We start from the raw sequence: 71,941 nt of genomic DNA, 5'->3' as shown, positions 1-71,941 counted from the left end.
CTCATACCTCCCTTCCCTCCTCCCCTCCCCCCTTCCACCCTCCCTCACCCTTCCCTTCCCTCCTTCCCTCCACCCTTCCACCCTCCCTCACCCCTCCCTTCCCGCCTTTTCTCCACCCTTCCACCCTCCCTCACCCATCACTTCGCTCCTCCCCTCCACCCTTCCACCCTCCCTCACCCTTCCCTTCCCTCCTCCCCTCCACAAATCCACCCTCCCAAACCCCTCCCTTCTCTCTTCCCCTCCACCCTTCCACCCTCCCTCACCCTTCCCTTCCCTCCTCCACTCCACCCTTCCACCCTCCCTACCCCTCCCTTCCCTCTCCTCCCCTCCACCCTTCCACCCTCCCTCACCCCTCCCTTCCCTCCTCGCCTCCACCCTACTCTCTTGCCTCACCCTTCCCATCCCTGGTCTTCTCCACCCTTCCACCCTCCCTCACCCTTCCTTCCCTCCTCCCCTCCACCCTTCCACACTCCCTCACCCTTCCCTTCCCTCCTCCCCTCCACCCATCTACCCTCCCTCACCCTTCCCTTCCCTCCTCCCCTGCACCATTCCACCCTCCCTATCCATCCCTTCCTTCCTCCCCTCCAAACTTTCACCCTCCCTAACCCCTCCCTTCCCTCCTTTCCTCCATCCTTCTACCCTCCCTCACTTCTGCCTTCCCTCCTCCCCTCCACCCTTCCACCTCCCTCACCCCTCCCTTCCCTACTCCCCTCCACCCTTCCACCCTCCTTCACCCCTCCCTTCCCTCCTCCCCTACACCCTTCCAGCCTCCCTCACCCCTCCCTTCCCTATTCCCCTACACCCTTCCACCTTCCCGCACCCTTTCCTTCCCTCTTTCCCTCCACCCTTCCACCCTCCCTCACCCTTCCCTTCCCTCCTTCCCTCCACCCTTCCATCCTCCCTCACCCTTTCCTTCCCTCCTCCCCTCCACCCTTCCACCATCCCCTCAACTTCCCTTCCCTCCTTCCCTCCACCCTTCCATCCTCCCTCATCCTTCCCTTCCCTCCTTCCCACCACCCTTCCACCCTCCCTGACCCTTCTCTTCCCTCCTCCCCTCCACCCTTCCACCCTCCCTCACCCTTCACTTCCCTCCTCCCCTCCAACCTTCCACCCTCCCTCACCCTTCCTTCCCTCCTCCCCTCCACGCTTCCACCCTCCCTCACCCTTCCCTTCCCTCCTCCCCTCCACCCTTCCACCCTACCTATCCTTCCCTTCCCTTCCTCCCCTTCACCCATTCACCCTCCCTCACCCCCTCCCTTACCTCCTTCCCTCCACCCTTCTACCCTCCCTCACCCATCCCTTACCTCCTCACCTCCACCCTTCCACCCTCACTCACCCTTCCCTTCACTCCTCCCCTCCACCCATCCACCCCTCCCTCACCCCACCCTTCCCTCCTCCCCTCCACCCTTCCACCCTCCCTAACCCCTCCCTTCCCTCCTCCCCTCCACCCTTCCACCCTCCCTCACCCTTCCCTTCCCTCCATCCCTCCACCCTTCCACCTCCCTCAAGCTTCCCTTCCCTCCTTCCCTCCACCCTTCCATCATTCCTCACCCTTTCCTTCCCTTCTCCCCCTCCACCCTTCCACCCTCCCCTCATCTTCCCTTCCCACCTTTCCTCCACTCTTCCATCCTCCCTCATCCTTCCCATCCCTCCTTCCCTCCACCCTCCCTCACCCCTCCCTTCCCTCCTCCCCTCCACCCTTCCACCCTCCCTCACCCCTCCCTTCCCTCCTCCCTCCACCCTTCCACCCTCCATCACCCTTCCATTCCCTCCTCCCCTCCACCCTACCACCCTCCCTCACCCTTCCTTCCCTCCTCCCCTCCACCCTTCTACCCTCCCTCACCCTTCACTTCCCTGCTCCCCTCCACACTTCCACCCTCCCTCACCCTTCCCTTCCCTCCTTCCCTCCACCCTTCTACCCTCCCTCATACCTCCCTTCCCTCCTCCCCTCCACCCTTCCACCCTCCCTCACCCTTCCCTTCCCTCCTTCCCTCCACCCTTCCACCCTCCCTCACCCCTCCCTTCCCTCCTTTTCTCCACCCTTCTACCCTCCCTCATCCCTCCCTTCCCTCCTCCCCTCCACCCATCCACCCTCCCTCACCATTCCCTTCCCTCCTCCCCTCCACACTTCCACCCTCCCAAACCCCTCCCTTCTCTCTTCCCCTCCACCCTTCCACCCTCCCTCACCCTTCCCTTCCCTCCTCCACTCCACCCTTCCACCCTCCCTACCCTTCCCTTCCCTCCTCCCCTCCACCCTTCCACCCTCCCTCACCCCTCCCTTCCCTCCTCGCCTCCACCCTACACTCTTGCCTCACCCTTCCCATCCCTGGTCCCCTCCACCCTTCCACCCTCCCTCACCCTTCCTTCCCTCCTCCCCTCCACCCTTCCACACTCCCTCACCCTTCCCTTCCCTCCCTCCCCTCCACCCATCTACCCTCCCTCACCCTTCCCTTCCCTCCTCCCCTGCACCCTTCCACCCTCCCTATCCATCCCTTCCTTCCTCCCCTCCAACCTTTCACCCTCCCTAACCCCTCCCTTCCCTCATTTCCTCCATCCTTCTACCCTCCCTCACTTCTGCCTTCCCTCCTCCCCTCCACCCTTCCACCCTCCCTCACCCCTCCCTTCCTTACTCCCCTCCACCCTTCCAACCTCCTTCACCCCTCCCTTCCCTCCTCCCCTACACCCTTCCACCCTCCCTCACCCCTCCCTTCCCTACTCCCCTACACCCTTCTACCCTCCCGCACCCTTCCCTTCCCTCTTTCCCTCCACCCTTCCACCCTCCCTCACCCTTCCCTTCCCTCCTTCCCTCCACCCTTCCATCCTCCCTCACCCTTTCCTTCCCTCCTCCCCTCCACCCTTCCACCATCCCCTCAACTTCCCTTCCCTCCTTCCCTCCACCCTTCCATCCTCCCTCATCCTTCCCTTCCCTCCTTCCCACCACCCTTCCACCCTCCCTCACCCTTCTCTTCCCTCCTCCCCTCCACCCTTCCACCCTCCCTCACCCTTCCCTTCCCTCCTCCCCTCCACTTTTCCACCCACCCTCACCCCTCCCTTCCCTCCTCCCCTCCACCTTTCCACCCTCCCTCACCCTTCCCTTCCCTCCTCCCCTCCACCCTTCCACCCTCCCAAACCCCTCCCTTCTCTCCTCCCCTCCACCCTTCCACCCTGTCTCACCCCTCCCTTCTCTCCTCCCCTCCACTCTTCCACCCTCCCTCACCCCTCCCTTCCCTCCTCCCATCCACCCTTCTCTCTTCCCTCACACTTCCCATCCCTCATCCCCTCCACCCTTCCACCCTCCCTCACCCTTCCCTTCCCTCCTTCCCTCCACCCTTCCACCCTCCCTCACCCTTCCCTTTCCTCTTCCCCTCCACCCTTCCACCCTCCCCTCAACCCTCCCTTCCCTCCTCCCCTCCACCCTTCCACCCTCCCTCACCCCTCCCTTCCCTCCTCCCCTCCACCCTTCCACAGTCCCTCACGTTCCCTTCCCTCCTCCCCTCCACCCTTCCAACCTCCCTACCCTTCCCTTTCCTCCTCCCCTGCACCCTTCCACCCTCCCTCACCCTTCCCTTCCCTCCTTCCTTCCACCCTTCCACCCTCCCAAACACCTCCCTTCTCTCCTCCCCTCCACACTTCCACCATCCCTCACCCCTCCCTTCCCTCCTCCCCTCCACTCTTCCACCCACCCTCACCCTTCCCTTCCCTCCTCCCCTCCACCCTTCCACCCTCCCTCACCCCTCCCTTCCCTCCTCCCCTCCACCCTTCTCTCGTCCCTCAACCTTCCCATCCCTGGTCCCCTCCACCATTCCACCCTCCCTCACCCTTCCTTTCTCTCCTCCCCTCCACCCTTACACCCTCCCTCATATTTACCTTCCCTCCTCCCCTCCACCCTTCCACCCTCCCTCACACTTCCTTCCCTCCTCCCCTCCACCCTTCCACCCTCCCTCACCCTTCCTTCCCTCCTCCCCTCCACCCTTCTACCTCCCTCACCCTTCCCTTCCCTCCTCCCCTCCACCCTTCCACCCTCCCTATCCTTCCCTTCCTTCCTCCCCTCCACCCTTTCACCCTCCCTCACCCCTCCCTTCCCTCCTTCCCTCCACCCTTCAACCCTCCCTCACCCCTCCCTTCCCTCCTCCCCTCCACACTTCCACCCTCCCTCACCCTTCCCTTCCCTCTTCCCCTCCACCCTTCCACCCCTCCCTCACCCCTCCCTTCCCTCCTCCCCCTCCACCCTTCTCTCTTCCCTCACCCTTCCCATCCCTGGTCCCTTCCACCATTCCACCCTCCCTCACCCTTCCTTTCTCTCCTCCCCTCCACCCTTACACCCTCCCTCACCCTTCCCTTCCCTCCTCGCCTCCACCCTTCACCCTCCCTCACCCTTCCCTTCCCTCCTCCCCTCCACCCTTCTACCCTCCCTCACCATTCCCTTCCCTCCTCCCCTCCAGCCTTCCACCCTCCCTATTCTTCCCTTCCTTCCTCCCCTCCACCCTTCTACCCTCCATCATCCCTCCATTCCCTCCTCCCCTCCACCCTTCTACCCTCCCTCACCCCACCCTTCCCTCCTCCCCTCCACACTTCCACCCTCCCTCACCCTTCCCTTCCCTCCTCCCCTCCACTCTTCCACCCTCCCTCACTCCTCCATTCCCTCCTCCCCTCCACCCTTCCACCCTCCCTCACCCTTCCCTTCCCTCCTCCCCTCCACCCTTCCACCCTCCCAAACACCTCCCTTCTCTCCTCCCCTCCACCCTTCCACCCTCTCTCACCCCCTCCCTTCCCTCCTCCCCTCCACCCTTCCCACCTCCCTCACCCTTCCCTTCCCTCCTCCCCTTCACCCTTCCACCCTCCCTCACCCCTCCCTTCCCTCCTCCCCTCCACCCTTCCACCCTCCCTCACGCCTCCCTTCCCTCCTCCCCTCCACCCTTCTACCCTCCCTCACCCTTCCCTTCCCTCCTCCCCTCCACCCCCCACCCTCCCTACCCTTCCATTTCCTCCTCCCCTCCACCCTTCCACCCTCCCTCACCCTTCCCTTCCCTCCTCACCTCCACCCTTCCACCCTCCCAAACCCCTCTTTCTCTCCTCCCATTCACCCTTACACCCTCCCACACACCTCCCTTCCCTCCTCCCCTCCACCCTTCCACCCTCCCTCATCCTTCCTTTCTCTCTTCCCCTCCACCTTTCTACCCTCCCTCACCCTTCCCTTCCCTCCTCCCCTCCACCCTTCCACCCTCCCTACCCTTCCCACCCTCCTCCCCTCCACCCTTCCACCCTCCCTCACCCTTCCCTTCCCTTCTTCCTTCCACCCTTCCACCCTCCCAAACTCCTCCCTTCTCTCCTCCCCTCCACCCTTCCACCCTTCCTCACCCCTCCATTCCCTCCTCCCCTCCACCCTTCCACTCTCCCTCACCCCTCCCTTCCCTCCTCCACTCCACCCTTCTCTCTTCCCTCACCCTTCCCATCCCTGGTCCCTTCCACCCTTCCATCCTCCCTCACCCTTCCCTTCTCTCCTCCCCTCCACCCTTCTACCCTCCCTCATCCTTCCCTTCCCTCCTCCCCTTCACCCTTCCACCCTCCCTATCCTTCCCTTCCTTCCTCCCCTCCACCCTTCCACCCTCCCTCACCCCTCCCATCCCTCTTTCCCTCCACCCTTCTACCCTCCCTCACCCCTCCCTTCCCTCCTCCCCTCCACCCGTCTCTCTTCCCTCACCCTTCCCATCCCTAGTCCCTTCCACTCTTCCACCCTCCCTCACCCTTCCTTTCTCTCCTCCCCTACACCCTTACACCCTCCCTCACCCTTCCCTTCCCTCCTCCCCTCCACCCTTCCACCCTCCCTCACCCCTCCCCTTCCCTCCCTCACCCCTCACTTCCCTCCTCCCCTCCACCCTTCTACCCTCCCAAACACCTCACTTCCCTCCTCCCCTCCACCCTTCCACCCTTGCTCAACCCTCCCTTCCCGCCTCCACTCCAACTTTCCACCCTCCCTCACCCTTCCCTTCCCTCCTGCCCTCCACCCTTCCACAATCCGTACCCTTCCCTTTCCTCCTCCCCTCCACCTTTCCACCCTCCCTCACCCTTCCCTTCCCTCCTCCCCTCCACCCTTCCACTGTCCCAAACCCCTCCATTCCCTCGTCCCCTCCACCCATCCACCCTCCCTCACCCCTCCCTTCCCTCCTCCCCTCCACCCTTCCAGCCTCCCTACCCTTCCCTTTCCTCCTCCCCTCCACCCCTTCCACCCTCCCTCACCCCTCCCTTCCCTCCTCCCCTCCACCCTTCCACTCTACCTCACCCTTCCCTTCCCTCCTCCGCTCCACCCTTTCACCATCCCTCAACCCTCCCTTCCCTCCTCCCCTCCACCCTTCTCTCTTCCCTCAACCTTCCCATCCCTGGTCTCCTCCACCCTTCCACCCTCAATCACCCTTCCTTTCCCTCCTTTCCTCCACACTTCCACCCTCTGTCACCCTTCCTTCCCTCCTCCCGTCCACCCTTCCACCCTCCCTCACCCTTCCTTCCCTCCTCCCCTCCACGCTTCTACCCTCCCTCACCCTTCCCTTCCCTCCTCCCCTCCACCCTTCCACCCTTCCTCTCCTTCCCTTCCTTCCTCCCCTCCACCCTTTAACCCTCCCTCACCCCTCCCTTCCCTCCTTCCCTCCAACCTTCTACCCTCCCTCACCCCTCCCTTCCCTCCTCCCCTCCACCCTTCCACCCTCCCTCACCCTTCCCTTCCCTCCTCCCCTCCACCCTTCCACCCTCTCTCACCCTTCCTTTCTGTCCTCCCCTCCACCCTTACACCCTCCCTCACCCTTCCCTTCCATCCTCCCATCCACCCTCCATCCTCCCTCACCCTTCCTTCCCTCCTCCCCTCCACCCTTCCACCCTCCCAAACCCCTCCCTTCTCTCCTCCCCTCCACCATTCCACCGTCCGTCACCCCTCCCTTCCCCTCCCTCCCCTCCACCCTTCCACCCTCCCTCACCCTTCTCTTCCCTCCTCCCCTCCACCCTTCCACCCTTTCTCACACCTCCTTTCCCTCCTCCCCTCCACCCTTCTCTCTTTCCTCACCCTTCCCATCCCTGTCCCCTCCACCCTTCCACCCTCCTTCACCCTTCCTTTCTCTCCTCCCCTCCACCCTTACACCCTCCCTCACCCTTACCTTCCCTCCTCCCCTCCACCCTTCCACCCACCCTCACCCTTCCTTTCCTCCTCCCCTCCACCCTTACACCCTCCCTCACCCTTACCTTCCCTCCTCCCCTCCACCCTTACACCCTCCCTCACCCTTCCCTTCCCTCCTCCTCTCCACCCTTCCACCCTCCCTCACCCTTCCTTTCCTCCTCCCCTCCACCCTTCCACCCTCCCTCACCCTTCCCTCCCCTCCTCCCCTCCACCCTTCTACCCTCCCTCACCCTTCCCTTCCCTCCTCCCCTCCACCCTTCCACCCTCCATATCCTTCCCTTCCTTCCTCCCCTCCACCCTTTCACCCTCCCTCACCCCTTCCTTCCCTCCTTCCCTCCACCCTTCTACCCTCCCTCACCCCTCCCTTCCATCCTCCCCTCCACCCTTCCACGCTCCCTCACCCTTGCTTTCCCTCCTCCCCTCCACCCTTCCACGCTCCCTCACCCCTCCCTTCCCTCCTCCCTCCACCCTTCTCTCTTCCCTCACCCTTCCCATCCCTGGCCCCTTCCACCCTTCCACCCTCCCTCACGCTTCCTTTCTCTCCTCCCTCCACCCTTACACCCTCCCTCACCCTTCCCTTCCCTCCTCCCCTCCTCCCTTCCACCCTCCCTCACCCTTCCCTTCCCTCCTCCCCTCCACCCTTCTACCCTCCCTCACCCTTCCCTTCCCTCCTCCCCTCCAGCCTTCCACCCTCCCTATCCTTCCCTTCCTTCCTCCCCTCCACCTTCCACCCTCCCTCACCCCTCCCTTCCCTCCTCCCCTCCACCCTTCCACTTTCCCTCACCCCTCCCTTCCCTCCTCCTCTCCACCCTTCTACCCTCCCTCACTGCTCCCTTCCCTCCTCCCCTTTACTCTTCCACCCTCCCTCACCCTTCCCTTCCCTCCTCCCCTCCACCCTTCCACCCTCCCTCCCCCCTCCCTTCCCTCCTCCCCTCCACCTTTCCACCCTCGCTCACCCTTCCCTTCCCTCCTCCCCTCCACCCTTCCGCCCTCCCAAACCCCTCCCTTCTCTCCTCCCCTCCACCCTTCCACCCTCTCTCACCCCTCCCTTCTCTCCTCCCCTCCACTCTTCCACCCTCCCTCACCCCTCCCTTCCCTCCTCCCCTCCACCCTTCTCTCTTCCCTCACCCTTCCCATCCCTCATCCCCTCCACCCTTCCACCCTCCCTCATCCTTCCTTTCTCTCTTCCCCTCCACCCTTCTACCCTCCCTCACCCTTCCCTTCCCTCCTCCCCTCCACCCTTCCTCCCTCCCTACCCTTCCCACCCTCCTCCCCTCCACCCTTCCACCCTCCCTCACCGTTCCCTTCCCTCCTTCCCTCCACCCTTCCACCCTCCCAAACCCCTCCCTTCTCTCCTCCCCTCCACCCTTCCAGCCTCCCTCACTTCTGCCTTCCGTTCTTCCCTCCACCCTTCCACCCTCCCTCACCCCTCCCTTCCCTCCTCCCCTCCACCCTTCTCTCTTCCCTCACCCTTCCCATCCCTGGTCCCTTCCACCCTTCCACCCTCTCTCACCCTTCCTTTCTCTCCTCCCCTCCACCCTTACACCCTCTCTCACCCTTCCCTTCCTTCCTCCCCTCCACCCTTCCACCCTCCCTCACCCTTCCCTTCCCTCCTCACCTCCACCCTTCTACCCTCCCTCACCCTTCCCTTCCCTCCTCCCCTCCACCCTTCCACCCTCCCTATCCTTCCCTTCCTTCCTCCCCTCCACCCTTCCACCCTCCCTCACCCCTCCCTTCCCTCCTTCCCTCCACCCTTCTACCCTCCCTCACCCCTCCCTTCCCTCCTCCCCTCCACCCTTCCACCCTCCCTCACCCTTTCCTTCCCTCCTCCCCTCCACCCTTCCACCCTCCCTCACCCCTCCTTTCCCTCCTCCCCTCCACCCTTCTCTCTTCCCTCACCCTTCCCATCCCTGGTCCCTTCCACCCTTCCACCCTCCTTCACCCTTCCTTTCTCTCCTCCCCTCCACCCTTACACCCTCCCTCACACTTCCCTTCCCTCCTCCCCTCCACCCTTCCACCCTCCCTCACCCTTCCCTTCCCTCCTCCCCTCCACCCTTCTACCCTCCGTCACCTCCCCTTCCCTCCTCCCCTCCAGCCTTCCACCCTCCCTATCATTCCCTTCCTTCCTCCCCTCCAGCCTTCCACCCTCCCTCACCCCTCCTTTCCCTCCTTCCCTCCACCCTTCTACCCTCCCTCACCCCTCTCTTCCCTCCTCCCCTCCACCCTTCCACCCTCCCTCACCCTTCCCTTTCCTCCTCCCCTCCACCCTTCCACCCTCCCTCACCCCTCCCTTCCCTCCTTCCTTCCACCCTTCTACCCTCCCTCACCCCTCTCTTCCCTCCTCCCCTCCACCCTTCCACCCTCCCTCACCCTTCCCTTCCCTCCTCCCCTCCAGCCTTCCACCCTCCCTCACCCCTCCTTTCCCTCCTTCCCTCCACCCTTCTACCCTCCCTCACCCCTCTCTTCCTTCCTCCCCTCCACCCTTCCACCCTCCCTCAACCTTCCCTTCCCTCCTCCCCTCCACTTTTCCACCCTCCCTCTCCCCTCCCTTCCCTCCTCCCCTGCACCCTTCCACCCTCCCTCACCCCTCCCTTCCCTCCTCCCCTCCACCCTTCCACCCTCCCTCACCCTTCCCTTCCCTCCTCCTCTTTACCCTTCTACCCTCCCTCACCCTTTTCTTCCCTCCTCCCCTCCACCCTTCCACCCTCCCTATCCTTCCCTTCCCTCCTCCCCTCCACCCTTCCACCCTCCCTCACCCTTCCCTTCCCTCCTTCCCTCCACCCTTCCACCCTCCCTCACCCTTCCCTTCCCTTTTCCCTCCACCCTTCCATCCTCCCTCATCCTTCCCTTCCCTCCTTCCCTCCACCCTTACTCCCTCCCTCACCCTTTCCTTCCCTCCTCCCCTCCACCCTTCCACCCTCCCCTCATCTTCCCTTCCCTCCTTCCCTTCACCCTTCCACTCTCCCCTCACCCTTCCCATTGGGCATCCCCTCCATCCTTCTACCCGCTCTTCCTCCTTCTTTTTATACCTCCCTCCATTCTTCCTCTTTTCTCTTTCTTATTCTGTCCTCTGTTCCTTTTTCTATTTCTTTCCGTGTTCTCTTCATGTCTCTTCCTTTTCTCTCTGTCTCCCTTTCTCCTGTTTTTTTCCTTCCTCTCTGGTCCTTCCTCCTATCTCTCTACTTTCCTTTATCCTCCATTCTTTCCTTTCTTCCCTCTACCTATTCCTCCTGTCTTCTTCTTCCCTGTCTCCTTCTTTTTTCCCTTTCCTTCTGTATTCCCTTCCCATTTCCCTTGTTTTCAGTTCTTCTGTACTTCCTTCTTTCTATCCTACCTTCCTTTCTCCTGTTTCCTTTCTTTCACTCCCCTTCTTTTTTTCCATTTTCTCTCTTTTGTCTCTCCCTTTTTATTTTCTCTCCTCTCCTCCCCTTACCTGAATCACATATGCTCATTACTTGGTACTTCCTCTTGTGTCCTTCAACTTTCCCTCATATGTGTCTCCCAGTACTCTCTTTGTAGTTCATTTATGCTCTCTTTGGAATCTGGCTCATGTTAGCTCTGTAGTATTGAACTGCCACTGTGGACTGTGCTTTTATCCTCATTTCATGATCCACGCAGGATCATGGAAGTATTCCACTCAAAGTAGACGATATCATTATTGCTAACAAGTCTTGAATTAGAGGAGGTGGATTGGATGCATAGACTGCGCTAAAGGTGGGGAAAGGAGAAGACATTGATGCAGTGACAGACTGGTCAGTCAATGTGAGATTAGACAAAGGTGTTCTTTTTCTCTTTGTTTCAGCACTCCTTAAAAGGAGTGTGAGGTGGGTGAAAGATGGATTCCAGGTTCAAATGTAAATTACTTCAAGTCCAAGCTTTGTGAGTTTGGTCACAGAAAGTGACGTTTATTGTACTCCGTTTTTACTTCTTGAAGATGAAACAATCTTGTGGCACCTACTCCAGAGTTCAGATCAATTTAGAAATATATGTAGAACACTAGTGTTTTTCACATAATATGCAGCAAATTATTATATTTTCAGTAAAATACGAAGGTCATCAGCTGAGACTAGGAAGAGTGAAAGTGATATGAAGGTCATCTTGAAGACATGGAAGCCATCTGCTTATTGGTCATAAGATTCACATGAAAGACTCAAGATGATCAAATGGTTTTCTTGTGCCACATTTAATCACTTCAGTGCAGACATGGATTAGACCAGGGAGTCTCCACTCTGGCTGTACATTGGAATCTCAGTCTCAGTGCCCCCCACACCCCAATTCTGATTGCAGTCATCTGGGAAGAGGGTCCAGGAGACTTTAGAAGATACCCAGTTGTGTTAGTCATGTTCCTGTCACTGTAACCAATACCTGGGAAGACCCATGTATAATTACAGTTTCAGAGGTCTCAGTCCATGATGGAGTGGCCCCATTGTCTTTGGACCTGTCCTGAGGATGCATATCATGGCCAGCTGAGCATGCTCGAGAGTAGCTGCTCCCGTCAGGGCTGCGAGTCAGTGAGAGAGAAGAGGAAGGGGCTGGGCTCCCACTCTCCCCTTCAAGGGCACACCCCAGTGAGCAGAAGACCTCCTAGCAGACCTGCCTCTTTTCACTGCCTCCCAATTGTGCCAAGCTGGGGATCCAGCCTGTAACCATGGGCCTCTGGGGGACAGTTAAACTCAAACTAGAGCATGGGAAGAGCTGGGTTTAAGTTAGGATTGGGGTCTTCCCAGGGAAATTCAGAAGAGTATTCAGGCATGAATGGAAGGGCTAATTATGGAGAGTAGAATCTAAGATAAGGAAAAACTTGAGGTCTTTTGTGATAGAGAATGAAAAAGTGGTAAGTCAAGGGCCAGAAGCTTCCAGAACAGAAGTGGGAGGCCTCTGTGAGAGCCCACTTCCACTGAACAAATAGCAACACAAACAATTAAGTCAGTTAGCGCCACAGGGGAATTATCTTTGCTCCAAGGACTCTTTTTTTTCCATGTCCAGGTAGAGGTTAGTATCTGAATCCTATTGACTTAAAGTGGTTTTGTTCTAAAAGGATCACAGTGCTGACAGTTCAGATAAAGAGAACAGGATCTACTTGAACCAATTTACGTAGGAAAGCAAGCATTATGGAGTTTTAAGTGGGTTGCAGAATTGATGAGAGGGCAGAAGTGAGACTGGATTTCCAGGAATGGATACTTGCTGGGGCTCCACTATAGAACTAGGCTTAGCAATTTTCATACCCACCCTTGTCCTTGCCCTGTCCTGTGTCCAGTTGGCATTCAAAGAGCAAAGAGAACCATGAAATAAGAGAAGGCCACATAGATATTCAGCAGTGCCACCTGAAGTCACCACTCACGGTGCTGCTTAGGTGAGGTAGAAAAGTGCTAAACCCGGTGGAAAAGTGTTTTACCGTACAAGATGTCCACAAAGTCCTTGAAGGTGGGATAAACACATTGTTCAAGAGTTGTTGCCTGCTTTGTAAAATAACACACCCAATATGTTATTCTTTATCATTCTGATACCTTTTGGGATGGAGTATTCTAAATTTAATGGTTTAATTGTTAATCTTAAAAAATATACAGTCATACTTTTTCCCTGTTTTTATGATTTTTTTCCAGGTTGCCAATTAGACTCATTAATTTAAAAGTATCTTGCTGAACCCTTGTGGGACACATTATTTGCAATTATAAATAATATGCTATTTAGACATAAGTTGATTCTGTATTTCTCAACGTTGTAACCATTTTGTAGTCAAAACAGGTATGCCAACTTTCCTTTTCTTATAAAGTTATTTTTAAGAGAAAGAGAAAGAATGAGTTTAAGAACAGACCTAGAGGAAATGTGAAGAACAGATGATTCATGGTAAAGCATTATTCTAACCAGATAGGAAAAAAGCAGGGTTTCAAAGAGCCACCTGTTAAGTTAAGTGGAATCGCCTGTTTAGGTTTTAAATTTCACTATCCTTATTTTCTTTGTAATTGTTTTCTTTTTGTGTGTGCGCCTCTTTTATATTTTCTTTACTGCCTTTTCTTTGTTCTCTTTTTTCTTTGTATCCCTCAAGGCTCACAGGAAGTATCAACATTACTAAAAGCAACAGTCCATGTGGGGCCAGAGAGTCTAGATTTCAGCCTAGGCTCTCAAGTAAACTGACTGGGCCTTACATTTGCCTTTGTAACACCCATATAACTGTGTTAAGTGGAGAGAGGATCAAGGGTCTTCTCCATGCACTACCCAAATTTCCCCAGCACAATTTTTCAAAAAGACTATCATTTCCCTCTGGCCCTATGTGGTCTGTTGTTATAAAATAGGAGAGCATGTGCATGCTTGACTCTGTTTACAAGTTCTCTATTCTTTCTTTGGTTTATTTCTCTGTATGCATAAATAGATATGTATGTATGTGTGTGTATATATATATATATATATATATATATATATATATATATATATACTGGGCATATATATTATTATGTATATATTATGTATATGTGTATATATACACACATATATAATTTGTTCTTTTTAGATATAAATGACAGTAGAGTGTATTTTGGCATATTATACATACACGGAGTAAAACTTATTCTAATTAGGATTCTTGTGGTTGTACATGATATGGAGTTGCACTGATCATGCATTCATACACAAACATAGGAAACTTCTGTCTGATTCATTCTACTATCTTTCTATTCCCACCACCTTCCTTTCCCTTTGTCTAATCCAATGAACTTCTATTCTTCCCTCCCCCTTCCTTATTATGTGTTACCATCCACATATCAGAGAGAACATCTGGCCTTTGGGTTTTGGGGATTGGATTATTGCACTTAGCATGACAGTCTCCAGTTTCATCCTTTTACGGGCAAATAATGCCATAATTACATTCTTCTTTATGACTGAGTCTCTATTTGTTCTTAAACCATGCTGAATCAATTACTATTTACACTAAGGTTCTTTTTGTTATTGTTCTAATGTTATACATGACAGTAAAATGCATTTTGACACATTATACATAAATGGAGTACAACTTCTCATTCTTCCGGTTGTACACAGCGTAGAATCTCACTGGTCACGTAATCATATATGGAAATAGGATAATAATGTCCAATTCATTCTACTGTCCTTCCTATTCCCATATTTCCTTCTTTCCCATCATTCCCCTCTCTATAACCCTAAGTACCTCTACTCATCCCTAGCCCCTACCCGCTTACTGTGAATTAGCACCCACATATCAGAGAAAACATTTGGCCTTTGGTTTTCTGGGATTGGCTTATTTCACTTAGCATGATATTCTCCAGCTCCATCCATTTACCGCAAATGTCATAATTTCATTCTTCTTTAAGACTTAGTAATATTCCATTAGTGTGTGTATACCATATTTTCTTTACCCATTCATCTGTTGAAGGGCATCTAGGTTGGTTCCATAGTTTGGCAATTTTTAATTGAGCTGCTATACACATTGATAGGGCTGCATCTCTGTAGTATGCTGATTTTAAGTCCTTTGGGTATAAACCAAAGAGTGGGATAGCTGGGTCAAAGTTGGTTCCATTCTAAATTATCTGAGGAATCTCCAAACTGCTTTCCATAGTGGTTGTACCGATTTGCAGTCCCACCAGCAATGTAATAGTGTGCCTTTTCCCCTACATCCTTGCCAACATTTATTTCTTGCTTGTATCTTTGATAATCACTATTCTGACTAAAGTGAGATGAAATCTTAGGATACTTCTGATTTGTATTTCTCTAATTGCTAGAGATGTTCAACATTTTTTCATGTATTTGTTGATCAATTGTATTTCTTCTATGAATTATCTTTTCAGTTGCTTAACCCATATATTAATTGGGTTGGTTTTTTTTCAGTGTTAAGTTTTTGAGTTCTTCATATATCCTGGAGATTGATGCTCTATCTGAGCTGCATGTGGTAAAGATTTTCTCCCAATCTGTAGGCTTTCTCTCCACATTATTTATTGTTTCCTTTGCTGAGAAGCTTTTTAGTTTGGATCCATCCCATTTATTGATTCTTGATTTTACTTCTTGCACTTTAGGAGTCTTATTAAGGAAGTCAGTTCCTAAGCCAAAATGGTGAGGGCCTCCTTTTCCTTCTTTTAGACACAGGGTCTCTGTTCTAATGCTTAAATCTTTGATCCACTTTGAGTTTCGTGCAGGGTGAGAGATAAGGATTTAATTTCACTTTGCTACATATGGATTTCCAGTTTTTCCAGCACTATTTGGTGAAGAGGCTGTCTTTTCTCCAATGAATGTTTTGGTGCCTTTGTCTAATATGAGATAACTGTTTTTATGTGGGATTTTTTCTATGCCTTCTGTACCATTGGTTTACATGTCTGTTTTGGTGTCAATACCATGCTGTTTTTGTTACTATGGCTCTGTAGTACACTTCAAGTTCTGATGTTGTGATATCTCCTGCTTTACTTGCTAAGAATTGCTTTGGCTATTCTGGGTCTCATTTCTCCAAATGAATTTTATGATTGCTTTTTCTAGAATGTCATTGGGATTTTAACAGGAATTGCATTAAATCTGTATGATAATTTTGGTAGTATGGCCATTTTGACAATATTAATGCTGCCTATCTAAGACCATGGGAGATCTTTCCATCTTCCAAGGTATTCTTCAGTTTCTTTCTTTATACACTAATGTTCTTTGTCTGTTTGTATAAGCATCCCCCCACCCTTTATTCTTCAAGATTTTCTTGCCTATTCTTGGCTTGTTGAATTTCCATATAAATTTTAGAATCAACTTGTTATGTTCCAGCGTGAGGGGGGATTTTCTGGGAATTTATTGGAATTGTGTTGAATCTTTAGAACAATTTGGAGAGAAGTGATATTTTTAATTTAATATAAACCACCAAGTAGATCTTCTTTATCTCTGGGATGTTTGAAGTTCTTAACAGAGAAGTCTTATACTTTTTTCTGTTGGCTTTATCTCTAGGCATATGGTATATTTACAATTATATAATCAAACATTTTTCTTCTTGGTTATTTGCAGCAAACCCAAGGCCAACATCATACTGAACACAGAAAAACTGAAAGCATTTCCTCTAAAATGAGGAACCAGTCAAGAATGCCCACTCTCATCACCCTATTCAACATAGTCCTTGAAACACAGAACAATTAGGCAAGAGAAGGAAAATGAAGGGATACATATAGTAAAAGAAGAGGCCAAATTATCAGTCTGCTGATAACATGATCTTATATTTAGAAGACCTCAAAAAACTCCATCAGAAGACTTCTAGAGTTAAAAAAACAGATATAGTAAAGTAGCAGAATACAAGATTAACATACATAAGTCAATCACTTTCCTATATACTTCATTAGTGATAATGAATCTGCTGAAAAAGAAATTGGGGAAATTATCCCATTCACAATAAGCTCAAAAAATACAATAAATTTCTTGTGAATTAATCTAATGAAGGAAATGAAGGACCTCTACAATGAAAACTATAGAATACTGAAGGCACTGAAGAAGACCATAGAAGATGGAAAGACCACTCGTATTATTGGATAAGCAGAATTAATATTGTCAAAATTGCTACACTACCAAAAGTGCTATACAGATTCAATGCAATTTCTGTTAAAATCCCAATGACTTTCTTCATGGAAATAGAAAAAAAAAACAGTCCTAAAATTCATTTGGAAAAATAAGAGACCTAGAATAACCAAAGCAATCCTGAAAAAAGAAGAGCAATGCTGGAGGCATCTTAATAGCAGATCTCAAATTATATTACAGAGTTACAGAAAAAAACAGCATGGCATTGACACTAAAATAGACCCAAAGACCAATGGACTAGAAGACACAGACACAAACCCACATATAAATGGTCATTTTTTATTTTTCATTTTTGTATCAGGGATTGAACCCAAGGGTCTTTAACTACTAAGCAAATTCCCAGCCTTTTTATTTTTTTATTTTGAGACAGTGTCTTGCTAGGTTGTTTACAGCTTCACTAAATTGCTGAGACTGGCTTTGAACTTGTGATCCTCCTGCCTCAACCTCCCAAGACGCTGGGATTATAGGCATGCACCACCATGCCTGGTTATACAGTTATCTCATACTACATAAAGGTGCCAAAAACGTGTTGGTTAAAAGGTAGCCTTTTTAAACCAATGGTGCTGGTATAACTGGATATTCCATGTGCAGAAAAATGAAAATTGACCCCTATTTCTCACACCACACAAAAGACAAATCAAGCTGATCACAGACTTAGGAATTAGACCAGAATATGTGCAATTGCTAGAAAAAATGTAGGCCCAACACTCCAACATACTGGCACAGGCATTGATTTCCTTAACAAGACTCCTAAAGTGTAATAAATAAAATCACAAATTAAAAAGTGGGATGGCATCAAATTAAAAAAACTTCTCCACAGCAAAGGAAACAATGAAGAATGTGAAGAGAGAGTCTACAAAATAAGAGAAGATCTTGCCAGCTATTCCCTGGATAGAGGATTAATATCCAGTAAGAAAAAAGAAATTTAAAATCTCAATACACACACACACACGCCCACGAAAAAAATAGCCCAATCAATAAATTGGCAAAAGAACTAAACAGACACTTCTCAAAAGAAGAAATATAAAAAATACAAATGGCCCACAAATATATGAAAAATGTTTAACATCTCTATCAATCAGAGAAATGCAAATTAAAACTACATTGAAATTTCATCTCACTCCAGTCAGAATTGCAATTATAAAAAATACAAATAAGAACTGTTGGTGAGGATATAGGAGAAAAGGTATACTCCAATGTTGTTGGTGAGACTGCAAATTAGTACAACCACTCTGGAAAGCAGTATGGAGATTCCTCAAAATACTAGGAATGGAACCAATATATAACCCAGCTATCTCACTCCTCAGTATATCCAAAATCTCTAAAATCTGTGTGCTATAGAGATGCAGCCACATCTGTGTTTATAGCAGCACAATTCACAGTAGCCAAGCTATGGAACCAAACTAGATGCCCATCAACAGATGAATGGATAAAGAAAATGTGGTTTATTTACATATGAGAGTATTACTCAGCCATAAAGAAGAATGGAATTGTGGCCTTTGCCAATAAATAGATGGAACTTGAGACTAATGTACTAAGTGAAATAAGCCAGACCCAGAAAGTCAAAGGCTGAATATTTTCTCTGATATGCAAAAGCTAGTCAAAAATAAGGGAAAAAATAGAAAAGAAAAGGGGAAGGATTTCATCAAAATAGGAGAAAGATCAGGAAGGGGATTGAGGAAGAAGCAGGAGGGATGGGATAAGTGAAGAACAGTGGAATGAACAACTTTCCTAGGTACATATATGAATATACCTAAGTGACTCTCACCATTACATATATTCATAAGGCACTAATTGAAAAGAAAAAATACAAGTAAATAGCAGAAAGATCAGTAGAGAAGAGGGAAGGGAATGGGAGAAGGGAGGATGGAAGGGAAAAGGGGAAATACTAGGGACTGACTTCAAGAAAATTATATTTCAGACTTTTATAGTTACATCAAAACGGATCCTAATGTAATGCATAACTAAAAAGAATTAATAAAACTGAATAAAAATTTCTCCATGTGTTTATAGCTGCTATAGCTGATTTTTAAAAATTCAACCTGCATTTGATAGGCAACTTTAATAAATTCCATCATTAATTTTAATAGGTTATCTACAAAGTATTTTAGACTTTCTACAAAGCATATGCAAATAGTAACACTGAAAAGCTTCTAATTTTAACATAGTTTCAGACTTACAGGAAAGTTACAAAAACAATGGAGCCTGTAGATTCTTTATGTACCTTTCCCAAATGTTAACATTTCAATATAGTTGCTTTTATGTCCCTTTCAATATATAAAACTACTTTCTTTTTCCTGGACCACTTGTGAATAAAGGGCAGACATGAGAATAAGTAATATTCACTCCTAAATATTTCATTGTACATTTCTTAAAAACAAGGCAGTACAAGAATCAAAATCAGGAAATGAACATTCCCACAATACTATCAGCTAATCAAAGTACAAATTTGCCAGTTGTTCCACTATTCCTATCACAAATTGCATTCATCAGATATATGTCTCTAATCAGAATCAGGTTTCCCACATTTACTTATCACTCATGCTCTGCATTTTGAAGTATACAAGCCAGGAAAGATGCTACTCAGTAAATATTCTGAGGCTAAGTAAATATCCTATAACTTATTATACTTTTATCCCACTAATTATAGCATTTATTGGTGATTCTTGTCTAAATGACCTAGTATATGTACTAGAGATTTTTGAAATTTATTATCTCTTCTGAGCTCTTGCAATGCAATTCTACTGTGAGAAAAATATTTTCTTTATTTATTCATTAGTATTTTAATTTTTTTATAATTGTATGGGCTTGTGGTTTCTTATTTTACTCAATGTTATGACCCATTACTATTGTCAACTTACATGCTCAAAATGTCCTCAGATTTGGCAAATGGGAGCCACTTCAAGGTGATAAGTTCATTTCGATGTGCCCCACCATTCTCTGAGCACTTTCTTACTTTTTGGCATAAGATGCTCAAGGCTCATCTCATTCATTCCCAGCCATACTCCTGGAGTCCACTAATTTTCAAAAAATTCTGGTTCCTTTTTGGTGGAGAATGGTATTAAGAAATCAAGATCTGGGTGCCAAGGGTACTCACCAGTACTCAGGTGATACTGCTGCCAGGACCTCTCAGTAGACATATCCAGGAGTTCATAAAACTCAATTCCAATTCAACACCACAGAGTTTGTTTTAGCCTTCCTCCTTTGCACATTCTGACTTCCGTTATCCATAACTTGTGTAGTTATTTTTCAATTTTTCAATCCTATTGCAAAAGTTATTCCAGGCACCTTCTGTCGGGATGATTACATTCTAGGAAATCCCTCAAGGAGGGTTTATGGCTACAAAATTCCCTGAGTTGTAACATATATAAAATGATTTTCTTATAGCCTTTATAACTAAAGGATAACCATTTTTATTTTTTACAGTGCTGGAGATCAAACCCAGGGCCTTTCACATGCTGGGTGAGTGTTCTATCACTTTTCTTTTCCTTTCAATTTTTTTTAAAAATATATTTTTTAGATGTTGATGGACCTTTATTTTATTCATTTATTTACATGTAGTACTGAGAATTAAATCTAGTGCCTCACACATGCTAGCCAAGTGCTCTACCACTGAGCCACAACCCCAGCCCCTTTTCCTTTTAAAGTAAGAAAATACCAAGGCTTTATATTTAAAGCCTTGGAAAATATATATATATATATATATATATATATATATATATATATATATATATATATATATATAAAGATTATATTATATATATATAATATATAATCTTATTTTATTCTCTTTTATTGCTGAGTAATATTCTATTGTGCATATATGCCACATCATCTAGGTTGGTTCCACAGTTTAAGCATGTGTGTGTGTGTGTGTGTGTGTGTGTGTGTGTGTGTATGTGTGTGTGTATCAGCAATAAAATAGAATAAGAAGATAGTACTAAGTGAAGTTAGCCAATCCCAAAAAAACAAATGCTGAATGTTTTTTTCTGATATAAGGAGGCTGATTCATTGTGGGGTGGGTTGGGGAAACAAGGGAGGAATAGATGAACTATAGATAGGGCAGATGGGTGGGAGGGGAAAGGAGGGGGCATGGGGTTAGAAATGATGGTGGACTGTGATGATCATTATTAACCAAAGTACATGTATGAAGACACAAATTGGTGTGAATCTACTTTGTATACAGCTGGATATATGAAAGATTGTGCTCTATATGTGGTAGTAAGAATTGTAATGCATTCGCTGTCATATATAAATTAAAAAATGATTTAAAAAATAGCTCTACTTGTTGGGTAAGTGGAAACATTGTACACAGTTCTCATGAGTAAATAAGATTTATCTGCTTTTGAGGGGTATTTCTAATCTAAAAGAAAGCCCCTCTTGTTTTATTTGGTGGAAACTGTTTCTTTTTTTTTTAATTACTTTTTTTGTAGTGGTTTTGAATTTATAGAAAATTGAGCCAAAAATAGAGTTCCCCTGTACATGTTCTTGCCCACAAGCAGTTTTCCCTATAAAATGGTGCCCTCCACCAACTTCATTGATATATCTAATTAATTAATGATTGTTTACAGTATTCTCTTATGATCTTTATATGTCTATAAAATGGTTAGTATTATTATTTTTGTATTGTCTCTCTGATTTTTTCTTTCCTCCTTCTAGCTTTGAGTTCAATCTTCTTTTTTATAATTCCTTAAAGTTGAGTTATTGGCCTGAGATCCTTTTTAATTTATAGTCATAAATTTCCTGCTGAGTCCTTCTGACTTTGATACACCTCCTCCTAAGTTCTATTACATTTTCACTTTCATTCATCGTAAGTATTTAACATTCATCTTTAAAAGCATTTTCTTCATAATTCGCGTGTGCTGTGTAATTGCTACATGGAGCATGTTAGAACATGTTAGAATTTTTTTTTATTTTATTTTTTTTTTTTACTGTTTGCAAACTTTAAATCCTTTTAATAAATTTCACTGCTAGGAATTACATGGATATAAGGACATTTTAAAAATAAAAGTTACAGTTTTGATTATCTAAATGGAATATGTTCTTGTGCATGTGCATAGATACATTTCTTTGTGAAGGTATTGATGTCAGGGACGCTTTTGGTATTTTTTTTTTATTGGTTGTTCAAAACATTACAAAGCTCTTGACATAGCATATTTCTTACATAAGCTTTGAGTGAGTTATGAGCTCCCATTTTTACCCCCAACGCAGATTTCAAACTCATATCAGTTACATATCCCCATTTTTACAAAATGCCATATTAGTAACTGTTGTATTCTGCTACCTTTCCTATCCTATACTATCCCCCCTCCCCTCCCCTCCCCTCCCATCCTCTCTATCTACCCCATCCACTGTAATTTATTTCTCTTCTTATTTATTTTCCCATTCCCCTCACAGCCTCTTATATGTATTTTTGTATAACAATGCGGCTCTCCCTCCATTTCCATGTAATTCCCATTTTCTTTCCCTTTCCCTCCCCCTTCATGACTCTGTTTATTGCTAGTCTTTTCTTCCTGCTCTTCCTCCCTTCTCTAATCTTAATTGCTCTCATTATATCAAAGAAGTCATTTTGTATTTGTTTTTTAGGGATTGGCTAGCTTCACTAAGCATAATCTGCTCTAGTGCCATCCATTTCCCTGCGAATTCCATGATTTTGTTGGGACTTACTTAAACTAAAAAGTTTTTTCTCAGCAAGAGAAACAATAAGAGAGGTAAATAGGGAGCCTACATCCTGGGAACAAATTTTTACTCCTCACACTTCAGATAGAGCCCTAATATCCAGAATATACAAAGAACTCAAAAAATTAGACAACAAGATAACAAATAACCCAATCAACAAATGGGCCAAGGACCTGAACAGACACTTCTCAGAGGAGGACATACAATCAATCAATAAGTACATGAAAAAATGCTCACCATCGCTAGCAGTCAGAGAAATGCAAATCAAAACCACCCTAAGATACCATCTCACTCCAGTAAGATTGGCAGCCATTATGAAGTCAAACAACAACAAATGCTGGAGAGGATGTGGGGAAAAGGGTACTCTTGTACATTGCTGGTGGGACTGCAAATTGGTTCGGCCACTTTGGAAAGCAGTATGGAGATTCCTGGGAAAGCTGGGAATGGAACCACCATTTGACCCTGCTATTGCCCTTCTCGGACTATTCCCTGAAGACCTAAAAGGAGCGTACTACAGGGATACTGCCACATCAATGTTCATAGCAGCACAATTCACAATAGCTAGACTGTGGAAACAACCCAGATGCCCTTCAATGGATGAATGGATTAAAAAAATGTGGCATCTATACACCATGGAGTATTATGCAACATGTTAGAATTAATGAATCCATACTGATACATTATCATGGAGTCCACAGTTGACCTTAGGGACTCAGCTTCATGTTGTGTTGTGCAGTTCCATGAGTTTTAACAAATGACAGACATGAGTCCACCCACACAGTATCATACAGAGTAGTCCCACTGCCCTAAAAACTCCCTGTGCTCCACCTCACCATCCCACTTCCTACCCTCTCCCCTGGCAACCCCTGATTTCTGTCTTTGTAGTTTTGCCTTCTCCACAATGTCTTGCATTTGGAATCACAGTCTGTAGCAGTTTCAGACTGGCTTCCTTCCCTTAGGAAACCTTAGGTCAAAGGTTCCTCCATGTCTTTTTGTAGCTTGATAACATTTCTTTTTACCACTGAATAAGACTAGATGGTATGGGCATATCCATTTGTTTATCCATTCACCTTCTGAAGGACATCTTTGTTGCTTCCAAGTTTGGACGATTATAAATTTACTGTGAACACTTCTGAGTAGATGCACTGAATGTAGGTGTATGTGTACTATAAACATTTTTGTGAACATTTGTTGTTGTTGTTGTTGTTTTTAATTCAGTTGGGTAAATGCCAAGAAAGGAGAGCAATTGCTGGATTGTGTAGTAATGCTGTATTTACCTTTGTAAGAAAACTGCCTTTCAACGTAGCTTGTCACTGTGTACTTCTGTCAGCAATGGATAAGAGTTCCTGTTGTTCCCAATTGTCACCAGCATTTGCTGTTTTCAGTGTACTGGGTTTTAACCATTCTAATAGAAATTTAATGGGATCTCATTGTTGTTTTAATTTGCAATTCTCTAATGATACAAATGTTGAGCATCTTCTCATATGTTTATTTATTATTTATCATCTGTAGTTTTGTGTCTATTTAGATCTTTTACCCATTTTTAATTAAAATTTTTGTTTCTTTCATGGCTTGTGCCTTTGGTGTTGTATCTAAAGGGCCATTACAAAACCCAAAGTATCCTATAAACTTGGTATAATTGCTTATTAGATTCAGCAGATTTTGTTTGGGGGTACTGGGAGTTGAACCCATCGGCATTCTACCACTGAACTATATCCTCAGCCTTTTAATTATTTATTTATTTATTTTATACTTTGAGACAGGTTCTCAATAAATTGGTAAGGATGGGCTTGAACCTCCTGCCTCAGCCTCCTGGTTCACTGGGATTACAGGTGTGTCCCATGGTGCCTTGTCAGCATGTATTTTTCTGTTGATTATTTGTGATTTTCTACCCAATGATGTCACCTATAAAACGTTTTACTTCTTCCTTTCAAAGCTGTATATTTTAATTTTCTTTTTCTTTGCCTTTTTGCTTTATATATAAAGCAAAAACTTTTTTTTTTTGCTTTATATATAAAGCAAAAACTATTCTAAGCCAGGTATGGTGGTGCACACTTGTAATCCCAGTGATTTAGTAGTCTGAAACTAGAGGATTGCAAACTCAAGGCTAGCTTTAGCAACTTAGTGAGACCCTGTCTCAAAATAAAAAATAAAAAAGGCCGTAGTTCAGTGGTTCAGCACCCCTCATAACTACCAATAACAAACATATAAAAAAATAATAATAATTTTAAGGTTGGTGTTGTTTTTAAAATGATTAGAAGAATGCATTCAAGTTTTGGGCCTAGAGTTTTCTTTATGGAAAAGCATTTAGTTAAAATGTCAATTTAATATCAGGTAATTCAAATTTTATTTCTTATGTTTTTTTTTTAAAATAGTGTTTTTCAAGAAATTTAATCAGTTTATCCTGATTGTCAGATTTGTTGGTGTAACCTGATCATCCACCTGTTATCTTTTAAAAATCAGTAAATTCTGTAATGTATTTTCATTATTCCTGATATTATTAACTTGTATTTTCTTTTTGACTTCATAAATCTGGTTTGGAGTTTATCAGTTTTATAATCTTTTTAGATAATCAATTTTTGGCTTTGTGGATTCTCTATACATACTTATACACTATTTCATTTATTTCTTCTTATTAATGTACTTTCTTTATCAAAAAAAAATTTAAAGGTTTAATTGCTAGATTTTCTTTTACTTTCCTCAAAGTTTAAACTGTTAATTTGAGGCTTTTCTTTTTGCATACTACACATTCTGAAAGCTGCTTTCTACAAGATTTTAGGAATTTTTCTGTGACACAGCATAAAAGTCATCATTTTAACTGTTTTAAGGTGTCCAGTTCAGCGGAATTAAGTACATTCAACATTGTGAAACCATCACCACCATCTAGTTAAAACATTTTCTTCATTTCAAATTGAAATTGTGTCCATCAAGCAGTTTTTCCCTTTTCCCTTCTCCTCTCTGTCTCTGCCAACCAGGAAGCTGTTCTCTCTATGGATGAGCCTATCTAGATATGTCACACAAATGGAATTATAAAGCAAATGTCTTCTGTGCCAGTTCTCAAGGTTCATCCACATTGCAGCATGTATCTGTCTTGTTTCCTGCAATTCTACAGTGAGTTTTGAAATGGAAATTAGTGAAAGACCTCCAACTTTCTTCTTTTTAAAGTTGAATTTAGCTATTGGGATGCCTTTCAATTCCACTTAAATTTTAGAATTAGCTTTTCTGCAAAAAAAAAAAAAAAATGGCCATTGGGATTTTGATAGGAATTGCATTGATTCTGCAGATCACTTGGGTCATCTTATGGACCGAATGTGCCCTCTCCCCAGTCCTATGTTGAAATGCTAACCCCTACTGCCATGGTACGGGGGAGGGGGTGCTTCAAGAGGTAATCAGGTCATGAGGGTACAGTCCTCATGAATGGGACTAGTGACCTTATAAGGAGACATGCACTTACTTTCTCTGTTCTTCACCATATGAGAATGTACAATGATTGATCTGCACACCAGAAAGTGGGCCCTCATGACACTGCATCTATTAGCACCTTTGTCTTGAACTTCCAAGCATTCAGAAGTGTGAAAAATGTTGCTTGAACCACCTAGGATTCAGTAGCCCAAACTGACTAAGACAGTGAGTACTGCCATCTTCACAATATTGAGCTTTTCAATTCCTGAACATGGGGTAGCTTTCTATTTATATTACATTGATTTTCACTCTAATCCAATCTGAATTCCTGGAACAAATCCTACTTGGTCATTGTGTTAGTCAGATTTTCATTGCTCTGACAAAATAGAACTTGGGGGAAGAGAGTCACTTTGGCTCAGTTTCAGAGGTTTTAGTCCATGGTCAGCTTGCTACATTGTTCTGGGCCTGTGGTGAGGTAGGGTATCATGGCAGAAAGGTATGATACAGCAAAGCTGCTCACCTCATGGCAGCTGGGAAACACAGAGGGAAGAAGAGGCCCTTGACAAGATACAGCCCTCAAGGGCACACTGCCAAGGACCCACTTCCTCCAACTAGGTCCCACCACTGTCCAATAACCCATTCAGCTATGGATTTATGGATTAACCCATATAGAAGGTCAGAATTCTCCCGATCCAATTACTTCCCCAAAGACCCACATCTGCACTGGGGACAGTCTTCAACCCATGAGCCTTTGGGGGACAATTCAGATGCAAGCCCAGACAGCCATGGTATCTATTCCTTTACCTTACAGAGTTCTGCAGCCATAGTCATCATTGATATTGGTCTATAGTTTTCTTCTAAAGTTTTTGTTTGGTTTTGGTATAAGGCTAATACTCTCCTAAAAGAATGAGTTAGGAAATGATCTTCTACTTTTTTGGCAAGGTTTGGAAAACATTTGATAGAGTTTGCTGGTGAAGTCAGTAGGTCCCAGAATCTTATTCTGAAAGTTTTTAAAAAAAATATTATCTATTTTTAAAATTATTATTTAAACTATTGACTGTTACAATCTCTTTTTTGTTATGTCATATTATAATTTTGCTTCTCCTTAGATTTTGGTATTTTTTTTTTCTAGGAATTTGACAACTTCATTGGTATATCTAATTAATAACTGTTTATAGTATTCTTTTATGATTTTTATGTCTATAAAATGGTTAGTATTGCCTCAATTTCATTTCTAATTTCATCAATTAGAAACTTTTCTTCTTTTCCTTTGTTTGTCTAATTGAGTCTGCCAATTTTATTGATTTTTTTTTTCAAAGAATGAACGTTTTGTTTCCATACATCTTATTATTTTTGTATTGTCTCTCTGATTTTTTCTTTCCTCCTAGCTTTGGATTCAATCTTCTCTTTTCTACTTCCTTAAAGTTGAGTTATTGGCCTGAGATCCTTTTTAAACACAGGAATTTACAGCCATAAATTTCCTGCTGAGTTCTTCTGACTTTGCTACATCTCCTTCTAAGTTCTATTACATTTTCACTTTCATTCATCTTAAGTATTTAAAATTCGTCTTTAAAAGTATTTTCTCTGTGATTCTTTGACCCCACTGGTGGTTTAAGCGTGTGCTGTGTAATTGCTACTTATAATATTTGGTAGTGATCATCAGAGATCTCCTTCAATGCCGACACTCAGGCTGATTTTTTCCTTGACTGTTCCCTCACTGCTATACACTCTTGATCAATCTCCAGAGTTCCTACAGTCACATTATGCTTTCTACAATTCCTTAGTTAATTGGCTAATTTTGTAGAGGAACAGGTGGTCCATTGAAGCTCCCTATACACCATTTTTCTCTGACATCTCTCAGTATTCTATTTTTAATCTAAGAAAGGAGGTGAAAAGTCTATCTACCTATATTGTCTACATAAAAGTTAGGGGAGAAAAAGTCATACACAAGGATAAAAGCAACCTTTTTTATAAATATATTTTATTTTGTAGATTGTGGATCTACATATTATAAATAATTATAAAAAAATAAAATATTAAATAAGCAATACACAGGAGCTGTGGTTATAGTTCAGTGGTAGAATGCTTGCCTAGCACGTGAGGTGGTGCTGGGTTTGATCCTCAGCACCACATAAACAAATAAAATAAATGTAATGCGTCTACTTACAACTATTAAAAAAAAAAAAGCAATACCCAAAGCAACTATTCCCAGAGACAAAGTTGCCCAAGTCTAACTTTATGCTGAGAAGTTGAGATTTGGGTTCAGATATCCTAGAATGCTACAATCTTATTATTATGCTAAGAGAAGCAGAACATAAAATATCTAGCAAATCAAACATTAGCTCCCTCCTACTAACACCTTTCTCAAGGAGGCAAAATAGTTTTGCCATCTGTACTCCAGGTTCTGTCTAATAGTGAATAAACCAAGGCTACTTTTTGGAGTAATGATGAGGGAGAAATGTGCCTGTCAGAACAAGGCTATATGTTAGTTCACATTTTCCTTTCAAAATTAAGTTTCAATAAAAAAAACTTACTTTTGCAAACCATACACACTATGGGTGCTCTACCACTGAGGTACATCCCAAGCTCCTTTAATTTTTGAGACGGTGTTTTATAATCCTGCTGCCTTAGCTTCCTGAGCAGCTGGGATTATAGGTGTGCGCCATTTTGCCCAGCTCCCTGCATGTACTTGAGTAAAAGTGTCCACCAGAACTGAATCCCTCAACTCCTACATTCTATTACCACCATCATTTATCCACTAATACATGAGTGCCACATCTTATTTTCAACACTTACTGACCATTCTGCTCCTTTTAAACTGTATCCTGAATCCAACTCTCATTTTATATTACTGACCTACCGCCTCAGTCTGATTGTGTATTTAACTGTACTATCCAGTGACAAACCTTGCCATTTCTGGCCTCCATTCTTAGCTTTTTCTAAATCCATTTTCCATTATGACTTCGCAAAGCTTTTAACTAAAATAAATTGAGTGAGGACGCTATTTTTGCTTATATCCATTATTTGTTTCCCATCATCTACAGCAGTGATTTTTCAATATATTCCTAGAAGACTCAAGATCAACAGAATTGCCTCAGTTGCTAGGGATTAAGGCAGAGCCTCAATGTATGAGATTACCTTGTTGGCCCAGTTCTTCAACCTTCAATTGGCTGCTTAATTTCTTTAAATATTTGTGCAAGTCTCTTTGTAAAAAACATTTCCCAAACTCTTTGTGGTGTTGCTCCTAGATTTCTATTCAGACTTAATTTACTAAATAAAACATTTCTAATTCAGCACACTGGATTCAGAAATGCTTGTGAATATGAATGAATGTGAAAATATGTAGGTATATGTACATGGAAGAACCCTAATTCACCCACCTATAGAAAATATACATGAAATTGCTATGAACCAATCTATATTCATTTAGAAAGTTTAGCATTAAATCTTTTTTAATATATAGGTATATATTCACAAAATATAAAGTTATATGTAAGATCATAGGTATCAAGGAATTGAGAATCCCTGAAGTTTCTTTTTTTGACCACACCTTTATTCTTTTTTGATAATATCCTGTTATCCACACAGAATAAGAAAACACAAAGAGGAGAAATTGTTGCAATTTTATTTTATATTTAAAAATTATTTGTCTCATATGCTTCAGTCATAAAGTGAATATAAATAAAGATACATATAGGTGCTTTAAACACTGACAAAATCTATAACAATATATATTTTCAAATCAAATTTCCTATTTTTACAATACAATGAAAAACTAAGTTTATAAAAAGATTATATACAAAAATATAATAGTATATTAGTTCATTCTCTGAATATATGGCTCTGAAGGTAGGTTAAAATATTCACTTCACTTGAAAAAAATCCAGACACTACACTGCATGTAGATTTAAATTAAGTATAGTCTTCCTTCCGTTAACAGTTTATTCAGTGTGAATTACAGAAGATCCATAAGGGTCATCACTTAAGAAACTCTCCTTAGAATCATAATCAAAATTGAAAGCCTGGTTGAGAAGCATGGAAATGCCAGCTCTTGATACAATGAGGAGACTCGAACTCTGGCACCACTCTGGCTCTTAACTAAACTCCTCAGTAACCTCAGGGCAAGCAGTACCTCCCTCTGATCAGAGAGAAGTCCTTACTGCTGAGGACACTGGGTCTCCGGAGTGGATTTGGAGGACACGTATACAATAGGGTGTGATTTCTTACAAGGTTCTTTTTCCAATTTGCTTGCAGGTTCTTTCCCTTCATTAACGTCTGTTTGAAGCATTGACTCAGCGGCTAACCTACAGGCATTAAAGCATCCACTCTGAATTCAAATGTAGTTAAGGAAAAAAATAGAGAAAAACAAACCCGTAATATATTGAGCCTCTAAGGAGGAATGGTGCTATTTTTTTTTTAATAAGAAAAAAAAATTAGTTGACTCCAGTACCATTAAAATACTAAATGACTCTTGAAAGGAATTATTCTTATCAATACTTAATTTTTAAATGTCTAGTAAATATGTTAAGGTTGATAAAAAAGGCCTGTTAAGGCCTAGATTAAAGAATTAAATCTGATGAGATATCTATCATGATAAGTACACATAACACAAAAATTGAAATGCTGGAGCAGTATTTTAAAGATAACATGACACACAAAGGCCCATGCACAAGATGAAAACACCATGGGATCCTGGCTGCACAGATGTCTGTCTCAGACAATGAAAACACACTCAAACTGAGTTTCAACTAGGAGAATAGTTAAAGAAAAATATAAACAGTGGGGAGATAATAAAATAGGCCTGCGAACACTTTAAAGAACAGCATCAATTAAATTTATAAAGCATGCAACAGTGAAGTTTCCAATAAAAGCCACTTTTGTTATAAAATCATCTTTAGATTGTGTATCTAAGTTAAGCATGCAAGACACAAGGTTGGAAATGTCTGCAGTGAGCAGATGGACTCACACACATGCAAAAAAAAAATCAAGTGTTTTGTGGTATTTTATTTGTTTTTGTTTAACTAGCAAGGCAAATAGTTTCCAATATGCAATTTGAGTCAAACAATTTAATTAAATACATTGAAGCAATATTTTTTTCAAGCACAAAAGGGCAGAAGAAGAAATGAAGGCAACATAGCCGGCAAGATATGCACTGATCGGTTCTGGAAATCCACCTCTGGAAGACCATACAGGCCACACCCACACCCACACCGTGAGCCACGCAAACCCGCACTGGCCATATGCACACTCCCACAGTGAGCAACACACACACATGCACGGCCTGCGGAACTCGCCTCAGAACAGTTAGCGCTATGGGTACTGTCAGGTAGCATCCAATTGTCATTTCCTCAAGAATATCAAGCTCTTATTTTATGTGACTTACAATGTTGTAAGTCACATAAAATAAGAGCTTGATATTAACTCAAGGAAGGAAATAATTAATTAGTCTTCCTTACAATAACAACAGCAGCTAGAGTTTTATCATTGTTGAGTACATTTAGTAGCACTGAAAATTTAAAGAAAAATCAGATAAAACAGACAAGTAAGTTCTTTTACATATGATGGACTGTTTTACTTTTTCGATCAAATGCACACAGAAAATGCCTGACTCTGTTCCCTTCTTTCTAAGAACACAGTAGCCCTAGTAGCACCTTAAAAACCTCACTTCATTGGAGACAACCCAAGCTGGCTACTTTCACAGAAACAATTTTGAATTTTACATGTCTAAAAGTATTTATTTTTAATATACCTGCCATTGCATTACACAACCTTCATCTTGATTTCCCCTCCATTTCCCTCACTCACTTCTGTTTATCCTACCTAGATCCTGCTGTGCATGCCCAGAACTCCAGCTGCAGCCAGTTACATCCTCTTCCCTCTGTTCACTTGCTCTTACCTTCTCACTTCTATTCCTTTTAAAGGACAAGGCCCTTCAGCTGGTCCTTCAGATACACATATCTGACACTTTCTCTTTTAAGTCACAAATTCAATTATGCAGAAATTGGAGGCTTTGATGTTTTAGAAAAAATAGAAACAAATTACCTTGGATATTTAAAAATGTCAAAATAATTAAAAGTAATGTCTGAAGGACTGGTATAAACATCATCAAAAGCCATAGAAAACTTCACCTACATTTTCTTAACTAAACTGTCTTCAGACTACTGGAAAACCTTTGAGAAGGTAAGTTGATTGTTCCTTCATGGCTACTCCTTTACCAGGAGAAAAGTAATAGCACATTTATTCAAACCAACAAGAGATGTGTGGCTTTCTAATGACTCCCTTCTTCAGGAGTCCTTTCCCCTTGCAATCATTTTTGTCTTTCTCAAAGTTTTAGAGAAGTTGAAGGCGGGCAGATGAAACTGGGGGATTAGACTGCATGCAATATTGAGAAGACAGATAAAGAGACAAAGAGCATAGCTCATGCATCGAGAAGGGAGAGAAAGGGAGGGCTGCTGGCTGCCTTGAAAAGAGGACACTGACCTGAGAGAGCCGGGCGTGTTCTCACTTCTTTCACTTAAGGCTTGAGCAAGCTTCACACATTTCTTCTCCTTCTTTGGCTGCACATCCACGGGCAGATTTTTGTGAGGAGAAAGAGGGGCAGTGGGAGTGTTTGCAGACACTGACTTTTCTAACTGCAAGTCACCTTCTGAAGGATTAGGACAGGACTGTGTCTCCTTGTGAGGTGGGAATCTAGAAGTTCCTTCCCCAGCAGCACCGCTGGCACATTCGTTTTCAGCAGGGGTCACATCCAGAGGTAGCACCTCCCACCTCTTTTTGAGTATAGGAACTTCTATTTTCTCTGAGAATGAAAACCATTAGAAAAATCCAGTCAATGAACAAAAGACAGACCAAGGGAGAGCAGTTATACATAAAGTCTTTTCCTTTTTTCTATTCTTTCAAAATCCACTCATCACCTCACTGAAATCTATTTCTTTTTCTTTCTTTTTCATAGACTGCATTAATTAAAGCATTTATAGGTTATTTTGACCATAAATTTTTCCTTGGGAACTCAATACAGGAATTCTAGGAATGAATAAAATGTTCTCTTGTGGTATTTTGATAAAAAATTCTAAGGGGAGACGGTTCCTAAGGGAGACCTTGGTGCCATGGAGATAAAGATGCAGTGGCAAACAGGGAGTTTAGGATCAAGTCTGGCACTTAGCAGCTGGATGACCTTAGGAAAGTATTTAATCATCCTACATTTTAAGGTTTCTAAATCTGCAAAATGTGGATTAAAAATACTTACTTTGCTTTGTCTGTTACAAGGATTAAATGAAAAGAACAGGTCAAACTCTAAATATTGGATATCCCTTGCTGCTCCTTTGAAACCCAGATCATCTGGATTTACTAACCATCCTCCTGTCCCTTTGCTGTCTTCAGTTCAGCACACTACCCCTGAAATTCCTAATGGGTAATTTTTACTCACAGGAGCTTACTAGGATCAGGGAAGAGAAAAAGGACAAAAGAAAGAAAAGTCTTTTAATCGGCTATTTTTTCTCAGTGATGTGACTTGCTCTAATAACAGTCCAAACATTTTTCCTTAAAGGCTAGAACTGTAAGAGAAGAGGTCAGGTAGAAATCTCCAGTGATAAATCCCCTACAGAACGACCAAGCTAAATAACTATATGCCACAAAAATACATTCACAAGAACTCAGAAAACCAGAACAGGTAAGTTAGACTGTGAAGCCCACAAGGGGAAAGGTTCCCTGTTACTGCAACCCCTTTTTCTCAAGTTTTCATGGTACCACCTGCAGAAAGCCCCCAGAACTCAGTGTGTACACTGAAAAAAGTAAGCAAGAAATAGATATTTGACTTCCTCACCATCAGAGTCCCTCTGTGGGAGTCTCACTGCATGGGCTCACAGCAAGCACTGAGAATACTCCGTGGGATGCTCCTGAGACCAGCTAGAAGGAAGGAGAAGTAGGGCTCGAACTAGCACACAGAACTTGGCACTGGCCCTCCATCCCTGCCAGAGGAGACATGCTAGCAGACAGAATGTTTAGAAATGTTTACTGCTGGAGGCGGGGTTCATAGATCCTCTGGACTCAAGAGCCTGACTGGCTCTCCCACATGCCTTGAGTGTACTCCATGAATCTCCCATGGGTCCATCCAGGTTGGAAACTGCACCAGCAGCAGAGTTGTCAAAAAACCTACATCTAACCTGAGCTCGGGGTGCCCTCTAATGCTGAAATGGAATACCATAGGCAGTCTGCTAAAAATGTCTAAACAAGCCTACTGGAGTAGAATAGTCACAAACAAGTCCAGACCGGGAAAAAAAAAAAAAAAAAAGGAAGAGATACCTAATTCATCAATGCAGAGACAAAGATATATGTTACAAGTACTAAGAAGAGCCAAGGAAAGATGTCCTTATCAAATGGACAAAACATATTGCCAAAGATAAACCCAAAAGACATTCATATGCATGATTTGGCAGACAAAGAATTTAAAATATCTGGTTTAAAAAAAAACCTCAAGAAACTTCAAGAAAACAGAGGACTAATTAAGAAAATTTTATAAGGAGACATTTAACAGATTGAAATAATTTTTAAAAATCAAATTCTGGAGCTGATAAATAAATGAAATAAAAAAGCCACTGGTGGGCATTAATAGCAGAACTGATCAAGAAGAGGAAAGAATTGGTGAGCTTGATAACAGGCTATTTGAAAACAGAGGAGAAAAAAGAATGAGAAGGAATGAAGAAAATTCATGAGATCTCTGGGACACCATTAAAACAGCAAATCTATGTCATTGGTGTCCAAGAGGATCTAGAGAATGACAAAAGGTTAGAATTAAGTTTATTCAAAAATAGAAAAGTTTCCAAATCTAAGATACAAACACCCAATTACAGGATAATCAAAGGTTGCCAATCAGATTCAACCCAAATAACTCTCGAAGGTCAAAGACAAAGAGGACTATGAAAGCAGCAAGAGGAAAGAAAGAAGCAAGTGACACAGAAGGGAATTCCAATATGACTGGTGGACTTCTCAGCAAAAACCCAAAGGACATAAGGGAATAAGATGATATCCAAACTGCTGAAGGAAAAACATCTGCCAACCAAGAATAATGTACCCACCAAAGCTTCTTCAGAAGTAAAGGGAAGACAGACCTTCCCAGACAAAACCTGAATGCACTCATGGCAACAGACCTATCTTACAAGAAAGGCTGAAGGGAGTTCTTCAAATGCAAAAGAGAAAAAAAAAAGATGAGAATGTCTAATATGAAAACATCTGAAGGTATAAAAACCCACAGGTAAAAGTGAGCATTCCGATAAATCCAAAATAACACGGGAACTAGGGGATGTAAACCATTTATATCCTTAGTAAGAAGCCTAAAGGACAAAACTAATACAAATACAGTAATCTGCTAAGGGATATGTAATATAAAAAGATGTAAATTTTAACATCAAAAACTCAAAATATGGGAGAGAAATGGAGTTGAAGAGTAGAAGGCTTTTTTCTTTTTTGCTTTTGAAATTAAGTTGTTGCAGCTCAAAATAACCTGTTGTAATTATAAGATGTTCTGTGAAAGCCTCATGGTAATCACAGAGCAAAAACCTTAAATAGATACACTGAAAATAAAAACCAGGGGATCAAAACATGCTGATAGGAAAAAAAAAATCACTTAACAAAGGAAGACAGGAAGATAAGAACAAAGATGTACAAAACAACCAGAAAACAAGTAATTACATGACAGTACCCAAATCTGACTCTGCTGCCTACAAGACACTCACTTGTAAGGAATATAGACAGAGAGTGAACAAATGGAAAAAGATATTCCATTCAAATGGAAACCAAAAGAGAGTAGAAGTGGTTATACTTAAATAAAATATGCTTCAAGTCAAAAACTGAGGAGACAAGGCCATTACAAAACAACAACATAAAAAGAGTATACAACAATTGTAAATATATGTCTAAATACATAAAGCAAGCATTATTAAATGTAGATCGATAGGCAGCAATTTTTTTTGCAGTGATAAGGTACTTTAACAGCCCACTTCTAGCAATGGAAGAGCATCTAGCCAGAAACCCAGCAGAGAAACATCAGATTTAAACTGTACTCTAGACCAAATGGAGCTAACAGAAGTTACAGACATTTCCATGCACCAGATGCAGCACATTCCTCTCAACTGCACATGAAATGTTCTCAAGGGTATCATGTCAGGCCACAAAAGAGAATATCAGAAACTCTACAAAGATGTAAAAATTAAACATACTTAGAAGCAACCAATAAGTCAATGAGGAAATTTAAAAGATAAATTTAAATATTTCTTTTCACAAGTAAAAATGAAAATATACCAAAACTTTATGCTTTCAGCAAAAGCAGTTCTAAGAAGGAAGTTTATAGCAATAAACTCCTACTTCAAAAAAAGAAGGAAGAGAACAGCTTAGTGGTGGAGTGCTTGCCTAGCACGTGAGATGCACTGGGTTCAATCCTCAGCCCTGCATATAAACAAAATAAAGGTTCAAAAACAATTTAAATTTTTTTTAAAAGAAGGAAGATCTCAATGTCTCATCTCAATAAACTAGAAAAAAATAAGAAAAAAAAATAAGACCAAAATTAGTAGAAGGAAGAAATGGTAAGGATCAGAGCACAAATAACCAAAATAGAGGAAAAAAAGAAAATAAAAGATAAATGAAGAATTGGTTTTTGAAAAGATAAACAAAATGAATAAATCTTTAGCCAGACAAAAAACAACAACAACAACAACAAAACTCAAATAAATTTTAAAAAATCAGAGGTGAAAAAGGAAACATAAACTGACCCCACAGAAACAAAGAATTTTAAGAACTAGTAAATACAAACAAATTGGAAAACCTGAAAAAAAAATTTCTGGAGAGCAGAAGGCAACAGCATATCAAAATAATTAAATACCACGATCAGATGGAATTCACCCTAGGATCTAAGAATGGCTTAAAACACAAATCAACAAGCTGATATATCACATTTCAGACAAAAGGGCAAACACCATACGATCATTTCAATAGAAAAAAAAATTGACAAAACTTAACATCCTTTTTTGATAAAAACTCTGAATAAATTAGGCATAGAAGGAACACATCTCAGTATATTAAAGGCCATAGATGATAAACCCACAGACATCATACTCAACAGGGTCAAAATCAAAGTGTTTCCTTTAGGATCTGGAACAAGACAAGAATGCCACCAGCATTCACTGTTATGACTCAACACAGAACTTGAAGTCCTAGCCAGAGAAATTAGATAAAAGGAAGAAATAATAGGCAGCCGAATTGCAAAGGAAACCGTCCCTGTTTTCAGATAATACAATCTTTTACAGAAAATTCTGAATACTCTACTTAAAAACTATTAGAACTAATAAATACAGTAGGGATATAAGATACTAAAGCCAATATATAAAAGTCAGTAGTGTTTCCATTCAACAATAGCAAATTATCTGAAAAAGAAATAAGGAAAGTAATCCCATTTATAAAAGCTATGGTTTTTAAAAAAAAGTGAAATAAAATACCTAGGAAAAAATTTAATCAAGAAGATTAATGAGCTCTACAGTGAAAACCATAAAACACTGGTGAAAACTGAAAAGATAGAAAAACATGGCAAGATATCTCATATTCATGAACTAGAAGAATTAATATTGTTAAAATATTCTGCTGAGGGCCATTGCCAAGTAGGAATGACGCATCAAAATTTCCTTGCTAGCGTACCCCATGTTAAATGGATTTCGCTGTTGACATTGCATGTAAGGTGACCTTGCTCAAGGACCAAGGCGGATCTGGGTTTAGAGCTGATCTGGTTTGAGGAAGTATCCTGGTCCTTGGGTTTAGGGCATTCCCGGTTTAAGACAATAGGGGTTTTAGGGAAGTTGGAGGTTGAAGATTATTGCTGTCAGGATTAGGGTGTTCCTGCTGCTTGTTCCCATTGAGTTCTCGTGAGATTCAAATGGGATATTGGAAAAAAGCCTCTTGGAGTAGGTGAATTGGGCGGAGGAGAACTGGGATTGCCCCAGAACGTGTGTAGAGGCCGGTGTGAGTTCGGGAATAAAGAATTGCTGTTTGAATTGACAAAGCTGTGAGTGGCTTGTGATCTTGTGCCCAGCCAAGACTGCGGCAATATTCATTCTACCCAAAGCAATCTACAAATTTAATGCAATCCTCATCAAAATTCCATAATTTTCTTTACAGAAAAAGAAAAAAATAATCCTAACCTGTCTTAAACAATAAAATTTCAAATAGTCAAAGAGCAGAAAGAACAAAACTAGAACAATCCTAGTACCTGACTTCAAAATATACTACAGTGCTAAACTGACCAAAATAGCATGGTACGGGCACAAAAACAGTGAAGAGAGCAATGGAGCTCAGAACACATACTGGGGAAAGGACAGTCCTTTAATAAATGGAGCTGAGAAAACTGGATCTCCACATGTAGAACCATGAATATTCATTGTTTCTTCATTGAGAACATTCTCAACTTCTACAAAATCAACCTTTTTAAAATTTCACAGATGAATAGGATCGTGTAGTGTTTGTCTTTTTGTGCCAGACTTCTCTCTTATCATATACAAAAATCAACTAAAAACTATAAAATTACTTGAAGAAAACATAGGGAAATGCTACATGACCTCTGTCTGGGCAAAGGTTTTTTAGACAATCCCTCAAAAGCAGGAGAAACAAAAGCAAAAATAAGCAAACCGGATGATATCAAACTAAAAAATTTCTATAGCAAAGAAAACAATCAACAAAGTGAAGAAAAACTACAGAATAGAAGAAATTGCTTGCAAATTATACAGCTGACAAAGCATTACTATGTAGTATCTATAAGGAACTAAAAGAACTCAATAGCAAAAACCCTTCATATAATCTGATTTTAAAAATGGGCAAAAGACCTGAACAGACATTTTTCTAAAGAATACAGAGGTTTACGAAAAAATTCTCAACACCACTAAATCACTAAACATCAGGAAAAATGCAAATTAAACCACAATGAGAAACTATTTCACCCAAGTTAGAATAACTATTATCCAAAAGAAAAAAAAGAAATTCTGGTGAGGATATGGAGAAAGGAGAACTCTCATATACTGTGAGTGGGTCTATGAATTAGTAGTCATTATGGAAAATAGTATGGAAGTTTCTCAAAAATTAAAAATAGAATTAACATGTGACCCAGCAATCCCAATACTAGGTAGGTGTGTGTGTGTGTGTGTGTGTGTGTGTGTGTGTGTGTGTGTTTCCAGATATCTGAACTCCCATAAATGGAGAAAGAAAATGTGATATGTATAAGGAATGGAATACTATGCATTCATAAAAAAGGTATGAAATCCTGTCATTTGTGACAACTTGAATGAACTAAGGATCTTGTGTTAAATGAAATAAGTCAGGCACAAAAAGGCAAACACTACACGTTCCTATTCATCTGTGGAATCCAAACCAGGTTGATTTTGTAGAAGTTGAGTGTTCTCAATGAAGAATGAATATTTAAGGTGATCACATGCTAATTACCTTCATTTAATCATTACACAATGTATATATAAATAGAAACATAATAAATGTCCAATTATTATGTGTCAATAAAAAATATAGAATTCCCAATATTTAGTTGGAACATGGTCCCTGAGAATCAAGATTGAATTTTCTCAATCTTGCCTTGCTGTGACAGCAAGGCCACATAAATCAACTCTGCTCAATGGGATGGTGGCAGACAAACACAAAAGGAGTCTGAATCCTGCAATGCCTCCTCAGACTTTCATCGGCGGAAGAATAATCACAAGCACTTAAACCTAAACTGTGTTTAGATCTTCTATAAATAATCTGAATTAGCATAACTTCCAACATTAGCTGCTTATTTAACTTTTCGGTATGACAATATGCTACGATTTTAAGTGGATAAGCCTCAAGTGTCAGTATGATAAAGCCTAGACATCCAAAAAAGCCACATATCACATTCATGCATACCTAGTTCCCTTTGAATTTTTCAGCTGTAAATTTCCCTTATTAACTACAGATTGATAACCACAAAATTGGTTTGTAATGAGATTTGCTAAAAGCTATAGTTTGAAAAAAATGTTGATATACTTTCTGAGCTACTTAGGACTTAAAAGACAAAAACATAGGAAACTTGCATACCTTCAGGTTCATACTTCAGCTTTAATTCATCTAGCTTAGCTCTCAGTTTCATATTTTCACTTTCTGCAAGCTGAAGGCATCTTTCATTTGCAAAAAGTTTTCGCTCGATATCCAGGGCCCGCTGGCTCTCAAACAATGCTTTCCTCCGCTGTATGGACAATTCACTTTTGCTGCTTTCATTTTCTTTGCTACAGTAACAGAAAAGAAGAACCAAGGAATGTTAATATATAATTTTGTGAATAACTTAGTGGGATGAATCTTTAATTTAATTTTATATTTGAACACTTGGTTAAAAATATATTTCTTTGGGATTTCTAGTAACAAAGAAACAACAAATAATTAAAGTTTAACAATAGCATCCCCCGCTGCCAAAATTCATGCATTATTCCAAGGTGATTCATGCATAAATTCCCTTTAAGTTATGAGATACTTATTCTTGAAAAATTTGGATTATAAGAATATTTTCTACATTAAAGTCCTTTTTACTTACCAATCTAAAAAGCTAAACACAAATTATTTACTGAAAGTATTCTTCAGTAATTAGTAATTATTAAATCTTGCATAAAACTCATGTATTACACAGACATGTTATTGACTTTCTTTTCTGTGGAAATTTCTTTTGGCAATTTGAACTTAAAAATTTGTTATTATATGAATACCATCTATTAAAATAAATAAAAAGTCTTTATCTTCCATCTGCCAACCCAGACACCTACTTTAAGTTCTCAAGCTTTAGCTGAAGTAAATCTGTATAATAGGTGTTATCTTCCAGAGCACCAGAGTTGCCTGAAGGTTTTGAATCCATACTTTCATATAAATTCTAAAGAAAGCAAAAATTCTTATTAGTTACATAACAAATTAGGTTACTGTATGCTTATTAACAGTGGCAGCAGCCACATGTTAATCTCTCATCCTTTGACAAATACTCTTCAAAGATCCATCCACTTACCTGAGTGCAGTAGGTACAAGAACCACCAGTCCTTCTTCAGGTAAGAAAAGTGGCTCAAGGTACTACCGGCAAGTAAATCAAGAGCCAAATTGTGAATCCAGATCTAACTCACACTCGTATCTCTGACTCCAACTATACCTGTCTTTCAGATTTCACTCTCCTGGCTTTTAGAATGAGAGAAGCAAATGCTTTTAGGGTTGAATTCTGGTATGACAAAGCTATACAATGGAAAAATATGAAAAAGAGAGGAGATTCCTGAGGTTATTTTTGGTATCCACGCTTTAAATATTCTGATTCACTCTTTGAATATTTTCTTTACTGGAAAATAAAAAGCAGATGTTTAAAAACTTGCAAAGAATTTCAGAGATTGCACATTTAAAAATCCTCCTAATTTAAGGTCACAATTTTCAAAGTATAGCACAAAGCCCCAGGGATAGACTACATATACCTGCCAAGTGACACACTACAAATTTAGCTAAAATTATAATACTTTTAATAGTTTTTAGAAGAAACAGAGGTAAAGTCATATAAACAAATTTTTCTTCAAAAATGTCAAAATAAAGAAAGAGAAACTGTTCCAGATTAAGGAAGACTGAAGAGACTTCATGGTAAAACATGCAACCTTGGATTAGGCCCTAGAATTGAAAACACTAGATTTTTTTTTTCTTTTAAAATTTGCTTAGGGTATGTTTTCATCAGCTTTTTTTTTTTTTTTTTTTTTTTTTGTCTCTGTGACCAAAAGATCTAACAAGAACAATGTAAGGAGAAGTTTACTTGGGGTTCATGGTTTCAGGTCTCAATCCACAGATGGCCAACTCTATTGCTCTGGGCCCAAGGTGAGGTAGAATATCACAGTGAAAGGGTGTGGGGGAGGAAAGTAGCTTAGAAAATGGTAATCAGGAAGCAGAGAGAGAGAGAGCTCTCTGCTCACCAGGGACAAAATTCCAGTCACTCCTCTAGTCACACTCTACCTGCCTAAAGTTACTACTCAGTTAATCCATAAGTGGATCAATCCACGGATCAGGTTAAAGCTCTCATAATCCAAACATTTCTCCTCTAAAAATTCTTGCACTAACACAAGAGCTTTTGAAGGACATCTCATATCTAAACCATAACAGGGTATCAATGATAACTGGCAAAATGTAAAAAGTAGCTTGGTTAATAGCATAGTTCAATGCATATCAATGTTAATTTGTAATTTTGACCATTTGCTTATATCTCCAATAACATCATGGTGCTTAGGGGTAAAAGGACATCTGGTTTGGAACTCACTCTCAAAGTTTAAGAAAAAACATATAAAAAGAGAAAAAGTTATAAATCAAGCGTACAATTAAGAAATAGGGAGCTCTGAGTCAAAGGCATGTAGGAGTACTTTCACTTTCCTGGAAGATTGCACTAATTGCAAAATAAAATAAATTTATTAGAATTTATTAAAGACATCCATAAATTCCAGTGGATATACAATGTTGAATTGACAAAGCTCTAAAAATAATGGAACAGATAGCACTAAAAAATAATTACTGATGACATTCAGGCAAGAAATCTCACTGACATAACACTGAGCAGAAGACAGAATCAAGGGTATATATACTACATGATTCAATTTATATGAAGTTCAACAGAATGTTCACATGATGTTGACACAAAGTTAGGAGGTGGGAGCACTTCATTTAAATGGGGCTTTTCTGGAGTGCTAGGACTATTTTATGTAATCTGATATTAATTGTAAGAATATACATATACAGATATAAATATGTGTGTGTGTGTGTATATATATATAAACATATATATGTTAAAACTCACTGAGTTGTACACTAAAGATATAGGTACTTACAAACAATAACCTGATAATAACAACACAAATAGAATAGATTGGTTTGTCTTTGCTTTAGTAAAAGAAGCATGGTCAATAATACTGAAAAGCAGAGACAAGAAAAAAATAATTTAAAGATTGGCTCAATATGTACTGAAACTGAAAGTCAATTATACGATGAGAAACCTATTTAAACTGAAAATTTAAGATATTCAAATAAAAATCCAGCCACATCTTTTCAAGATATTATACATACCTTAAATTTCTCCAGATTTCTAATTTCACCTAAAAGATGTTTTATTTCACCGTTCTTCTGCTCTAACATGGAAAACAACCGTTCCTGCTGCTCAAATTCAGTTTGAGATCCTTTCATCTGTAGCAATGTAGCAATCTGTAACTAGAATCCCCCCACCACAACAAAATTGAGATATTCTGATAAGCATATTTCTGGAACAATTTGTATTTTGTACTAATACTATTTAGAACTTGTTTTGAAAACTAATTAGTTATTTCTAGTCTAATAATTGGAAAATATACATCAATTAGTTTTGTTGTAGACATAACTTTGGAGTATTTCTACTTTTTAATGATATCTGAAGTCTTTAATATAGTTTTACCTAGTTTGTGATACAAAATTGAACAGCATGACTGTGGTCCAGAGGGTGTCATTTAACTGGTAAGTAAGCCTGGACAAATGTGGCCTGCTATTCACCACCAAAATTCTCCATTAGCTTTACTTAAGTAGGGGAAATTGTTAAGCAGCTCAGTCACAAACATGATATTCACAATGATAAGAATGGGAAGTACCATATGAGTATTTTTCTACACTTTAACCCCAAGACAGTTCTGAGAGGCAAGTTCTATCACCTCTACTTTGTAAATGAGGCATGCCTTTTAGATGCTCTCAGAATATATGTCCCAGGTAACCACAACTAGCAAATGACAACTATGCTTCAATCCAGTCCATCTAATTCCAAGTTCAATCAGTGACCTTTCCCATTTCTCTGGTAAAACTGACATCTTGAAAAAAAAATCTAAACTTTCTTCCAAACACCACCTTAGGAACATCAGGCAGAACAGACCATACATTGGAATTCTAAGGACTGCTATAATCTTGGAATCTTTCTAATTACCATAAGGTTTTCTGTTACTTCTTATTTGTGTGCAGCAACAACCAACAAAACCCTTAAAATTAAAGGGGTTAATTACATGCTTTGAGGAGCTGCAAGAAAAGGGAACCCTAAATAGTTCAAATTTCCATCTAAAATAAGCCTTCATGAGAAGTGAGAAATGGCAAAAGCTAGTCTCATTTGATGCGGGAACCCAGAAAGACTCAGAATAAGTGAGAAACAAACACTTTTAAATTCCTTTTCCCTATTCTATAAAGATTTAAACCTCCCTGGCAAGGTTAGAGAATGATCATTAAAATAAACAATTAGTAGTTGTTAAACACACTAATGTTTTTCCAAGATTAACTTTTTGAAAACATAAAAGTATCTTATGATCTACCTGGAATTTCTAATTTTTAAAAAAATCATGCAGTTCTAGAAAAAAATATAAAAGTATACCCCTTGAAGGAAAAGATGGATTTTGTGATATATTTATCTATATAATGCTAATATGAAGTAGATTTAACAAACATTTAAGAGCGGTAATTCCACACCTTCATTCTTTGCATCTGTTCTCTATTAAATGCATTTTGCTTCTTTAGTGACTGATACTTGACTTTCATACCGATAAGCTGGCGTTCCATTGCCGCCCTTCGATCTTCTACCTGGAAAACATTGAAATGTTTAATTGTTCTTGTACTAAATGAAATAATAGTTTACCCAATTCAATTATTAGAATACTTGTAAGTACCTCTGCAAACAAAGAGTTGCCCTTACTATTGGGATCCAAGGCTTGCTGGAGGGCCTGGCCCAATTGCACCTGCAGATCTTGATTTGCTACACGAGCTTTCTAAATTCAAAAGAAAACAATTTAGCTAATAGAGATTAAATTAGCATGAAAACAACTTAAAAACTGGAAACAATACAACTGTAATCATAATACCTCTAAGGCATTATAGTATGAAACTGCTTCTTTCTCCCGCTCTTCTTTTTCTTCTTTAAGTCGATCTACCTGGCGCATTAAGTTAGTACTAAGACGTTCTAGTTGTTCCTGTCTGTACTGTAGTTCATTCACTTCTTCCTTGAGAGCATTCTATTCAACAGAAATCGAAAGACAAAATTCTCTTGAAAATGCTTTCATTTAGCAGCTGCTCAGCTAACTTATCTGTAGTGGTTCACATTCAAATTAAAACTACAAAAACCTGTCAAAGTTGTCAGATACCTATTAAAATTTTAAAAATTACTTAATTTTTCAGCAGGGAACCAAATAAAAAGCTCTAGAGACTGCTCTTTCTGACTGTGAATTCAGGGCTTTAATTTTTAATGACTCATAGTCTGAAATGAAATCTATGTTCACACAAATTTCAACTTCCACTGTACTAACATTTTATATTATGACACAAACTAGGATCAGAAAATGTCTACGTCCTTTCAGAGCTTTCATTAATGTAAAGGTACTGTCTGCCTTATTTAATCAGGTCACCTAATACTATTTTTTAAAATAAAGTAATTCACCTAAACTACATAAAACATTTTTGGATAGTTAGATCAAAGTAGGTCAAAAAAACATTTCTTCCTCCACACTAGCTCATTAGAATTATTATAAAAACACATAAAATGTATGCAAAAGAAAAATTTAAAAATCTAAGAAAACACATGCCATAAAAATTACCTTCACACTTTCCATTTCAGTCAGCTCGACCTGAAGAGCCAGCATCTCTGAAGACATGCTTTCGTGGACTCGTTCAGACATCATCCGTATTTCCTCCGATTTATGAGACAGGAGTTCCTTCTGGTGGTCTACTTTGTGCTTTAGCTGCTTTTCACTAAGCCTAGCTTCATCTAACTCTCCTTTCAGTTTTTCTATCTAAAGTATAAAAAAAATCACAATTTTATAAATCAAAGGGTATTTTCTTTCTGTAAAATATCACTGAATGATCCAAACTTGTACAAGAGACTAGTAGAGCTTCCAAGGACACTCCAATAGTGACCCACCTTGTTTTATAAACAGTCCATTCTAGCCATCCAAGTGGTTTGGATGCATTAAAGCTACCAGAAGCACTGTGTAGCTGTGTAAACGATGCTGTGACCAGCCATGCAGAAGCAGAAGCCTGATTGGAAGGCTACCACAACAGTCTAGGGGAGAGGGGATGGTGGGGACTAGAGCCACAGTAGCCTACATCAAGGTTCTGTTGGCCAAATCCCCACAACAGGCTGATGAATTCAACATGAGAAGTAAGAGAAAGATACTGGGGGGAAAAAAGCCAAACCTTTGGCAAAAGTGATTTAAGAACATCAGTAAGACTGAAAATTTTGTATTGATATACTCTTTGCTCTACCACCTAAGCCATCTCTACAGTTGGTCCTTAATTCAGGCCCCAAAAAAATATCCCCTATACTGCTACATTTGTTTATGTAATGAAAGCTACATAAAAAAAAAACCCACCAGGAGAAATGAAAATGCATCATTACCAGTCATTACTGTCTAAAACCAGATTAGTTCCAGACAAGCTAGACTATTTGTCAGTAATGTGCAGGATGACTATGTATTTCACAAAGGCATTATTTGTTTGTTTTACCGTCTATTAGGAAAAAATAAACCAACTCAAATATGTGATTTCATTACTAAAAATAGAAAAACACTTAGAGCTAAATCAATAAAGAATTAAGGCAGCAGTATAGCTTGTACTGACATGGAAAAAAATCTTAGAAGATGTTACATTAAAAAATCTAAAAATTGAAAGAGACTTCTGAGAAGACAATAAAAAGTCAAGCAAGTTTTGAAAGGGTTTTGAAAGAAAGGGTTTGTAAAAGTCTGGATTCCACACGAAGAAGAGCCATGGTGAAGTTCTGGATTCCTAAGTAGCAATCTGAAGGCTGGATGGGTGGGGGTGCTAGAAAGGAATGGGCATTCATGAACAGCTGTTGTCTATTTCGTGTTTATGTATGAAGTGGAGCTAGTATGTAATGTGTCAGATTATGTACACACTCAGTAACACAGAATTTGGTGTGAGGAAGACTTGCTTCAATTCACAACTGACAATTTCTAGCTCTCACCTTGTCCAGTTTGCTTGATCTACCTAAACACTGGTTTTCTCATCAGTAATATGGAGATAACAATAGGATTTCCCTTAAAAATATATTTTGAGAACTGGATCATGTTTTTCCTCAAAAAATAAATTATAAGGTATCAATACTAATATATAGTAATTTATAAGGAACTACTGATTTGTTCTACAGAATTACAAAGCACACCACTAGCTGCAGTAAAGGCTAAGGGACCACTCTTTCTGAAAGGAGACTGCTTGACTATGACCAAGGATGCCTCAGTAGTTACTAAATAAATGGATCATAAAAAATTGCTGCTATCAAAATTGGAAAATTGTATGTAATTAGAAGGCTATATTGATACAAGTCTCACTTTTATAAGTCATTTTATAAGTTTTTGTTTCTCAGTGTTTCTACTCTCAACATTAAAATGACAGAAAACTGATCTATGCTATTTTCACAGTGGTACTTGAGAAAAATCTTTATCACCTTACATTAACAGATGGTTGCATCAACATGGGGTATTTTTGCTCTGAAAACATACATATATTCAAACCTTGTTTTTTAGTTCATTCACTTCCTGTCCATGGCTTCTGCTTAGCTGCTCTTCTAATTGTTCTAGCTGCATTTTTTGTTGTTGCTTAATAGCTTCACATTCACAGCTCAAACTTTCTAACATGCGACTCTTGAGCTCAACTTCTCTCTGAAGAGTATATTTTTCTTGTTCATAATTCTGAAAATAGATTCAATTACAATTCAATTACATAAAAAAATCACTTAAAGCTATTACATATAATCAGTTCTCACCTTCAACTGGCTTATTCCTGTTTCATACATTTGCTGCTTTCTGAGGTACAACCACATGTTAAATCTGGAATAACTTTGTAGCTCATCAGTTTTAGTGAATCCCTAAGGTATATTCTGAAAGTACAGTAATGTCAAAAACACTCAGGCTGAAGTTAGTACAGGCATCAACTCTAGAAAAGATGCAAGGTTACCACTTTCCAATCTGGGGCTCTGATGCCCTAGTAACCCGCAATGCAAAACGTAACTGGGGAGGCATTCTCTGGATTCCAAAATCTGAATAAAACTTTGTATGATGAGTACCATCAGGCTACGTTAAAATGTCCCTGATTTTGGCTGCATTATCAACTGTCACAGCAGCATGTCTTATCTCATGCTGACCCAAAACTAGGCATTTGTTTGACGATTAGGAAAATAAGCTACTTATTATTTCGTACAGTTTGATAGCACAACCTTCAAATCTGGAGTCCATCTGAGAGAGAACATGAAAAAGTAAAGGGACTTTTGGTAACAAAAGACCAGAAACAAGGTCTTAGGCATTCAACCTTCCATCTATTCCACACATACTTACTAAGAACCCAGCAAATATGCCAGGTAACAGAGAAACTCAGATAAATATAAAAAATGATGCCTGACTTCAAGGAGGATCAATGTCTAAAGGAACAATAAACACACAATTCAGCAATTACATTAAGTCACAGTAACTGGTAAGTGCTAGCTCAGAATACACTTCCTGAAGGAAGTAATGTCTATATTGGTTTTTAAAGTATTAGGACACATGCTTGCATACTACGTTCTGATGCAGAGAACATCATAAAGTGAATAACTGTTTAACTAGTCAGATCATTCAGGTGTCTGAGCTCCACACACAATCAGATATCATTTGCATTTTATATGCAGGGGATGTTCCAAGACCCTGGGTGGATAGCTGAAACCACAAGTTGAACCAAACTCCATATATACATATGTACACACATCTTGATGAGTTTTAATTTTAAATTAGGCAAGTTAGAGACTGGTAACATAACTAATAACAATTATAATAATATGCTGCAATAAAAGTATGTGAATATGATCTCTCTCAAAATATCTCATTGTACTATGCCTAGGTGAGGAGAGGAAGTGAGGTGGAGCAGGTGGGATAAAGTAGGATGGCACCGGATTTCCTCACACTATTCAGAATGGCATGCAATTTAAAATTTATTATTTACTTATGGCACTTTCTATGTAATATTTTTAGACTACAGTTGTCCAGAGGTAAGAAAAGTGAAACTAGAAATAAGGAGGGGACCTACTGTATGGTAAAGTCCATGATAGAGATATGGTAATTGCTTCACTACCCTGTAGAAGGCATTGACAGAGAAGTATTAGTTCAAACTCCTTCATGAAGCTTTAAAGTATAAGATAAAATGAAACTAGAAAAAGGACCTAAAACAAGTAACATTATTTCTCCAAAAGCACTTCCACTTTTGATAAGTTATTTCTCCAAATAATTATATATATCATGGTTTTATTTTCTATTAGATTTTAATTCTTTGCTTTGCTTTATAATTAGGTATTGAGCTTGTGGTCAAGAACAGTACCACATGGAAAAACAAGAGCTGTCATTAGTAACTTTTACCTGCTATATTTATAATTTTCAATTTTAGTTTATACCACTGAGGATTTACTAAATTAAACTGATTTATTCATTTTTTCAATAAATATTTGTGTGCAAAGCACTAGAGAATATAGCAGTGAAAAAGACAAAATTCTTAAGGACCTTGCAATCCTGGAGATAATTAGTACTGCAAAGAATTAAGAGTGAGTGATGCTACCATGTGCAGTGGTGCACACCTGTAATCCTGGCGGCTCAGGAAGGAGGCAGGAGGATCACAAGTTCAAAGCCAGCCTCAGCAAAGGCAAGGTGCCAAGCAACTCAGTGAGACCCTGTCTCTAAATAAAATACAAAACAGGGTTGGGGTGTGGCTTAAGTGCCCCTGAGTGCAATCCCTGGTAACTATACCCCCTGAACTCCCCCCACAAAAGAGTGAGTGATGCCGACTTTAGTTAGGGCTGGTCTCTATGAGTGACATTTAACTGAAATCTGAAGATTGAGGATTCAATCTATGAAGAGCGGGTGAGGAACAACTAAGCAGGAGGAAAGAGCTCATATAAACCCATAAGGCAAGTCTAGGATAGCCTGAACAAGGAAAAGCAGTTTCCTATGTTTGCAAAAGTCCAGCAGAAGTCAAATCACATAGGGATGTATAAACCCTCAGACTATCTTTTGTAAATACAATTGAAAGCCTTATGCAGATTGAGAAAGGAGATGACATGATCTCTTGTGCTTTTCCATGAGAAAGAATGATTCTATGTTGAGAAAGAATGATCTGAATGGCAATGATAGAGCAGGCAATCTGGTTAGAAGGCTGGGAGAAAGAAGACAGTGGCCTAGATAGATGTTTTATAAATCATGTCCCTAAGAATTTGTGGACTAAATGTGAGACTTCTAGATTTTTTGGGTCAAGCAACTGAATGTCATTGAATTTACTAAATAAATAAGCTAAAGACAGAGAATGTTTGATTAATAGACAGGGAATTAAATATTCTGTTTATATCAAGATTGAGATACTCTTAAGTGGGCAATTGAATACATTAATTAAGAGTTCAAGGGAGGACTATTGCTCCTCCCTTGAACTCTTAATTAATTGTTAATTAAACAGTTTAGGTTGCTTAACTATTATGGGGGCATTTAGATGATATTCAAAGCTCCAAAATAAGTGAGGTCACCTATGTAGAGTGTGGACAAACAAAACTTAGTGATAAATATGGTAGGTAAATTGTGGTAGAAAGAGTAAACATAATTGAAACTCAGAACACACTGCTTTGGAAAGAATATCAGGAATTCATTAACTTATTCACCTTTAATGAAAATGGCACAGATAAGAAATTAGATCTTCAGAAAATAAAATAATTATTGCTAGACAAAATAAACCTTCAATAGCTAAGCACACCCTCATAAACAGAGGAATCCACAGTCTTACCTCAGTCATGGTCATCATTTCATCACGACATTTATCTAATTGATTTTGCAATTCACTTTGGCTCTCCAATAGTTGTAAACCATACTGTGCAGCTTTTAGTCGCTCTTTTTCAACCTCTTTCAGCTTGCTTCGAAGATCTGCAATATCTGCCTCCATGTTCTTTTCCTGTTTTTAGACTATTATAAATAGAAGAAATATAATTTTTTGAGCTTAAACAAAAAAAACCCCTACAATAAAACCAATAATAAAGGAACCATGTATCCCCAGTGCTACTATCATATAAAAACATAATATTAAGATTTTACTCCTGACTTGTAAGGAGTCAAATTTGCATTCTTGTTCTAAGAGCAAAAATTGTTCTGATAATTTTTTTACTTGAGTTGAGACCAAACCAAAAAGAACAGAAAAAAAAATACACTCAATTGTGTTCCTAAGAAACTCAACATTAGGAAACTATTCAATTGTTATATGTTAAATGTTCGTAATTACTAAGGTAGAATTAGTCTCATAATTGTGTTACTGTCAAAATAATCAAAGTAAAAAGAGAGCAATGACAGAAACCTAGAAACTTTATGGTATGCATGCATGACTGCTACTTAAGAGTATAAAAAGACAGTTTTAAATCAGACTCACAAGATAAAGTAAAGAATATCCTGTCTTATTTTTTATAGTAGTACTACTTTGCTGAATGTATTTGTTTCATTGGAATCAGATTCACAGTATTTTTCTAATTACTCTTAACAGAGTATGTAAAATAGAAACTATGTTCAGAGCAATTTCCAGGCTAAGCCTTACAACTTTATACATAGGATAACTGTACTTTAACTTAACCTCATTTATTGTCCCTTCCTCTTTGGCCCTAGTCCCTTTAAGCCAAACTGAAACTGGACTTTGCTTTTATAGAGCATCAGATGATTCCCTATGTCTTAAGTTTATAGAATCATGCATTTAACAAACATTTACTGAATGCCCCATTAGCTAGGCTTCATTCTGGGCACTTCAGATCATTATGGTGTAAAACTGGCAAAGTTACTCATTCATTAAACTTACATTCCAAGAGGGGAAAATAATAAGTAACAGCGTAATAATTAAATACATTAGAAAATAGAATTGGAAGAAAAAAAAGCTCAAAAGAGATAGGTGGTGTAAATAGGAGGCAAAAGACGGGAAATAGGTATGCATCATTGTGTGGAAGAATGTTCCAGGCAGATGGGAAACCCTAATATGGAAAAAGAGTCCAAGATATGAACTACAATTTAGGTCACAGATAATAAAGGAGCCGGCAGATCAGTCCATTATAAAGAGTTTGGCTTCTAGCGTGTGTGAAATGGGAAGTCACTTCAAAGTCTGAAGTAGACAATTTGGTAAAATTTAAAAGAATCATTTCACTGCTGTGTTGAATAGTTAGGATGGAACAAAACTGGAAGCAGAGAGACCATCTGAGATAATGCCTCATGCTAGGTGGTGGCATAGTAGGTGAGAAATGCCCAGATTCTGCCTATATTTTAAAGGTAAAGCCAACATGATTTTCTTATATATGGAATATAGCAAAATAAAAAATGCCTTTAGAAAGTAAAAATACCTTCAAAGCTCTGCCCTGAGCAACCAGCAGAATGGAGTTGCCCTCATTTGAGATATTGATATAAAGTTTTTTTGGGGCCAGGGGGACCAGGATTTCAAGTTTTGCATGAAAAATGTCAAGCAGGCAGCTGAATGAATACATGTGTAGGAGAGGGGTGTAGGCTAGAGATATAAATTTGGAAGTTATCAGCACAAGTCCTTCAGATTGAGTATCAACAGAGGATGAACATAACAAAGAGGAGAGGACGAAGGACTGAACCCTACTAGAAGGTGAGGAAAAGATGTAAAGTATATTCAGGAGTTAACAGTGAGGTAAGGAGGAAATCAAGAGCATGTGCTGTCTTAGAAGCCAATAAACAAAGTGTATTAAGGAGGTAGGAGAGATCATACCAAACGCTGATGCTAAGTCAAATTGGCCACTGGATTTTGAATTTATGGAGGTCACTGGTGACCCCAAGAGAATTTTGGTGGGAAGATGGGGTAAAAGCCCACTTGAAATGAGTATGATAGAGAATGGTAGGAGATGAAAAAGTGACAGAAAATACAGTTTTGCTTCAAAAAGCAAATAGAATAGTAGCTGGAATGGAAGTAGAGACAAATTTACTTACTATTTTAAAGATACAAAACAATATGTGTGTATACCCTAGGATAAATTCAGGACAGAAGATGACATAGGAGATACTGGAGAACTGCCAGAGTGATGTCCTTGACTAGAGGATGAGGTCTAATGTACTGAGAATGTAGCATGGATATCTTCTCTAAAATGAAAACAAAGCATACAATATAGATGCTGATTAACTAGGGAGATATAGTAGGGAGTATATTGAAGTAAACCTAGTTGGTTTTTTGTTCATTTATGTTTTGGTAGCAGGGTATTGAGGATTGAACCCAGGGCCTGCCTGGCCCATGCTAGGCAAGTGCTATACCACTGAGCTACATCCCCAACCCTAGTGTGACCTTTTAAATGCCTCACTTATCACTGAATTAGAAAACAAAGTTCTTAACTGAGAATCAGTAGGTAGGAGATATAGGGTTTTATAATAGGGTAAAATAGATACCATAAACTAACCAGTGCAGACTACTTTAAAATGCAAGACCTTTTCAAAACCTATATACAGTGAAGCTAGCCAGCTAACTGTTGCTTTATTAACAATAACTTATATTTGTTGGGGATTTACCACCTGCTAAAAGAAGTGCTTCAAATACATCATCTCATTTAATGCTCTTCATGAGCCCGTTAAGCCATTATTATTATCTCCATCTATCAAAATAAAAATGAGGTTAACCTCAAGGCCTCCCATTAAGGAATACACAAGGAAGCCAAAACATTAGTTCTCATTCATTCAAAAAATTTGCTGGAATTTTATTATATGTCAGACAATGCACTTAGTGTTGAGGATAAAATAATGATCCAAACACTAGAAAATATTTTGTCTTCTTGAATTTTACAGTCCATTAGTAGAAAGGCATCAAATCAAATAACTAAACTATAATGTTACAAGTGTGATAAGTGCAAAAGGGAGAGCTGTAACTAAGGTGGTATGTAAGCCTATAACAAGAGGGAACTGTTCCCTGATTACGTGACTTTTCAGCTGAGCTCTAATGAGTGAAAAAAGAATTAATCTATCAACTTGCAAAGAGTTAACCTACCCTTTAGCCATGGACGAACTAAAACTAATATGTGCCATACATTTTGCTTGGTACTCTATGTACATTTTCTTAGCAATGTTCTCAAAGATCTCATAGGGTAGAAGAACTTACATTTTAAACATGCAATCTTAATGTGGCACAGAAAGGTTAAGTAACTTGCTCAGGGTTATCAGTCACTCAGGAGCTAAATGAGATGGGAACCAGAGTCCATTTCCAAAGCCTGGTGCTCACATTTCTGTCTGGCCTCTCAAAACAGCATACAAGCCATGCGCAGTGGCTCACGCCTATAATCCCAGTGACTCGGGAGGCTGAGTCAGGAGGATCCCAAGTTCAAAGCCAGCCTTAGCAAAGGCCAGTCCCTAAGCAACTCAGTGAGATCCTATCTCTAAATAAAATACGAAACAGGGCTGAGGATGTGGCTCAGTGGTTGACGGCCCCAGAGTTCTATCTCCGGTACACCGCTCCACCCGCCCCCCCAAAAAACAGCATACAAAAAACATTGGAACACAGGAAGCTCTAGAAGTCAAAGCTGCCTAGGTCCTTCCACCTCCATCCCTTACTGGTGGCACGAATTCGGGCAAGTAACTTAACGCCTTGTTTCATCATCTTCGATACAAGGAGAGTAATAACCATCTTACAGGCTTATTGAGAACATTAAACATGATAATGGATGGAATACAAATAGGGCAGGGAGACACGCATGATTTGAAAGTTTCGAGCAACATTTTAAAAAAGTAAATAAAGGACAAAATTCATCTTGACGTTTTACTTGACCCAATGCATCCAAAGTATCATTTCAACTCGTAATCATAATAATTGCCAGAGATACAGCTCTTGTGGGATACTACCTTTCAAATCCAGTGTATAATTTACATTTAATTCGGGTTGCCACAGTGGCTAGGGGGCCATCGTACTGGACAACGCACCTCCAGGGGCCATCAGTCTGAGGCCCCCGGCAGCCGCCTGGCCTTCCATATTTATCCAGAGTTCCCCAGAGAAGCGAGAACGTCCAACCGAAGACTGGGGCCCGACTGGAAGCCAGCTTATAAGAATTTAGGGTTCCGGGCCAAAGCCTCCGCCAAGACCCAGGCCCCAGGCTTCCTCAAGCCCTGCTCCCCGCCGCCTACGCTCCTCTCCACTCTCACTAGTCTTTACCTCTGTCGTCCTCACTCCTTCCCCCAGCTGCTGGCAAGAGCTGAGAGGTCTGGGCGTCCAGATCCGTGATGCTAACCTCAGCCTGCCAGAGAGTTGCCCTCCCATTCATTTACCTAGTAGTCCTGTAAGCGCCAGGGCTTTTTGAACACAGTTCCCGCGAGAACTCTCACTTCTCACGAAACGCTCCTCTAACAGCGCGAGAAAAGCCAACGCCGAGGAGCTTTCGGCAGAAGCGCCCCGCCCCCTCCCCTCAACGACTGCGCAGGTGCGAGTGGCGAGCCCTGGACTGGCGCAGGCGCGGACCTGGCCTCTTGGCGTGTCAGTTTTACCTCAGGTGGTTTTCCAGGATTTCGTCTAGGTGTCTGCTTAAAATTGCTATGTTTGTGGGGCTTGTGGTTTTATGACAGGGCCTTCTGGAGGGACAGTGTCGGTTGGCGGGGATGGGTGGGACTGACCTTGGGGGCAGTTGTCAGCGTTGTCCACCCACCAACGGACTGCGCGCGTGCCCTCCGAGGACCTTCCCGCAGAATCTCGTGGTTCTAGGACCCCGAGTCTGGGTGGCGACGTGGGTCCACGGTTACCATGTGGCTTTGTGCCCCACCTTGTAGCTCCTTGGCGCCAAGTTGCACACGGCAAACAGCCCAATAAGGTGCACACCATACCTGTCACCTTCAGAGGAAAGCCAAGCCCCAGGAAGAAAAAATGGCTGCCTTAAGTGACAGAATCTCAGTATGAACTAATGCAGTCCGATTCCAGAATCCAGGCTCTTGAGAGCATGCGTGTTTAAATAATCTTATTTTGTTAACCTAGTGTCTATACGTTATTTAAAAATTTAAGCATTCATAAAGAATGGCGTCCAACATTTAGCGAACACTGCTGAGTCCTAGTAACCATTATGGGGTCATCTTTTCTTTCCTATTTTAGGACTTGGTTTTTGGCTCCCCTCCCTTCCATCATCAGCTTTTTTTCATTTCTGTTGGACGGTCCCTCTCCACAGAATAAATGTTGTAATAACTGCCATTGCAAAGTGATCATAGTAATAATAATAGACAAAATTTTGTAATAACTGCCATTGCAAAACAACAACAACAATTTCCCTGACTCCAATCAGGTACAACCCCATTTGTTTGCTTCTCTTTGTAACAAAACACCTGAAAAAAAATGTTTACAATTACTAACTTCATTTTCTTACATTTTATCCCTGCCTGCTCCAACTTTAGCTGGGGTTCAATTCCAGCCAATATTGTGAAATGACACCTCAAGATCACCAGAGATTTTTTTTTTTGTACTGGGAATTGAACTACTTGCCTTGTATGTGCTAAGCATGTGCTCTACCACTGAGCTACACCTCAAATCCACCAGTGATTTGTATCTTGCATCAGCAAGTAGTCAATAATTAGTTCTTCCTTCTGCTGAAATTTGTCAAGAGTTTATTGCTTTCATCGAATTTTTGTTTTATGTTTTGGGGTGCCGCACTCTCCTTGATTTTTCCTCTTTTCACTTTCTTTTGGATACTTTTATTCTGACTGAGTAGACCAGATTACAAAAGACTAATCTCAGTTTTAAGATAAGCAACAAAGATAACAGATGCATCTGGGGCCTGAATGAACCAAATGCTCATTCATTTTTAATCAACCCTGTGTTCTTTGATAAAGGAAATAAATACCATTTCCCCTGTCATTTAACAAAGATTCCTCAACTCAGAAGTCAGGAAGACACTATTCTAGCCTGGACCAGTAATGAAATGAAAAAGCTAATCCAAAGGTCTTTCTTAACTTTTTTTTTTTTACCTCCTCCTTTTACAGGAGAAAGTAAACTCAGTATCATCATTTAAGTAAAGGATTGAGTGGCCACCATGAGGTAGACATAGCGGAAGGAATTCAGAGATATGATAACTACTTTCTGGGAGATGCTTACAACATAGTGGAGTATTGAGAAATATAAAAGTAACTATAGGGCTGTATATGAACGCCACTTGCGTGGTATAAGCCTTACAGTAAATATTATATGTACAGATATGTTTTGTTTGGTCATTTAAGACTTCGCAGTGTAGGTGACATTTTAAGAAAAGTCTTGAGGGATGGCAGAGCTAAGGAGGAATGAATTCAGGAAGAGGGAACAGCATTATCATAGAAGCTACTCATATAAAAATTGTTAGATAAAATTTGTAGGAGGACATAAATTTGGAGTACACTCCTGTACAGGGTTCAGTAAACCAAACCAATATGAAAGCACTCTTGCTAAATGTTTAATGAATAGCTGGCCTTCAGTCAATTTCTACGATTGAGCTTCAGTCTATCCTAAGTAGCTACCTGATTCAAATCAGTCAAGGTGCTGAGCTGTAACCCATTAAGCTATTAATATGCCTTATTTTTGTTTACTATCCGTAAATAACTATCTGATCATGTTGCTGGAAGGAGGTCTTTGAACTAGTGGTCGTGCAGGCTGCCAAATTTTAGAGTTGTTAAAGTCAGTTATGATTTTTAAATTAGTTGCAATTTGTCTAGGAATGGTCTAATGAGAGTGCTACCAGTACCACCACTAGACACTAGATGTCACAAGTGAAATGAATTCTAAAGAGTCTCTGCTTCTGTTAACATACTTCGGATTTATAGTTCAAGATGCAGATTCCTATACCCCGATAAGGTCCAGATACCATTCCTTAAATGCCAAAGGCCAGACAAATAAAAACATAACCTTTTATCTGTAATTTTCAGTTTATATAACGAGAGGCCATTTCCTCCACAGTAGTGATTACCCAGCATAGAAGGGGACTTTAGATACTGGGAAACAGCAACAAAAAAAATCCGGCCTACTTCCCATCATAACTCCTAATATTATAGCTGTTCAAACTGTAGATAGACAGATGTAGCTCGCTTATTATCTTTCCTTCATTGTGACTGCTTTAGACCATTTAGTTAGCAGAAGTGGTGTAGAAGGAGGTGTTGTATTGCATTGACAAGCTGTGTTTATTTTGACACAAACTTATTTATTTATTTATTTTTTTTTTTTTTTAAAGAGTCAATCCTGCACTGCAGGATGACACATTTTTTTTTTTGAGAGAGAGAGAGAGAGAGAGAGAGAGAGAGAGAGAGAGAGAGAGAATTTTTTAATATTTATTTTTTTTTTAGTTCTCGGCGGACACAACATCTTTGTTGGTATGTGGTGCTGAGGATCGAACCCGGGCCGCACGCATGCCAGGCGAGCGCGCTACCGCTTGAGCCACATCCCCAGCCCGACACAAACTTATTTAATAGTTGTTTTAGGTACTACAGCTTCCTTCTCCCTGTGACCTTTCCTATGTGTGTACACAGATAGAGACAGAGAGACATATCTGGTGTCTCTTCCTCTTCTTACAGGACATTAGTTGTATTTTAGGGTCCCACGCTTATGACCTTATTTAACCTTAAAGACCCTATCTCAACTCACATTGGAAATTAGGGCTTTGGCATATGAATTTGAGGGTACAAATTAGTCCATAACACAGGGTATTAATAAAAAATCCACTTTTCTGCAGTCCCAGTGACAAATCTCATTGGCTTGGATTCATTCACATACACATCTTTTAAACAATCATGGAATCAAGGTGATGGGTATCCCAGAGCTGAATGGTAGAATAAATTGTAAGGAACCAGCATGGCTGAAAATGAAAGGAAAGATGAATCACTCAAAGAACAAATGCAGTGCTTTTGGCAGGAGTGAGAGAAATTGATGCTGAGAAGTTAACCAACAAATGCTGACCATATTGGGATAGCACACACTTGCTTTGAGTGAGGACTTCATCTATGAAGAGCAAAATAGAGCTCTTTGAAGAGCTGAAGATGGTCCTACACACTGTAGCTCCCAAAGAGACTGGGTTTCATTACCGCTGTTACTATTACACAGTCAAATTTGCCTGCCTGGAACAATTATTCATTTTGATATCTAATTATCACAGTGGGAATTGTGACAATTCACTTTCCTGGTCTCCTGCTTGTTGCCACTAGGTGACAGTCTTTGCAAATATTTTTTCTGAACAAAACATATTCCTGGCACAGAAATTAAATTCTGTTGGAAGAGGTGGTTTCAGTTAGATTAGCCAAATGCACATATTTTTTTTAAAATCCTGAGACTTGAAGTTCTTTTTTTTTTTAAAGAGAGAGTGAGAAAGAGAATTTTTTAATATTTATTTTTTAGTTTTTGGCGGACACAACATCTTTGTATGTGGTGCTGAGCATCAAATCCGGGCCGCACGCATGCCAGGTGCGCGCGCTACCGCTACCGTTTGAGCCACATCCCCAGCCCTTGAAGTTCTTCAAAATCATAGTTACCCCTCATCTGGAATACTCTTTCTCTACTTAATTCACTTTTCTCATTCTTTCCTCTGAAGAGATCTATGACTAATGTTTAAGTCATATGCATATAACACACATTCAAGAGTCAGGATCTGTGTTCCTACTGCAGGCTCTGTTACTTCCTAGCCGTGGTTTTCTTTAACCAACTAGTTGGCCTTTCAGAGCCTCCATTTCTCTATGTACAAAATAGGATAATCAGTGTACCTGATTTAGTATGTGTGAAGCTTAAATGAGCTAACACTCTTAAAGTACTTAGCATAGTGTCAGCAAATATTAGTTGTTATTTTTGAGAGCATTGTCTTGACTCAAATGTCTTTTCTGTTGGGACCGTTTTCTGAATTCCTAGCCTAGGGCTTGTCTTCTACATAGAATTAATAGCACTCTGTGCTTATCTTTTAAAACACTTATGATTCATAATTTGAGTAGTTTATGTCTGCCTCCTCCACTAAACTGGAAGCTCTTGGAGGATGCTCACCTCACTACAGTTTCTCCCAGCAAGTGCCACATTGTTCAGGACATCCCGGTGATTGAGTCTGATGAGTGAATAAAAAATACATATTCAAAGCACTAATATTAAATGCAATTTATTGATATAAATAATGAATCTGTAAACCTTTGTATCTCCTTGAGAGATTAAAGTAACTTGTAAAAGAATTATTATTTATCCTTAGTGGAAAATACTGAACATTTGTTAAAAATCAGTTTTCATGAAAAAAATCTCCCTGGGAGTGTATACTAAATAAGTGTTCGGATTATTTGATATCCTCTGCAATTTCAATTGCTTTATCTACCTATGACATTATAGGTGTTCTTCATTTGAACCAATATTTCCTCACTGAGAATTCACCCCTTAATGTTATGATTCCAATTCAAACATTTTGTTCTTTTTTTTTCCAGTGCTAGGGAACAAGCTTGGGCTTTGCAGATGCTAGTCAAGTGCTAGATCCCTATCAAGCATTTAAAATGAAATAGTGAATTTAGGAAGCAAAATAGCTGTTTTGGAGATGACTACAAAGCAAAGAAACCTTGGCAGAAGTAAATGTTCATTGTGTCTAATACAGAGCTTTATATATTAAGTTCTCTTAAAAGGAGAACTATGCTTGATGAATTTAAAGTTTTACAACTTGTACTTTTCTAATATTTCCTCAGGTCCTGGGCAGGTTTATTTATATCCTGGTAAAAACAATGTGGTACATGACCTATTCATTTTCACACATAGAAAATATTTGAGTGTATGATTTCACTAATCCTTAAAATCCCTTAGCTATGAAATGAGCAACTAAAAAGACCCAAAAGCACAGTCGTGAGAAATGCTAGAGAAATGTTAGTTGTTTTCTAAAATATAATTTAATGTTTCCAAAGTATTCTCAAAATATGAGAAAAGGAGAAAGTGCTTTGTGGGCTTGAGATAGCCCATACAGTCAAATCTTTGTTTTGTTTCTTTCTTTCTTTTTTTTCTTTTCTTGTGGTGCTGGGGATTGACCCAGTACCTTGTGCATGCAAGGCAAGCACTCTATACCAACTGAGCTGTATCCCCAGCACCTCAAATCTTTGTTTCTTCCTACCAGAGTGATGAGACCTCAGGCAGTTCTAAAATAGTTGTCTCCTTTCTTTGTACTAATGGTTTTACTTAATGGTCCACCACCTGGCAGACTGCCAGAACTGTGGCTTTATCACAAATGCATCCCATCAACTTGCCCATAACATGCTACATGATGCTGGCAGCACTTGGACACTTTGATAAATTGGTCAGTCTGGAGAAATACTTTTCTGAAATGAAGTCCTGGAACTCATCAGGTGTCTTCTCTTACAGTCATATCTTCCTCTGGCTTTCAGATTACCCAAGCAGCTGGGCCAAAGCCCACATCCTCCCACAAAGCATGCTTCCTTGAAAATTCAGATCTTTGCAGTTTTGGCACTAAAGTAATGCTCTTTCATTGTGTGTTAGATCAGGGCTGAATAATCTCTTGGGGTTGAGTAACTTTTTAAATGTTAGAGGACAAACAGTTCCAGGGGTCAGTGTGCATTTAGCAAAGGTCAGAGTTCCTTATAACTACATTTAAGCCTAGATTATGTTTTGCTTTCTTGTGTGTTAGTCTGGAGGTTGGTGTCACTATCTTCCCCTCAGGGAAAGCAATCTATACAGAAATGAAGTATGGCTTCTGAATTGAATTGGTGTAATCACCAGCATTTTTATTATCTAGTCATGGATTGCTTAACAATAGGGCCACGTTCTGAGAATTGCATCTTTACATGATTTTTGTGGTTGTGTGCATACCATAGAGTAAACTTGCATAAACTAGATGATATAGGTCAACCACTTGATGTGGACTCTTAATGTATTCAAGAGTTGTGGTAAAAATGAGATGGATGAGGCTGCTGTTGGTGAAACAGCATGCTGTTATAGTAACTTTTTATAGATAGGAGTACACTCTAGAATAAGGAGAGAAAGCATAGTATTATGAATACATAAACCAGTCACATGGTCGTTTATTATCAAATATCATTTACTGTGTTTAATGGTTCTCAGCTTCACTGCTTATTGGTATCATGTGGCATCAGGCAGAATGTAAGTATCAGAAATATTTAGGTGTTCCCTGAGTGACTTTAATATTCAGCCATGGTGGAGAATCACTGGACCAGCTGATCATATAAAGAGGTAGGATCAAGTAAGTCCCTTAGCCTTTTTTTTACTGGTTGTTAAGAGCTTTATGCATTGTTAAAATTCCTATTCAATAGCTTTGTGGAATGAATTTTCTTCTTCAGTTCATTAGGCCTTAAAGTTCAAACATTTTCACAAATCTCTGTGCAATAGTAGTGTTGCCTGATAAAATACAGGATATCCAGTTAAATTTGATTTCAGATAAATGAAACTTTTTTTAAAGTATGCCCAGGCAATGTTTGCAATGAATAATAAAAATTATTTACTGTTTATCTGAAATTCAAATTGAACTGGAACCTTGTATTTTTTTAATTTCTAATTTTTATTTTTTTAGTTGTTGATGGACCTTTGTTTTATTTATTTATATGCTGTGCTGAGAATCAAAACCAGTGCCTTATGCATGCTTGGAAACACTCATTGGTAGGAGAACATGGCTTATCCTTGGGAAAGACAGCAGTCAAATTTGGATTGGAGAGAGCACCATCCCATTATTCCTCAGAATCTGGGATTTTTACTTTAGCTCTGACCTGTTCTAGCTGCATCAGTGGAAGATAAACATGCAGGGATTGGAGGTGTATGTCAGAGTATGTGTTTAGTATGCTTTAAGCATTGGGTTCAATTCCCAGTAACTCCCAGCCACCCCCCCCCCAAGAAAAAGGCATCAGCATATTAAGAATTAAAGACTGCTTAAAATCCCCCAGTGAGCCAAGAAGATTTTCCTTTTGCTAGGGGTGTTGTGAAAAGTGCAGAAGAGGAGGGGTATGGCTATGCAAGGAGACAGGATACAGAAGAGGTGAATACCTGAATCTGGAGTCTAGGATTTGCTTTCAGGAATCCTAGCTGCAGTAGTGCTGGGATTTCTTTTTTTTTTTGTCATTTTGAGTCTTTTCTATGGTTTAAAACTTGTTTTTCCTTATTCTTTTTTCACATTATAATTCCTTAATCTACCTGAATATCAGATACCTTCTGCCCTGGCTGGAGTTAAGATTATTCCCAGCTGGAACTGTTCTCCTAGCCTAGTGAGTCCGAACTAATGGAAACTTTCAAAGTCCCTGACAGTCTTGGAAGAACCTTAATCTCAAGAGGCTTCTTAAGCAGTCTGGATGCCTTTTGGCCTGAAACTCAAAGGACTGTTTACCTCTAGCTCATTCCTGATATTTCCTTCCTCCCCTTCATCCCAAGAAGGACTAAAAGTCATGGTTGGTGTATTTCTTGGGCAACAGCAGTATCCACAAAGGGAAAAGGAGTGAGATTTCACAACAATTTCCAGAAAGCAGAAGTTGTAGTTATTTTACCAAATTGGTGCCTGACATTTTGATGAACAACTCTTGAGCATCCCCTTATAATTTCCTCCAAGTAGAAGATGGGCAAACGGGTGAAGTGTCAAATCCCTCAGTGCTAGTCCAAGTTAACTAATGGAAGGAGGTGAAACAGGTGAAGCACATTAACTTTTAACCTGATAACAGTGATTTTTTTTCAGTAAGCATTGGATGTTTAAAAGAGAAATGTCTATTGGCAGCAAGAAGACAAAACAAAGGGGCCATGGAAAGGGCTGAAGCTGGCCCGAATCATGCAACACACTTGCAGATCAGCTGGGCCCACTTTGCACAGATGTTTTTATAGGAACAAGAGGAGGGGCAGGTATTGTAACACTTACATATTAGCGTATTATCACAATGCTCCTCCTTTCTCATGTGGCTGGAAAAAAAGAGGCTTTGGGTTGTCACACCTGAATTCAAGATAATCATATATATTGAGAATAGACCCCCATCGATTCTCAGCCTTTTGGCTAAGATCAAGTGGAGAATAGATCTTTAAGTCCACATAAAGTGGGTTAATTTATCTTTTAAGATGCCAACACTGAAAAGCAAAGAGCTGCATCTCTATTTACTTATGAATAAAACAATCATTATCAGCTATTTTATTCCTAGATGAACAAACTCAAAACAATTTGGAGAAAATGCTTCTAAAAATCTATCTCCTTGGGCCTAAATGTTGACATTGTTTTAGCACATTCCAGGATCAATCCTTGTTTTTCTCAATTGCCTTGGTCTTCCAGTTCTTCTGGAATTTTTCAGTACTATCTCTGGGCAATACTTGTTACAGAAAGTGGAGCAAGTTGGGTTTCCATGTAAATTTGTGTACAAATTAGTATCTCAACATTGCCACATACAGTGTAGGAAAAATCTTTGAGCCAAAATTAGAAATGGAATATGTATGGAACACACACACACACACACACACACACACTTGGATTGTCAGCTTGTTTTGGAAAATCAAAATGTTTCTTTATCCTGTACCCACATTCCTCATCTCAGTAATTCATTCTGATCTTTGTATTGGTCTGGCTGTACTTTTTCCAGTTCACCACTGCCTCTTTTCATTTTATTATTATTCAGTAAGGTGAGTCAGATATAAGGAGATAATTATATTACTTTCATGCATTGTTCCTGTATGCATTTGAATTTGCCAGAAAGATTTGATTATGGTATGGCTCCATTGTCCTCCAACCTGATTCTGTGATTTTCTTTTATTCAAATGGAATTCTCAATCCTGCTATAGATAATCTGATATTTGCTTGGGGGAAAGAACTCAGCTATATTGTAGCTATAAAGTTCTGTCATTTCTGTCATATTTCAATTAGTTTGTTTAAGGCATGAATGAATTTGTGACCAACAGAATAACTCTTAAGTTGATTTTCTTCTTTGGCTGTATTTTCATTGGTGAAGAATTAATTTTGATCATTTGGATAAGCTCATCTATAAATGGAAAATGGAATTAGCAATTTGAATGTGGCTTCAAGTGTAGGCAAAATATAGAGAAGTAGTTCTTAACTTTTGGATCTTCTCGACTTAGTATCAGACAACTTTAGCACTAGAAGGGACTTCATGGACAATAGCTGGCCCCATAATTTACAAATAAAACTGAACTTATCATAAGTAAAGTAATTTGTTCTTGATCACACTATGGGTTTGTGTCAAAGCTGGCACACAAACTCATCTCTTTTGAATTTAACCAAGGCTGATATTATTTCCATTACCCTTAGTGGCCTTCAATTATATAATAGATACAATTTTAGGCTTATTTATCAGTTTTCATTGTTGTTTACTATTTATTTCATGAAGCATTATTTATAACAAAATTATAACATTGTCACAACTATTTTATAAGTTTCCAAATTATTTGTGATAAAATTATAAATAATTTTGTAGGCTCTTTTCTTAAAAACATGAAGATGACCTCAATAATGAAAAATGTGTAATTCATATTTTAAGAAAAAGGACTTCCAAACAAAAAAGCTATCAGTAGTTATTTGTCTTTTCATGACTTTAGATGGCTTCTCCCACTCTTCTCTTTTATTATCTTGTGTACATGTTTTAATATTACTTTTATAATTGTTAAAATTTTAAAGCAGTTATATGCAAGAAACAAAAGCAAATCCAATCTGATAAAGACATGAAGCATTTATGGGATATTAAAATCTTTTCACACTTCATTCATTCCTGTGAGTGAGATGTGAAGACCATTTCCTGTGACCCAAATATGCAAACATACAGAGAAAAGATTTGACACTTTCCCACAGTAAAAGAAGAATGTCTGGTGGCCGTGACTGCCAGGGGCATGTGCTGAGAGCTGTGACCAAGAGTGCATCCCAGGCTGAGTTAAGGTTAAAGTCCCCCAAATCTCTTAAGGATGACCTCCTCACAGTATCTGGCTAATCAACTTTACCTATATTCTGGTATGGATTTTTATTTTCTCTGAAATTCTGAAAGCTAAAGAAAATTCAAAATTTAGAGTACTTTTGTCTGGTTCTAGGGAACAAAAAGGCATAAAAGTTAGTACCCACGCCCAACCTGTGTCCAGAGGCAACAGCTGCATGGTTGCCAGGGGAAGAGTTTACTTGGAGGGCGAGAGAAAACACTTCTTAATAAATAATGTGTTTTTATGACTTCTGTTTCTGGGAAACCTGATATGTACAATGCACCTACACATATTTGAGGTCAAGTTCCAACTGTGTTTTTATTAAATATTTGACTGTTTTATGTGTTTTTAGACTGAATTTGAGACCTGGGTGATTAAGGAGTATGTCTGTAAAGAGTTTTCCTCTCTGTCCTGTCTCCTGTCTTTCTCTCTCTCTCTCTCTCTCTCTCTCTCTCTCTCTCTCTCTCTCTCTCCTCTCTCTCCTTCCTTCCCTCCAAACATACAAAAATATACACACAAATACATATGCATATACACTCACACCTACATAGCCCATATACTTTACATATGTCTGTACTAAATTTTGTAATTAGTTGACACCACTGCTCTGGTCTTGGGGATGCTCAGTATTTCTTTAATAAACATTTCCTTGGTGTTTGCACAACCACTTGATGCAGGTGCCATTCTCACCCCCACTTTGCACATGGAAGAGTGATGTTCGAGGGTCATCATGTAGCTCACCTACAGCCACAGGGTTAGCGAGTTGTAATGCTGAGAACTTAATTCCAGCAATCTGGAATGTTAGGTGGGATTAAAGAGCAAGAACATTGAAGCAATGAATTTGACAGACCAGCTCATTCAGAATACAGTGCAATTCTTGTGGGCTTGGCTCACAGACTCAGAATTTTTACTGTTACAAGGGATGGTACAGGACTTTGAGTTCGACCTTTCTGTCGATAGTAGAGGGAGTAAAGACTCTTTTCCACATATCCATGACAGATGATGTCTATTCTCTGCTCCCACAGTCCCAGTAAAAGAAATCTAAAATGTGTGTATGCAGATCTTTGTACTGTGGGATGACTACTCATTACAATTTCTTCCTTAAATTAAGCAGAAATGGGTTCAGCCATGAAATTACACCAAAGACCTTAGTTAGTGTATCTGGAGACCCAGTGAAGTCTGTGTCCTCTTCCGTTTGATAATGTCTGACATAGATGAAGACGATACTTGCATCCATAATGTGCTTGATGGTTTCTCTGGAAGAGAAAGTAGAACTCGGGTCCCAGGAGGGCTTACAGTCCTGGGCTCAACCCTCATTTGACCCTATGCTGGCCGTTGATCTTTGAGCAAGTTCCTCAAGCCTCAGTCTCCTCATCTACTTCCTGATGAGTCCGGTACCCATGCCACTGTGCTCATGAGAACAAATACCAAGTTTCCAGATAGCAGAGTGCCAGGCACAGAATAAATACCTACTCCATGTCGGCTACTTTTTTCTCTTTCGTGGTTTTATTGAGCTTCCTCTGATGCTTTTGAACCTCTTGAAATATGGGAGTCCCTTTCAGGCACAGAACTGCAGATATAGACCAAGCAAGGTGGGACTGTCAGGCCCTGTGACACATCGGGCCCTCTGATTTTTAAAAAGACGTCCCTATCATTCCCATGATCCCCATTCCTCCTGGAAATGGATAAAAAATATATATCAGATCTCTTTTCCCTGCTTCTTATCAAGTCCCATGTCTCCTGTGATAAAATTATTCAACTATCTGCTCCCAAAGTCAAACTAGTTTCTCTCCCTATTGAAGTCTGTTTTCTGGTTTCTCGGTCCCTTGTTCCTGCCTGTTGAGCATTCTGTTCTCCGTGCATTAACAATCCCTCCCCACTTCTGTAGCAGCTGAAAATGTGATAAGCATACTTTTAACCCAAGAAACTGATTTTAAAAAAAACACACACACAAACTGGAGAGGGCCGGAGAGCAATCCCCATGTCACCCGGCTGCAGACCTCCCACCGTGCCAACAAGGGGTCATTCATCAGCCCTGACTGCCTGGAGCCCCTCAGCTGTTTATGACTGTGTCCAGCAGTCCTGCCACCCAGTCCCCACGTCATGGTCCTGCACACACGGCCTTCAGGGAAACCATCCAATGCTGCTCAGAAAGCAAGAAGCATTTGGCCCCTGGTCTACCTGCCTCCCAGTAAAAACCACGGTTGTAGGATATACAGCCCTGATGTGAAAACACACACCACGTGAGAATCAATACTCATTTATAATCAGTGCAGTGTTTAACGCAAGGTTCCCTAGAGATCACCTTCCTTAGAAAGATCAAGTCACCTCTTTGGTTACCCAAGGTGACTTAAGTAGGTATCCTCCAGTGTAGGACACTGGGATGTCCTTACTCGAGGCAGCCCCCCTGTTCTCCTGTAAAATTCAAAGACCACAGAAAATTACTCTAATGAATCGTCAGGCCCCAGAATTGTTTCCAAAAGCCCTGAAGGAAGGGTTCTGCTTTTATGCACTCGATCATTATCTTCTTCCCTTTCCAGGGTAGCAGTTTCTGCTCTTCAAAAATCTATTTGATCTTCTCTTCACCGTGAGAAGACAGAGCACGCAGAGCACATGGCTTCGTCCTAGTTTAGGAGGGGAAGAGAAAGAGACGTGGCGTGACAGTCCCTCACTCTTAGAGGTCCTCACTCTTTGTACTCTTCTTCCTTATATCATTTCTAATTTATTTACTATATTCTAAATGGAAAAAAATATTTTAGGAACTTTTCTTTAATCATGACATGTCTACCATCTTCTTTAAAGACAGTAACCTCAGCATAACAACTAAAAACTCACCTTTTGTTTATATGTGCTCATATATTAGCTACTTAAAATTGTGGACATTTCTATTTTAAAAGTAGGCTGGAAATATTTCCTAAGTTGTGCTACTACATATTCTACTGATGATATTTAAGCTAAGTTGGATATATCAGCTTAGTGGATCATAATATAGACCTGAAAACATTGAAAGTCTAATAAATATGACATTTAGTTTTTGTATAAATAGGAGAAAAATTTTAACTATATTAGTAAATGATTGCTTTTTATGTATTTGAATTATCTCCTGCACATTAGTTTCCCTAGACAGAGAACCAGGTCAAAGTGAATGAATAGTTTCATTCCTCTTAATATATATGATCATCTACATTCAGAATAATCTATAGTGCTCTTTCTCTCGTGGACAAATATGTTGCTAACACTATATCTGATTTTTTTATACTGCCTTACATACATAGGCAGTATTCAGCTTTGCAAAATTAGGGGCAGCTTTCAAAATCTATCAAAGATAGGCCATAAATGGATTCTTCAAACCCTCTGTGACAATCATGATGGGTGCTACGACAGAGGGCAGATGAATAAGATGGGACTTTTATACTTAGAGACACATATAAGTGATTTTACACCTGTTCGTTCTCTCTTTTTTTTAATTTGTTCTTTTCAGTGAAACGTGATAGAATGTATTTTGGGAAATTTTACATGCATAGAGTATAACTTATTCTATTTAGGATCCCATTCTTGTGGTTGTACATGATGTAGAGATACCCTGTCAAATACAAGGTGAGGAAAGTTATATCCAATTAATTCTACTGTCTCTCCTATCCTCCTCCCACCTCCCTTACCTTTGTTCCTGATTGTCTAACCCAGTGGAATTCTATTCTTCCTCTCTCCACCCTCCCTTGTTTTGGGTTAGCATTCACATGTCAGAGAGAACATATGGCCTTCAGTTTTTTTTTGGATTGGCTTATTTCACGTAGCATGATATTCTCCAGGTCCATTTACCAGAAAATGCCATTGTTTCATTCTTCTTTATGGCTGAGTAATGTTCTCTCTCTCTCTCTCTCTCTCTCTCTCTCTCTCTCTGTGTGTGTGTGTGTGTGTGTGTGTGTGTGTGTGTGTGACATTTTCTTTATCCATTCACCTGTTGAAGGACACTAGGTGGTTTTCATAGCTTGGCTATTATGAGTTGAGCTGCTATAAACATGGATGTGGCTATGTCACTGTAGTATGCTGTTTTTAAGTTCTTTGGGTATAAACTGAGGAGTGGGATAACTGGGTCAAATGGTGGTTCATTCCAAGTTTTCTAAGGAATCTCCATACTGTGTTCCATAGTTGTTACACCAGTTTGCAGTCCTACCAACTATGTATGAGTGTGCCTTTTCCCCCATATCCTTGCCAACATTTATTGTTACTTGTATTCTTTATAATTTCCATTTTGACTGGAGTTAGACGGAACCTCAGTGTATTTTTAATTTGCATTTATCTACTTGCTAGAATGTTGAACATTTTTACTTTTTTAAAAATTTTAAATTTATTTATTTATTCTAATTTGTCATATATGACAGCAGAGTGCATTTGAATTCACAGTACCCACAGACAGCACAATTTTTCATGTCTCTGGTTGTACACAAAGTAGAGTCACACCATTTGTGTCTTCATACATGCACTTAGGGTAATGATGTCCATCTCATTCCACCGTCTTTCCTACCTCCAACATTTTTTGACTGTTCATATTTCTTCTTCTATGAAGTGCCTATTCAGTTCCTTTGCCCATTTAGTGATTGGGTTATTTATTGTTTTGTTGTAAAGTTTTTTGAGTTCTTTGAATAATGTAGAGATTAATGCTCTATCTGAGGTAGTAAAGATTTTCTCCCATTCTGTGGGATCTCTGCTCACATTCTTGATTGTTTCCAAGAACTGTCTTTCTTTCTTTTCAATTCATCTCATCAAGCCTTCATCTGTGGCTTGTGGATATCTACACAGTATACAAATGGTGGCATGTTATATCACTTTCCTCCATGATAAATTAAAAGAAAAGCCATCTGTTTATTTTGATCCCTCTTCTTTTGAAATGGTGCAAGTGGAATTTGGGTGGTGGTAGGTTAAGCTGGCATCATTTCTCTGTGATCTGCCTGGAGCATCGGTCAGAGAGCTCTTGGTGATGCTGAATGTCACAGTGATGCATCCGGCAGCCACAGTGACCTTCAGCTTTGCAAAATTAGGGGCAGCTTTCAAAATCCACCAAAGATAGGCCATAAATGGATTCTTCAAACCCTCTGTGACAACCGTGATGGGTGCTACGACAGAGGCCGAATGAATAAGGTGGGACCTTTATACTTAGAGACACATAATTGCTGAGGAATCATAATGGAAATCTTGAACAAAACAAAATACAATAAAACCCCACAGAAATAGGAGGCTGAGAATGGAAAATACCCAGGTTGGCACAAACATTCAGGGGCTGGAGCATGAGTCTGAGGTTTGAAACGCCCTGCTTGGGGCAGGAAGGGGTGGTGGAGTTCATAGTGATTAAGACTTAATCAAAGTCCCAAAGAGACATTTTTTTTTCTGCTGCTCAAGTTAGAAAAGAGTGCCAAATAAGGCTAATTCCTGGGGAATCAGAAATAAACTCTTCTCCCTAGAGAAGGGTCTTCTCTTACTTGTTGTTTTTTAAAAGCTGAGATTGTGCTGAGAAATGCAACTGTTTGGGAGTTGTTCTGTGGGAGAGTGCAGTGTGTTTGGGGTGTGTTTGCTTTTGGGTGGTACTTTCCCAAGAAGAGTCTGGGGTCCAGAAAGACTCTGGGAACTGGGCTTGGTTCCCCATAATCTTGCAAGTGAGGAATGTGACTTGTACACTGAGCCACCTCTGAGTTTTGCCATAGTAGCAGTAGGAATCATGAAGACAATCTGTCACTCTGATACTTATCAGGCATGTCCGCCAAAGGCCAAGTGTTTGCATCTCGTCTCCTCTGCCACCCATAAATCCCACTGTAGCCAGAGCCGGGTCTGGAGAATGGAACGCCTGTGCTGCGTTCCTTTCCCGAGTAGCTGATCAGGGTGCCTGCGGCCTTACCCTGAGAGAGCTGTTGTTTATTGATCTTGAGTAACTCTGGGAGCCTACATTCCAGAGCAGCTTGTCAAAATACTGGTCAAATTAATATGTCATTTGATTACCTCCTCATGGCTGCCAAAGATTCCATACATTTGATAAAGAAATACAAAATCACAACTTTTCTTTCCCTCTTACCCCTCCACTACCTCCCCACTGGTGTTAGACTCTTTCCACTCTACTGATTAACCCTGAAACACATAATGCAACTGGTTTCAAAGGGAATTTGGGAGACCTGGGTGCAAACCACGACTGTCACTCAGATCAAGGGGTTGGGTGGCAGCCTATGGCCTCCATGCAGT

At 40.6% G+C, this 71,941-nt stretch overlaps 1 protein-coding gene across 1 annotated transcript; it reads right to left on the bottom strand.

Annotated features, from left to right (window-relative positions):
• Positions 1–29,939: 29,939 nt before the first annotated feature.
• Positions 29,940–55,123, bottom strand: LOC308658535 (protein Spindly-like; the record flags this gene model as incomplete). The annotated part of the gene is made up of 12 exons (XM_081311291.1): positions 55,016–55,123; positions 50,630–50,805; positions 47,356–47,532; positions 45,424–45,618; positions 44,695–44,844; positions 44,503–44,601; positions 44,306–44,416; positions 42,899–43,039; positions 40,597–40,700; positions 39,881–40,068; positions 32,264–32,582; positions 29,940–30,087 (listed from the first exon to the last, which is right to left on the bottom strand). Exons 2-12 carry the CDS (start codon positions 50,783–50,785, stop codon positions 29,940–29,942), a joined length of 1,788 nt encoding a protein of 595 aa, XP_081167417.1. The 5' UTR covers positions 50,786–50,805; positions 55,016–55,123.
• Between the last annotated feature and the right edge of the window lie 16,818 nt (positions 55,124–71,941).

The sequence above is a fragment of the Spermophilus citellus genome (assembly GCF_964194105.1).
Source record: "Spermophilus citellus genome assembly, chromosome: 10".
NCBI lineage: Eukaryota > Metazoa > Chordata > Mammalia > Rodentia > Sciuridae > Spermophilus > Spermophilus citellus.
Note: the sequence above shows the minus strand (reverse complement) of the source record. Positions and strands in the feature narration are given on the sequence as shown.